Source organism: Phyllobates terribilis, unplaced genomic scaffold (assembly GCF_046119375.1).
Source record: "Phyllobates terribilis strain yellow unplaced genomic scaffold, ASM4611937v1 Scaffold_42__1_contigs__length_11168841, whole genome shotgun sequence".
Lineage (NCBI taxonomy): Eukaryota > Metazoa > Chordata > Amphibia > Anura > Dendrobatidae > Phyllobates > Phyllobates terribilis.
This window is the reverse complement of record NW_027362802.1, coordinates 2307993-2380081: the sequence shown is the minus strand read 5'-3', so window position 1 is coordinate 2380081 and position 72089 is coordinate 2307993.

Below are 72089 nucleotides of genomic sequence, written 5' to 3'. Positions count from 1 at the left end.
GGCTGGGAATGGCAGTAGGATGCCTTGCGGTGGACAGCCGAGCTCGATCCTTATAAAAGCTTTTTAACTGCAGCAGCTTTAGTGGACGCTACTGGAGCTGGAATTACTCGGCTGCTAGCATGAGACTTGCCCTCCAATAGATCCTTGTAAATGGATTTAAAGTGGATTTAAATTAGAGAGACAATTTAAATTAAAAAGCTTAGAGCTGCCTCCACCACAGGGGGGCTCGCTCGACCCACCAGCGGACAGGCACCAGTATTGGGAGAGGGGGGCTGGCCGTCAGGGTTCACCGCGGCTCTGGCACAAACCCGGCGACACGGAGGTGGCACGGGCAGGAGCGGACTGAACGTGTCGGCTTCTCACTTTTTGGATTTTAGAAGGGCATGACATGCCTATATCTGTGTCTCCCCCTCCTTTTACTCCTCCACCTCTTTTCTTTTCGCATGACTATATGTACTTGTCACTTTTCCATGTGTTAGTTGTGTCTTCTGAGCAGTTTGTCAGCTTTTGGACACCTTTGAAGGTGTTTTCTATGTGTTTCTATGTGTTTTTGTTTGCCTGCCATTGGTTTTAACGGTGTTCGAAGGTGTTCGACGAACCGAACCGAACTCGAACACTACGGGGGTGGCTAGTCACAGTAGAACAAAAAGAGAATATCAATGTCCCTTTGGAAAATTGGTACAGGTCGCAGTAGCTTAACAAGACGGTTTTAATGCCCCTTGGAAGAGACGAGGAGGTCGCAGTGGAACAAAAAGACAATATCAATGCCCCTTGGAAAAGTGGTGCAGGTCGCAGTAGCTTAACAAGACAGTTTTAATGCCCCTTGGAAGAGACGTGAAGGTCGCAGCAGCTTATCAAAATGGTTTTAATTCCCCTTGGAAAAGTGGTGGAGGTCGCAGTAGCTTGAAAAGACGGTTTTAATACCCCTTGGAAGAGTTGTGGAGGTCACAGTAGCTTAACAAGACTGTTTTAATGCCCCTTAGAAAAAACGTGGAGGTCGCAGTAGCTTAACAAGACGGTTTTAATGCCCCTTGAAAGAATGGTGGAGGTCGCAGTGGAATAAAAAGATAATATCAATGCCCCTTGGAAGAGTGATGGAGGTCGCAGTGGATTAATAAGACGTTTTATTGCCATTTGGAAGAGATGTGGAGGTCGCAGTAGCGTAACAAGACGGTTTTAATGCAACTTGGAAGAGACATGGAGGTCGCAGTACCTTATCAAGACAGTTTTAATGCCCCTCGGAAGTATGGTGGAGGTCGCAGTGGAACAAAAAGACAATAACAACGTCCCTTGGAAACGTGGTGAAGGTCGCAGTAGCTTAACAAGATCGTTTTAATGCTCCTTGGAAGAGACATGGAGGTCGCAGTAGGTTAACAAGACGGTTTTAATGCCCATTTAAAGAGAGATGGAGGTTGAAATAGCTTAACAAGACGGTTTTAATGCCCCTTGAAAGAATGGTTGAGGTCGCAATGGAACAAAAAGACAATATCAATGCCCCTTGGAAAAGTGGTGGAGGTCGCAGTAGCTTAACAATATGGTTTAAATGCGCCTTGGAAGAGACGTGGAGGTCGCAGTAGCTTAACAAAAGTGTTTTAATTCCCCTTGGAAGAATGGTGAAGGTCGCAGTGAAATGAAAAGACAATATCAATGACCCTTGGAAAAGTAATGGCGATCGCAGTAGCTTAACAAGATGGTTTTTTTGCCCATTGGAAGAGACTTGGAGGTCGCAGTAGCTTAACAAGATGGTTTTAATGCCCCTTGGAAGAATGGTGGAGGTCGCAGTGGAACAAAAAGACAATATCAATGCTCCTTGGAAAAGTGGTGGAAGTTGCAGTAGCTTAACAAGATGATTTTTATGGCCATTGGAAGACATGTGGAGGTCGCAGTGGCTTAACAAGACGGTTTTAATGCCCCTTGGAAGAATGGTGGAGGTCTCAATGAAACCAAAAGACAATAACATTGCCCTTGGAAAAGTGGTGGAGGTCGCAGTAGCTCAACAAGACGTTTTTTTATGCCCCTTAGAAGAGACGTGGATGTCGCCGTAGCTTATTAAGATGTCTTTTATGCCCCTTGGAAGAATGGTGGAGGACGCAATGGAACCAAAAGGCAATATCAGTGCCCCTTGGAAAAGTGGTGGAGGTCGTAGTAGCTTAACAAGACGCTTTTAATTCCCCTTGGAAGAGATGTGGAGGTCGCAGTAGCTTAACAAGACTGTTTTAATTCACCTTGGTAGAATGGTGAAGGTCGCAGTGAAATGAAAAGAAAATATCAATGACCCTTGGAAAAGTGGTGGCGGTAGCAGTAGCTTAAAAAGATGGTTTTAATGCCCCTTGGAAGAGACGTGGAGGTCGCAGTAGCTTAACAAGACGGTTTAAATGCCACTTGAAAGAAACGTGGAGGTCCCAGTAGCTTAACAAGATGGTTTTAATGCCCTTTGGAAGAGACGTGGAGGTCACAGTAGCTAATCAAGATGGTTTTAATGCCCCTGGGAAGATGCGTGGAAGTCGCAGTAGCTTAACAAGACGGTTTTCATGCCCCTTGGAAGAATGGTGGAGGTCGCAGTGGAACAAAAATACAATATCAATGTCCCTTTGAAAAGTGGTGCAGGGTGCAGTAGCTTAACAAGACTGTTTTAATGCCCCTTGGAATAGACGAGGAGGTCGCAGTGGAATAAAAACAATCACTGAATATGAATGGCGGTACCAGAGCGCCAATAACAGTGCAAAAATATTAAAAGGACTGATTTATTAATACACACAACGCGTTTCGGTGGACACAGCCACCTTCATCAGGTGTGACAAGCAGTAAACAATTGATCATTATATACATTTGGCTAGGTATACAATTACTTAAAAGGGGCGGGGCCAGATACAGAGTAATACCTCTATATTAACCCCTTGAGTTCATATATGCTCAATAGAGTAAAAAGGATTGTTATAAATTAATGCCTAATGATGCATATAGGGTTCTTATAAAAGGATTCGCTGTATAAAAACTTGAGAATCCTATAATCATAATACTTCATAGGATATATTGTATTCTACCACCCTATATTTTATATTATAAAAAAAAAATAATAATTTTTACATGCAACATAAAACAATGTATAAATATAAAGTTATAAAATTACAATCAGTTTCTATCATTATAATTAGGGAAAAGTAGACGAAGAAAGGAAAGAAAAAAAATAAATAAATAAATAAATAATTTAAAAAAAAATAAGAAATCTCAAAAAAAAAATTCCCCCCCCCAAAAAAATCCCATAAAAAATCCCCCCCCCCCCAATTTTTTTTTTTTTTTTTTAATTCTTTCTCTTTTTTCTCTCTCCTCCCTCCTCCCCTCCCTCTCTCCTTTCCCCTCTTCCCTCCTTCTCTCTCTCCTCCCCCCTCCTCCTCCATATAAAAGATATATATAATAGATTTGCTAAAATATTAAAACAATTATTTAAAAAGTTGTCTTCTCTATATTAAGGTTCAAAACCTTCAGGAGACAAGGTTCCCATTTTGAAAATCCAATAATTTTCACGTGTAATGAGACGATTTAGTCTATCAGGGTGTATGAACTATATGATCAATGATAGTTAGTTTTAGGTTATTAGGATTTTTTTGATGTTCTTTTAAGAAATGATTAGAAACACTATGTAGGGGAAAGCCATTTCTAATATTTTGCCAATGTTTATTTAATCTGGAGTGCATTTCCTGGATAGTGCGGCCAATATATTGCAGGCCGCAGGTGCACTGGAGCAGATATATCACATATGAGGACTGACATGTAAGTCTAAAGCGAATGAGATATATCTCTCCAGTGACCGCAGAGACGAATGTTTTAGCTCCGTTATCAATGGATTGACAGCATAAGCATTTAGGGACGTTGCATTTATAACATCCATTATTGCTAATAGGAGCTGAATTTAAATGGTTCGGTCTTCTACCAATTGTTGTATTGCTAGGGGCTATATAGTTTCTTAGATTTTTACTCCTCCGATATATGACATGAGGAAATTCCAGTAAATGACCAGTTAATATTGGATCATTACTTAAAATGAACCAGTATTTTTTTAATAAACTGGATAACACTTGCGTAGGTTCACCATAAGTAGTAATCAGATTTAAACTGAAATCGTTGTATGGCTCTTGGCTGGTATTCTTGGATTTGCTGATACACAAGTTCTGTGATAGGGATCTAGTTTTGGAGAAAGCATCCTTTAATAATTTCTGGGGGTATCCCTTAGCTCTAAAACGTTTTTGGAAAACCTTATATTCTAGAAAAAAATCCAAATCATGTGTACAATTTTTTCTGACACGCCAATATTGACCGTATGGAATATTTCTAATCCAGCTGGGTAGATGGCCACTGTCAAATTCAAGATAGCTATTTACATCCACTTCCTTAAAGTGGGTAGATGTGGATATTTTACCCGAATTGTCTATATTTATCTGAAGGTCAAGATATTGAATATTACTCTCAGATATGGTAGAGGTAAAGGAAAGACCCCAGTCATTAGAGTTTAATTCATCAATAAATTTGGCAGCCTCCACAGTATTTCCCCTCCATATGATAAACAGATCATCTATAAAGCGGCGGTACATAACGATGGATTTATCAGCGCCGAGGGATTGCGCGATGTGGATAGACTCGAATGCCCCCATATATAGATTTGCATAACTGGGGGCAAACCTCATCCCCATCGCGCAGCCCCTCAGCTGCCAATACATTACCCCCTCAAAAGAAAATACATTGTTCTCAAGAATGAAAGTTGTACCCCTCAATAAAAAGTTTTTTTGAGGATCTTGTAAGTTAGGGTCCTCATCTAGGAATTTTTTAATTGCCTGTAAACCCAATACATGTGTGATATTGGAATAAAGAGAGCTTATATCGAGTGTAATAAGAAGACTGCCTGGAAGAGGGAGTAATTCTCTCAATAGTCTAATTAAATGTGTGGAATCCTTTAAATGAGAATCTAGGGATAAAACGTACTTCTGTAAAAAAAGATCAATATAGTGGGATAAGTTGGATGTGATAGAATTAATACCAGAAATAATAGGACGTCCAGGGGGATTAAATTTATCTTTATGAATTTGGGGTAAAAAATAAAAATAAGGGACTTTGAATTTTTTAATGTCTAAAAAGTATTTTTCTTTTTTATTGAGGAAGCCAGCTGTAGAGGCCCCTGCTACAAGTCCTTTGTACTCCAAAAAAATGGTTACAGATGGGTCTGCTTCTAATTTCATGTAATAGTTTGAGTCGTCTAAGATTCTGAGGCCCTCCTTGATGTACCAGCCTCTGTTCATTATCACAGTCCCCCCTCCCTTATCTGCTCTCTTTATAATTATTTCTTTATTATCCTGAAGGGTTTTTAATGCACATTTCTCCTGGTAGCTCAAGTTATTAACTTTTTTAGAAATTGGGGGGAATGTCCTAAGGTCCCTCAAAATTAATTGTTGGAAAGTTTCAAGGTGTGAACCTTTGTGATGTAATGGATAAAAATTATTTTTCCCCTTCACATTTACATGAGTGAAAGGGTCCATTAATGGGGGGCCTGGTATATTAGATTCTTGAATGGAGGGGGATACTGTTGATCATGAACTAATAGGATGTGATTTTCTCTTATCTTCCAATAGAAAATGTCCTTTTAGTTTCAATTTCCTTATAAATTCATTTAAATCACAGAACAAAGTGAAATTATTAAATGGGACAGCTGGACAGAAAGATAATCCTCGACCTAACAAGGATCGTTCAGCTTCAGATAGCACATAGCTAGAAATATTAAAAATACCCCCACAACCGATAGGGGTTTCTATCTGCATGGAATTTGTATTCTGGTTCATTGGCAAGATTTCATTTTCTTTATATTTGGATTGTGTCTCAATTTCGGCATTTGGACTATTTTTGTTGTTGAGGCCTCGGGTTTTTCCACTCCCTCTACATCCCCTAAATTTCTTTTTCGTTTTGGACAACGTCCGGGGACCACGTGAAAAAAATGTGTAATTTTCGTTTTATTAGTTTGGGATGCAACTGCATTCTGTGTTTGAGGATATATCAAGATACTATTTTCATTCAAAATCGGAGATAATTCCAAGGATGTCATTCTGTTTATAGGGGGTTTTATGTGATTTATACCACTTGTTTTATCAGAAGGTCTCCCTTGATTTAAAATATTCAGTGTATCCGCTATCGGGATCTGTCCAGATGACTCCCCAGCAATAGGAATCTGTATTGCACTAGAAAGCTCTGAGATATTAGATCCACTATGGGATATCTCCTGTGTATTAATATGTAATGTGAAGTTCAGTTCATCAATATCTGCTACTTGTGTGGAAATAGTAGGCGGATTAGCAATAAATTCTACATCTGCTGCCTGTGTGGATAAAATAGGTGGATCAGTAATCAATATGGAGGGAGGAGTAATTTCCATACACATTCCCTCTGTTATAAGGTCATTATTTTTTTCAAAATTAGAATTAAATGCAGTATTTTTCTTGTAATTATTGTTAATGGATTACTTCTTTTTATGAGTCTCATATATTGCTTGTTGTTTTTTATTCATAAAAAAATGTTTTTGAAAACTATTCACTTGTTTTGTATGGTTATCAGTATCATTGCTTAGAATAGGGGATGATGGATTGTTCCTAGTTGTTCTCTGCATAGAGATGATGGGAACAGGTGAAATTTGAAGTGGTGATTGGATTTTTTCTTTTTTAGAGTCTTTTATATCTCTTTCATATTTTTTTGCTTTTTTATTTATTAAATCATTTTCAAACTTAGCCAGTCTTAGTTTTACCTCATTATCTGTGGCAAAATATTCCGCAGATGAAGAAAAGAACTCCAAATCCCCTTTAATTTTAGCTATTGTTTCTAAAGCATTCATAGCCAAAGTATTCCTTTTATCAATCAACAATCTGATAAGTGTTGTTGAGCAATCAGAAATACACCTGTCCCATCTTTCAGTAAAAACAAAGTCCTGAGGAAAGGATGAATTGAGATTCATTCTCAATCCCTTGGGTATTATGTTATCCTTAATGTAATGTTCTAAAAACATTGTGTCTACGTGATTAGTTATTTCTATTTTGCTATTATTTTCTAAGTTCAAAAACAGTCCAAGTTACCTTTTTTGATCTATATCATTCAGCATAGTTGGATTATTATATATGCATCTGTCACCATCTTTATAGTCTTTACTAAGGGCTGTATTGATCAGAGATAATCTAAATTTCTCTCTATTGGTCACATAAAAGTCCATAATGATCCAGCAATTTAGATTTTAAAGTTTTAAACACAGTTCTTATCTGTTGACGATTCTGCAAGGTTTTTCGGTCTCTCGATGTGTAGAATAATCTGGGTCGCCCAATTTGCAGCTCCTTGTCTGAGGCTAATCCTCCAGCAATAGCAGACTCAATATGTAAAGAGAGGAGAGAACAAGGCGCAATGGGTGACTCAGTATTGCAATTGTTAGAAGGGTGTGGGGATGGCTACTAACCTTGTGAAGTTGTGCACCTCTGCACAACCCCAGTGTAAAGCTCCACAAGCTCCGCTCTGTTGGTGACTGTCATCTATTTCCAGCAGCGTTCACAGATCCTGATCTCTCGGTGGTGGATCACGTGGTCAAGTTAGTAGCATGTAACGCCGAGATAGACGCCCAGCTTCACCAACACCCCCGGCAGCGTTCCGGAGGGGTTAGGGCAGCGCAGCTTGGAAAACCAGGGTAGTAATTCTAATTAAATTGCTCCCACAGGTGAAAGAACAATAGATTAAAGGCAGCTCTACCGCACCCCAACAGGGGGAAAAAGACAATCAGTGAATATGAATACCAGAGGTACCAGAGTGCCAATAACAGGATCAATTGTTTGCTGCTTGTCACACCTGATGAAGGTGGCTGTGTCCACCGAAACGCGTTGTGTGTATTAATAAATCAGTCCTTTTAATATTTTTGCCCTGTTATTTGCGCTCTGTTACCGCTATTTATATTCACTGATTGTCATTTTCCCCCTGTTGGGGTGCAGTAGAGCTGCCTTTAATTTATTGTTCTTTCAACTGTGGGAGCAATTTAATTAGAATTACTACCCTGGTTTTCCAAGCTGCGCTGCCCTAACCCCTCCGGAACGCTGCTGGGGGTGTTGGTGAAGCTGGGCGTCTATCTCGGCGTTACATGCTACTAACCTGACTACGTGATCCACCACCGAGAGATCAGGATCTGTGAACGCCACTGGAAATAGATGACAGCCACCAACAGAGCGGAGCTTGTGGAGCTTTACACTGGGGTTGTGCAGAGATGCACAACTTCACAAGGTTAGTAGCAATCCCCACACCCCTCTAACAATTGCAATACTGAGTCACCCATTACGCCTTGTTCTCTCCTCTTTTTACGCAGTGGAATAAAAAGACACTATCAATGCCCCTTGGAAAAGTGGTGGAGGTCGCAGTAGCTTAACAAGACGGTTTTGATACCCCTTGGAAGAGACGTGGACGTCGCAGCAGCTTAAAAAGACGATTTTAATTCCCCTTGAAAAAGTAGTGGAGGTCGCAGTAGCTTGAAAAGATGGTTTTAATACACCTTGGAAGAGTGGTGGAGGTCACAGTAGCTTAACAAGACAGTTTTAATGTCCCTTGGAAAATACGTGTAGGTCGCAGTAGCTTAACAAGATGGTTTTAATGCCCCTTAGAAGAATGGTGGAGGTCGCAGTGGAATAAAAAGATAATATAAATGCCCCTTGGTAGAGTGATGGAGGTCGCAGTAGATTAATAAGACGTTTTATTGAAATTTGGAAGAGATGTGGAGGTCGAAGTAGCTTAACAAGACGGATTTAATGCAAATTGGAAGAGACATGGAGGTCGCAGTAGCTTAACAAGACAGTTTTAATGCCCCTCGGAAGTATGGTGGAGGTCGCAGTGGAACAAAAAGACAATATCAACGTCCCTTGGAAACTTGGTGGAGGTCGCAGTAGCTTAACAAGATGGTTTTAATGCTCCTTGAAAGAGACGTGGAGGTCGCAGAAGCTTAACAAGACGGTTTTAATGCCCATTTAAAGAGAGGTGGAGGTTGCAGTAGCTTAACAAGGCGGTTTTAATGCCCCTTGAAAGAATGGTGAAGGTCGCAATGCAACAAAAAGACAATTTCAATGTCTCTTGGAAAAGAGGTAGAGGTAGCAGTAGCTTAACAAGACTGTTTAAATGTGCATTGGAAGAGACGTGGAGGTCGCAGTAGCTTAGCAAGAGTGTTTTAATGCCCCTTGGAAGATGGTGAAGGTCGCAGTGAAATGAAAAGACAATATCAATGACCCTTGGAAAAGTGGTGGCGATCGAGGTAGCTTAACAAGATGGTTTTAATGAACATTGGAAGAGACTTGGAGGTCGCAGTAGCTTAACAAGACAGTTTTAATGCCCCTTGGAAGAATGGTGGAGGTCGCAGTGGAACAAAAAGACAATATGAAAGCTCCTTGGAAAAGTGGTGGAAGTCGCAGTAGCTTAACAAGATGGTTTCAATGTCCACTGGAAGAGATGTGGAGGTTGCAGTGGCTTAACAAGATGGTTTTAATGCCCCTTGGAAGAATGGTGGAGGTCTCAATGGAACCAAAAGACAATAACAATGCCACTTGGAAAAGTGGTGAAGTTCGCAGTAGCTCAACAAGACGTTTTTTTATGCCCCTTAGAAGAGACGTGGATGTCACAGTAGCTTAACAAGACAGTTTTAATACCCCTAGGAAGAGAGGTGGAGGTCGCAGTGGAATAAAAACAACAATATCAATGCTCCTTGGAAAAGTGGTGGAGGTCGCAGTAGCTTAACAAGACGGTTTAATGCCAATTGGAAGAGACATGGAGTTCGCAGTAGCTTAATAAGATGGTTTTAGTGCCCTTTGAATGAATGGTGGAGGTCGCAGTGGAACAAAAGTCAATATCAATGCCCCATAGAAAAGTGGTGGAGGTCGCAGTAGCTTAACAAGACGGTTTTAATGACCCTTGGAAGAGACGTGGAGGTCGCAGTAGCTTGAAAAAAAGGTATTAATGCCCCTTGGAAATGTCGTGGAGGTCACAGTAGCTTAACAAGACGGTTTTAATGCCCTTTGGAAGAGACGAGGAGGTCGCAGTGGAATAAAAATTCAATATCAATGCCACTTGTAAAAGTGGTGGAGTTCGCATTAGCTTAACAAGACGGTTTTAATGCCCCTCGGAAGAGACGTGGAGGTCGCAGTAGCTTAAAAATACGGTTTTAATTCCCCTTGAAAAAGTGGTGGAGGTCGCAGTAGCTTGAAAAAATGGTTTTAACACCACTTGGAAGAGTGGTGGAGGTCACAGTAGCTTAACAAGACAGTTTTAATGTCCCTTGGAAAAGATGTGGAGGTCGCAGTGAAATAAAAAGATAATATCAATGCCCCTTGGAAGAGTGATGGAGGTCGCAGTAGATTAACAAGACATTTTTATTGCCATTTGGATGAGATGTGGAGTTCGCAGTAGGTTAACAAGACGGTTTTAATGCAACTTGGAAGCGACGTGGAGATCGCAGTAGCTTAACAAGACAGCTTTAATGCCCATTGGAACAATGGTGGAGGTCGCAGTGGAATAAAAAGACAATATCAATGGCCCTTGGAAAAGTGCTGAAGGTCGCAGTAGCTTAACAAGACAGTTTTAATGCCCCTTGGAAAAGACAAGGAGTTCACAGTAGCTTAAAAAGATGATTTTAATGCCCCTTAGAAAAGACGTGGAGGTCGCAGTAGCTTAGCAAGATGGTTTTAATGCCCCTTGGAAGAATGGTGGAGGTCGCACTGGAACAAAAAGACAATATCATTGCCCCTAGGAAAAGTGGTGGAGGATGCAGTAGATTAACAAGACGGTTTTATTGCCCATTGGAAGACACATGAAGGTCACAGTAGCTTAACAGGACGGTTTTAATGCAACTTGGTACAGACGTGGAGGTCGCAGTAGCTTAACAAGATGGTTTTAATACCCCTTGGAAGAATGGTGGAGGTCGCAGTGGAATAAAAAGACAATATCAATGCACCTTGGAAAAGTGGTGGAGGTCGCAGTTGCTTAGCAAGACAGTTTTAATGCCCCTTGGAAGAGACGTGGAGGTCGCAGCAGCTTAAAATGACGGTTTTAATGCCCCTTGGAAAAGTGGTGGAGGTCGCAGTAGCTTAACAAGACAGTTTAATGCCACTTGAAAAAGAAGTGGAGGTCGCAGTAGCTTAACATGATGGTTTAATTGCCCCTTGGAAGAGACGTGGAGGTCGCAGTAGCTTAACAAGACGGTTTTAATGCCAATTGGAAGAGACGTGGAGGTCGCAGTAGCTTAATGAGACGGTCTTAATGCCCCTTGGATGAATGTTGGAGGTCGCAGAGGAACAAAAAGATAACATCAATGCCCCTTGCAAAAGTTGTGGAGGACGCAGTATCTTAACAAGACGGTTTTAATGCCCCTTGGAAAAGATGTGGAGGTTGCAGCATCTTAAAAAGACGGTTTTAATGCCCATTGGAAAAGTGGTGGAGGTCGCAGTAGCTTGATAAGAAGGTTTTAATGCCCCTTGGAAGAGTGGTGGAGGTCACAGTAGCTTAACAAGACTGTTTTTATGCCACTTGGAAAAGACTTGGAGGTCGCAGTAGTTTAAAAACACGGTTTTAATGCCCCTTGGAAGAATGGTGGAGGTCGCAGTGGAATAAAAAGGTAATATCAATGCCCCTTGGTAGAGTGATGGAGGTCGCAGTTGCTTAACAAGAGGTTTTTATTGCCACTTGGAAGAGACGTGGAGGTCGCAGTAGCTTAACAAGACAATTTTAATGACCACTGGAATAGAAGTGGAGGTCGCAGTGGAATAAAAAGACAATATCAATGCCCCTTGGAAAAGTGGTGGAGGTCGTAATAGCTAAACAAGATGGTTTTAATGCCACTTGGAAGAGATGTGGAGATCACAGTAGCTTAACAAGATGGTTTTAATGCCCCTTAGAAGAGACGTGGAGGTCGCAGTAGCTTAGCAAGATGGCTTTAATGCCCTTTGGAATAATGGTGGAGGTCACAGTGGAAGAAAAAGACAATATCAATGCCCCTTGGAAAAGTGATGGAGGTCGCAGTAGCTTAAAAAGATGGTTTTAATGCACCTTGGAAGAGACGTGGAGGTTGCATTAGCTTAACAAGACAGTTTTTATGCCCCTTGGAAGAATGGTGGAGGTCGCAGTGGAAAAAAAAGATAATATCAATGCCCCTTGGAAAAGTGATGAAGGTCGCAGTAGCTTAACAAGACGGTTTTAATGCCCCTTGGAAGAATGGTGGAGATCGCAGTGGAACAAAAAGATAATATTATTGCCCCTTGGAAAAGTGGTGGAGGTTGCAGCAGCTTAACAAGACGGTTTTATTGCCCCTTGGAAGAGACATGAAGATCACAGTAGCTTAACAAGATGGTTTTAATGCAACTTGTTACAGATGCAAAACCTACAAAAGACAAAAATATATTTCATACCCTACCATCTTTATATATAAATGTAAAGCAAAGTTGCATAATAAATATAGGGTACTTAGTGAACTATTTTTGATCAAAAAAAGTATACAAGCCATCCCACCAGCGGCAAGGTGACCCTAAATTGGGACGGTACCTATACTGCCTATATTAAAAACCTTACTGTAAATCAAAGTTGAAGTAATGCATATAAAAGGGTAGACAAATAGGACCGGGTCCCAACTCCAGACCACCTAGGCCCATGGTAAGCTACATATATACCAATCAGCTCAACAAAAGGGATGCCACACCCTTAAATTGCACAGAATGCAAACAAGACAAAAAACCAAGCAATGTGAACTGAGGTCTAAGATGGTAGACATGCAAGAAATAGGAGCATGTTCACACTAGCAAAAAGAAGCAAAACCTACAAAAGACAAAAATATATCTCATACCCTACCATCATTATATATAAATGTAAAGCAAAGTTGCATAATAAATATAGGGTACTTAGTGAACTATTTTTGATCAAAAAAAGTATACAAGCCGTCCCACCAGCGGCAAGGTGACCCTAAATTGGGACGGTACCTATACTGCCTATATTAAAAACCTTACTGTATATCAAAGTTGAAGTAATGCATATAAAAGGGTAGACAAATAGGACCGGGTCCCAACTCCAGACCACCTAGGCCCGTGGTAAACTTGTTACAGATGTGGCGGTCGCAGTAGCTTAACAAGATGGTTTTATTGCACCTTGGAAGAATGGTGGAGTTTGCAGTGGAATAAAAAGACAATAACAATGCCCCTTGGAAAAGTGGTGGAAGTCGCAGTAGCTTAACAAGATGTTTTTAATGCCCATTGGAAGAGACATGGAGGTCGCAGTAGCTCAACAAGATGGTTTTAATGCCCCTGGGAAGAATGGTGGAGGTCGCAATTGAACAAAAAGACAATATCAATGCCCCTTGGAAAAGTGGTGGAAGTTGCAGTAGCTTAACTAGATGGTTTGAATGCCCGTTGGAAGAGACGTGAAGGTCGCAGTAGCTTTAACAAGTCTGTTTTAATGCCACTTATAAGAATGTTGAAGGTCGCAGTGAAATGAAAAGACAATATCAATGAACCCTGGAAAAGTGGTGGCGGTTGCAGTAGCTTAACAAGATGGTATTAATGCCTATTGGAAGAGACGTGGAGGTCGCAGTAGCTTAACAAGATGGTTTTAGTGCCCCTTGGAAGAATGGTGGAGGTCGCAGAGGAACAAAGACAATATCATTGCCCCTTGGAAGAAACTTGGAGGTTGCAGTGACTTAACAAGATTGTTTTAATTCCCCTTGGAAGAGAAGTGGAGGTCACAGTAGCTTAACTAGCCGGTTTTAATGCCACTGGGAAGAGACGTGGAGGTCACAGTAGCTTAACAAGACAGTTTTAATGCACCTCGGAAGAATGGTGGAGGTCGCAGTGAAACAAAAAGACAATATCAACGTCCCTTGGAAAAGTGGTGCAGGTCGCAGTAGTTTAACAACACAGTTTTAATGCCCCTTGGAAAAGACATGGCGGTCGCAGTCGCTTAACAAGACTGTTTTATTGCCCCTTGGAAGAATGGTGGAGGTCGCAGTGGTATAAAAAGACAATATCAATGCCCTTGGAAAAGTGGTGGAGGTTGCAGTAGCTTCACAAGACTGTTTTAATGCCCATTGAAAGAGACGTGGAGGATGCAGTAGCTTAACAAAACGGTTTTAATGCCCCTTGGAAGAATGGTGGAGGTCGCAATGGAACAAAAAGACAATATCAATGCCCCTTGGAAAAGTGGTGGATGTCGCAGTAGCTTAACAAGATGGTTTTAATGCCACTTGGAAGAGACGTGAATGTCGCAGTAGCTTAACAAGTCTGTTTTAATGCCCCTTGGAAGAAAGGTGAAGGTCGCAGTGAAATGAAAAGACAATATCAATGACCCCTGGAAAAGTGGTGGCGGTTGTAGTAGCTTAACAATATGGTTTTCATGCCCATTGGAAGAGACGTGAAGGTCGCAGTAGCTTAACAAGACGGTTTTAATGCCCCTTGGAAGAATGGTGGAGGCCTCAGTGGAACAAAAAGACAATATCATTGCCCCTTGGAAAAGTGGTGGAGGTTGCAGTAGCTTAACAAGACGGTTTTATTGCCCCTTGGAAGAGACATGGAGGTTGCAGTAGCTTAACAAGACAGTTTTAATGCAACTTGGTACATACGTGGAGGTTGCAGTAGCTTATAAAGATGGTTTTAATGCCCCTTGGAAGAATGGTGGAGGTCGCAGTGGAATAAAAAGACAATATCAATGCCCCTTGGAAAAGTGGTGTAGGTTGCAGTAGCTTAACAAGACGGTTTTAATACCCCTTGGAAGAGACGTGGTGTGGCAGTAGCTTGACAAGATAGATTTAATGCCCCTTTGATAAGACATGGAGTTCGCAGTAGCTTAAAAAGACGGTTTTAATGCCTCTTGGTAGAATGGTGGAGGTCGCAGTGGAATAAAAAGATAATATCAATGCCCCGTGGAAGAGTGATGGAGGTCACAGTAGCTTAACAAGACGGTTTTTATGCCTCTTGGAAGAGACGTGGAGGTCGCAGTAGCTTAAGAAGATGGCTTTAATGCAACTTCGAAGAGACGTGGAGGTCGTCGTAGCTTTACAAGACAGTTTTAATGCCCATTGAAAGAATGGTGGAGGTCGCAGTGGAATAAAAAGACAATATCAATGCCACTTGGAAAAGTGGTGGAGGTCGCAGTATCTTAAAAAGACGGTTTTAATGCCCCTTGGAAGAATGGTGGAGATCGCAGTGGAACAAAAAGACAATATCATTGCCCCTTGGAAAAGTGGTGGAGGTCGCAGTAGCTTAACAAGACGGTTTTGATTCCCCTTGGAAGAGACGTGGAGGTCGCAGCAGCTTAAAAAGACGGTTTTAATTCCCCTTGAAAAAGTAGTGGAGGTCGCAGTAGCTTGAAAAGACAGTTTTAATACCCCTTGGAAGAGTGGTGGAGGTCACAGTAGCTTAACAAGACAGTTTTAATGTCCCTTGGAAAATACGTGTAGGTCGCAGTAGCTTAACAAGATGGTTTTAATGCCCCTTAGAAGAATGGTGGAGGTCGCAGTGGAATAAAAAGATAATATCAATGCCCCTTGGTAGAGTGATGGAGGTCGCAGTAGATTAATAAGACGTTTTTTTGCCATTTGGAAGAGATGTGGAGATCGCAGTAGCTTAACAAGACTGTTTTAATGCAAATTGGAAGAGACATGGAGGTCGCAGTAGCTTAACAAGACAGTTTTAATGCCCCTCGGAAGTATGGTGGAGGTCGCAGTGGAACAAAAAGACAATATCAACGTCCCTTGGAAACTTGGTGGAGGTCGCAGTAGCTTAACAAGATGGTTTTAATGCTCCTTGAAAGAGACGTGGAGGTCGCAAAAGCTTAACAAGACGGTTTTAATGCCCATTTAAAGAGAGGTGGAGGTTGCAGTAGCTTAACAAGGCGGTTTTAATGCCCCTTGAAAGAATGGTGGAGGTGGCAATGCAACAAAAGGACAATTTCAATGCCGCTTGGAAAAGAGGTAGAGGTCGCAGTAGCTTAACAAGACTGTTTAAATGTGCATTGGAAGAGATGTGGAGGTCGCAGTAGCTTAGCAAGAGTGTTTTAATGCCCCTTGGAAGAATGCTGAAGGTCGCAGTGAACTGAAAAGACAATATCAATGACCCTTGGAAAAGTGATGGCGATCGAGGTAGCTTAACAAGATGGTTTTAATGAACATTGGAAGAGACTTGGAGGTCGCAGTAGCTTAACAAGACGGTTTTAATGCCCCTTGGAAGAATGGTGGAGGTCGCAGTGGAACAAAAAGACAATATGAATGCTCCTTGGAAAAGTGGTGGAAGTCGCAGCAGCTTAACAAGATGGTTTTAATGCCCACTGGAAGAGATGTGGAGGTCGCAGTGGCTTAACAAGTTGGTTTTAATGCCCCTTGGAAGAATGGTGGAGGTCTCAATGGAACCAAAAGACAATAACAATGCCACTTGGAAAAGTGGTGAAGGTCGCAGTAGCTCAAGAAGACTTTTTTTATACCCCTTAGAAGAGACGTGGATGTCACAGTAGCTTATCAAGACGGTTTTAATACCCCTTGGAAGAGACTTGGAGGTCGCAGTGGAATAAAAAGAACAATATCAATGCTCCTTGGAAAAGTGGTGGAGGTCGCAGTAGCTTAACAAGATGGTTTAATGCCAATTGGAAGAGACATGGAGTTCGCAGTAGCTTAATAAGACGGTTTTAGTGCCCTTTGAATGAATGGTGGGGGTCGCAGTGGAACAAAAGTCAATATCAATGCCCCATAGAAAAGCGGTGGAGGTCGCAGTAGCTTAATAAGACGGTTTTAATGACCCTTGGAAGAGACGTGGAGGTCGCAGTAGCTTGAAAAAAAGGTATTAATGCCCCTTGGAAGAGTCGTGGAGGTCACAGTAGCTTAACAAGACGGTTTTAATGCCCTTTGGAAGAGACGAGGAGGTCGCAGTGGAATAAAAATTCAATATCAATGCCACTTGTAAAACTGGTGGAGTTCGCATTAGCTTAACAAGACGGTTTTAATGCCCCTCGGAAGAGACGTGGAGGTCGCAGTAGCTTAAAAATACGGTTTTAATTCCCCTTGAAAAAGTGGTGGAGGTCGCAGTAGCTTGAAAAAATGGTTTTAACAACACTTGGAAGAGTGGTGGAGGTCACAGTAGCTTAACAAGACAGTTTTAATGTCCCTTGGAAAAGATGTGGAGGTCGTAGTGGAATAAAAAGATGCTTTTCATGCCCCTTGGAAGAATGGTGGAGGTCGCAGTGGAATAAAAAGATAATATCAATGCCCCTTGGAAGAGTGATGGAGGTCGCAGTAGAGTAACAAGACATTTTTATTGCCATTTGGAAGAGATGTGGAGTTTGCAGTAGCTTAACAAGACGGTTTTAATGCAACTTGGAAGAGACGTGGAGATCGCAGTGGCTTAACAAGACAGTTTTAATGCCCATTGGAAGAATGGTGGAGGTCGCAGTAGCTTGATAAGAAGGTTTTAATGCCCCTTGGAAGAGTGGTGGATGTCACAGTAGCTTAACAAGACGGTTTTTATGCCACTTGGAAAAGATTTGGAGGTCGCAGTAGTTTAAAAACACGGTTTTAATGCCCCTTGGAAGAATCGTGGAGGTCGCAGTGGAATAAAAAGGTAATATCAATGCCCCTTGGTAGAGTGATGGAGGTCGCAGTTGCTTAACAAGAGGTTTTTATTGCCACTTGGAAGAGACGTGGAGGTCGCAGTAGCTTAACAAGACAATTTTAATGACCACTGGAAGAGAAGTGGAGGTCGCAGTGGAATAAAAAGACAATATCAATGCCCCTTGGAAAAGTGGTGGAGGTCGCAATAGCTAAACAAGATGGTTTTAATGCCACTTGGAAGAGATGTGGAGATCACAGTAGCTTAACAAGATGGTTTTAATGCCCCTTAGAAGAGACGTGGAGGTCGCAGTAGCTTAGCAAGATGGTTTTAATGCCCTTTGGAAGAATGGTGGAGGTCACAGTGGAAGAAAAAGACAATATCAATGCCCCTTGGAAAAGTGATGGAGGTCGCAGTAGCTTAAAAAGATGGTTTTAATGCACCTTGGAAGAGACGTGTAGGTTGCATTAGCTTAACAAGACAGTTTTTATGCCCCTTGGAAGAATGGTGGAGGTCGCAGTGGAAAAAAAAGATAATATCAATGCCCCTTGGAAAAGTGATGAAGGTCGCAGTAGCTTAACAAGACGATTTTAATGCCACTTGGAAGAGACGTGGAAGTAACAGTAGCTTAACAAGACGGTTTTAATGCCCCTTGGAAGAATGGTGGAGATCGCAGTGGAACAAAAAGACAATATTATTGCCCCTTGGAAAAGTGGTGGAGGTTGCAGCAGCTTAACAAGACGGTTTTATTGCCCCTTGGAAGAGACATGAAGATCACAGTAGCTTAACAAGATGGTTTTAATGCAACTTGTTACAGATGCAAAACCTACAAAAGACAAAAATATATCTCTTACCCTACCATCTTTATATATAAATGTAAAGCAAAGTTGCATAATAAAAATAGGGTACTTAGTGAACTATTTTTGATCAAAAAAAGTATACAAGCCGTCCCACCAGCGGCAAGGTGACCCTAAATTGGGACGGTACCTATACTGCCTATATTAAAAATCTTACTGTATATCAAAGTTGAAGTAATGTATATAAAAGGGTAGACAAATAGGACCGGGTCCCAACTCCAGACCACCTAGTCCCGTGGTAAGCTACATATATACCAATCAGCTCAACAAAAGGGATGCCACACCCTTAAATTGCACAGAATGCAAACAAGACAAAAAACCAAGCAATGTGAACTGAGGTCTAAGATGGTAGACATGCAAGAAATAGGAGCATGTTCACACTAGCAAAAAGAAGCAAAACCTACAAAAGACAAAAATATATCTTATACCCTACCATCATTATATATAAATGTAAAGCAAAGTTGCATAATAAATATAGGGTACTTAGTGAACTATTTTTGATCAAAAAAAGTATACAAGCCGTCCCACCAGCGGCAAGGTGACCCTAAATTGGGACGGTACCTATACTGCCTATATTAAAAACCTTACTGTATATCAAAGTTGAAGTAATGCATATAAAAGGGTAGACAAATAGGACCGGGTCCCAACTCCAGACCACCTAGGCCCGTGGTAAGCTACATATATACCAATCAGCTCAACAAAAGGGATTTCACACCCTTAAATTGCACAGATTGCAAACAAGACAAAAAAACAAGCAATGTGAACTGAGGTCTAAGATGGTAGACATGCAAGAAATAGGAGCATGTTCACACTAGCAAAAAGAAGCAAAACCTACAAAAGACAAAAATATATCTCATACCCTACCATCATTATATATAAATGTAAAGCAAAGTTGCATAATAAAAATAGGGTACTTAGTGAACTATTTTTGATCAAAAAAAGTATACAAGCCGTCCCACCAGCGGCAAGGTGACCCTAAATTGGGACGGTACCTATACTGCCTATATTAAAAACCTTACTGTATATCAAAGTTGAAGTAATGCATATAAAAGGGTAGACAAATAGGACCGGGTCCCAACTCCAGACCACCTAGGCCCGTGGTAAACTTGTTACAGATGTGGAGGTCGCAGTAGCTTAACAAGATGGTTTTATTGCACCTTGGAAGAATGGTGGAGTTTGCAGTGGAATAAAAAGACAATAACAATGCCCCTTGGAAAAGTGGTGGAAGTCGCAGTAGCTTAACAAGATGTTTTTAATGCCCATTGGAAGAGACATGGAGGTCGCAGTAGCTCAACAAGATGGTTTTAATGCCCCTGGGAAGAATGGTGGAGGTCGCAATTGAACAAAAAGACAATATCAATGCCCCTTGGAAAAGTGGTGGAAGTTGCAGTAGCTTAACTAGATGGTTTGAATGCCCGTTGGAAGAGACGTGAAGGTCGCAGTAGCTTTAACAAGTCTGTTTTAATGCCACTTGTAGGAATGTTGAAGGTCGCAGTGAAATGAAAAGACAATATCAATGAACCCTGGAAAAGTGGTGGCGGTTGCAGTAGCTTAACAAGATGGTATTAATGCCTATTGGAAGAGACGTGGAGGTCGCAGTAGCTTAACAAGATGGTTTTAGTGCCCCTTGGAAGAATGGTGGAGGTCGCAGAGGAACAAAGACAATATCAATGCCCCTTGGAAGAAACTTGGAGGTTGCAGTGACTTAACAAGATTGTTTTAATTCCCCTTGGAAGAGACGTGGAGGTCACAGTAGCTTAACTAGCCGGTTTTAATGCCACTGGGAAGAGACGTGGAGGTCGCAGTAGCTTAACAAGACAGTTTTAATGCACCTCGGAAGAATGGTGGAGGTCGCAGTGAAACAAAAAGACAATATCAACGTCCCTTGGAAAAGTGGTGCAGGTCGCAGTAGTTTAACAACACAGTTTTAATGCCCCTTGGAAAAGACATGGAGGTCGCAGTCGCTTAACAAGACTGTTTTATTGCCCCTTGGAAGAATGGTGGAGGTCGCAGTGGTATAAAAAGACAATATCAATGCCCTTGGAAAAGTGGTGGAGGTTGCAGTAGCTTCACAAGACTGTTTTAATGCCCATTGAAAGAGACGTGGAGGATGCAGTAGCTTAACAAAACGGTTTTAATGCCCCTTGGAAGAATGGTGGAGGTCGCAATGGAACAAAAAGACAATATCAATGCCCCTTGGAAAAGTGGTGGATGTCGCAGTAGCTTAACAAGATGGTTTTAATGCCACTTGGAAGAGACGTGAATGTCGCAGTAGCTTAACAAGTCTGTTTTAATGCCCCTTGGAAGAAAGGTGAAGGTCGCAGTGAAATGAAAAGACAATATCAATGACCCCTGGAAAAGTGGTGGCGGTTGTAGTAGCTTAACAAGATGGTTTTCATGCCCATTGGAAGAGACGTGAAGGTCGCAGTAGCTTAACAAGACGGTTTTAATGCCCCTTGGAAGAATGGTGGAGGTCTCAGTGGAACAAAAAGACAATATCATTGCCCCTTGGAAAAGTGGTGGAGGTTGCAGTAGCTTAACAAGACGGTTTTATTGCCCCTTGGAAGAGACATGGAGGTTGCAGAAGCTTAACAAGACAGTTTTAATGCAACTTGGTACATACGTGGAGGTTGCAGTAGCTTATAAAGATGGTTTTAATGCCCCTTGGAAGAATGGTGGAGGTCGCAGTGGAATAAAAAGACAATATCAATGCCCCTTGGAAAAGTGGTGCAGGTTGCAGTAGCTTAACAAGACGGTTTTAATACCCCTTGGAAGAGACGTGGAGGTGGCAGTAGCTTGACAAGATAGATTTAATGCCCCTTTGATAAGACATGGAGTTCGCAGTAGCTTAAAAAGACGGTTTTAATGCCTCTTGGTAGAATGGTGGAGGTCGCAGTGGAATAAAAAGATAATATCAATGCCCCGTGGAAGAGTGATGGAGGTCACAGTAGCTTAACAAGACGTTTTTTATGCCTCTTGGAAGAGACGTGGAGGTCGCAGTAGCTTAAGAAGATGGCTTTAATGCAACTTCGAAGAGACGTGGAGGTCGTCGTAGCTTTACAAGACAGTTTTAATGCCCATTGAAAGAATGGTGGAGGTCGCAGTGGAATAAAAAGACAATATCAATGCCCCTTGGAAAAGTGGTGGAGGTCGCAGTATCTTAAAAAGACGGTTTTAATGCCCCTTGGAAGAATGGTGGAGATCGCAGTGGAACAAAAAGACAATATCATTGCCCCTTGGAAAAGTGGTGGAGGTCGCAGTAGCTTAACAAGACGGTTTTGATTCCCCTTGGAAGAGACGTGGAGGTCGCAGCAGCTTAAAAAGACGGTTTTAATTCCCCTTGAAAAAGTAGTGGAGGTCGCAGTAGCTTGAAAAGACGGTTTTAATACCCCTTGGAAGAGTGGTGGAGGTCACAGTAGCTTAACAAGACAGTTTTAATGTCCCTTGGAAAATACGTGTAGGTCGCAGTAGCTTAACAAGATGGTTTTAATGCCCCTTAGAAGAATGGTGGAGGTTGCAGTGGAATAAAAAGATAATATCAATGCCCCTTGGTAGAGTGATGGAGGTCGCAGTAGATTAATAAGACGTTTTTTTGCCATTTGGAAGAGATGTGGAGATCGCAGTAGCTTAACAAGACGGTTTTAATGCAAATTGGAAGAGACATGGAGGTCGCAGTAGCTTAACAAGACAGTTTTAATGCCCCTCGGAAGTATGGTGGAGGTCGCAGTGGAACAAAAAGACAATATCAACGTCCCTTGGAAACTTGGTGGAGGTCGCAGTAGCTTAACAAGATGGTTTTAATGCTCCTTGAAAGAGACGTGGAGGTCGCAAAAGCTTAACAAGACGGTTTTAATGCCCATTTAAAGAGAGGTGGAGGTTGCAGTAGCTTAACAAGGCGGTTTTAATGCCCCTTGAAAGAATGGTGGAGGTCGCAATGCAACAAAAGGACAATTTCAATGCCGCTTGGAAAAGAGGTAGAGGTCGCAGTAGCTTAACAAGACTGTTTAAATGTGCATTGGAAGAGACGTGGAGGTCGCAGTAGCTTAGCAAGAGTGTTTTAATGCCCCTTGGAAGAATGGTGAAGGTCGCAGTGAACTGAAAAGACAATATCAATGACCCTTGGAAAAGTGATGGCGATTGAGGTAGCTTAACAAGATGGTTTTAATGAACATTGGAAGAGACTTGGAGGTCGCAGTAGCTTAACAAGACGGTTTTAATGCCCCTTGGAAGAATGGTGGAGGTCACAGTGGAACAAAAAGACAATATGAATGCTCCTTGGAAAAGTGGTGGAAGTCGCAGCAGCTTAACAAGATGGTTTTAATGCCCACTGGAAGAGATGTGGAGGTCGCAGTGGCTTAACAAGTTGGTTTTAATGCCCCTTGGAAGAATGGTGGAGGTCTCAATGGAACCAAAAGACAATAACAATGCCACTTGGAAAAGTGGTGAAGGTCGCAGTAGCTCAAGAAGACGTTTTTTTATGCCCCTTAGAAGAGACGTGGATGTCACAGTAGCTTATCAAGACGGTTTTAATACCCCTTGGAAGAGACTTGGAGGTCGCAGTGGAATAAAAAGAACAATATCAATGCTCCTTGGAAAAGTGGTGGAGGTCGCAGTAGCTTAACAAGATGGTTTAATGCCAATTGGAAGAGACATGGAGTTCGCAGTAGCTTAATAAGATGGTTTTAGTGCCCTTTGAATGAATGGTGGAGGTCGCAGTGGAACAAAAGTCAATATCAATGCCCCATAGAAAAGCGGTGGAGGTCGCAGAAGCTTAAAAAGACTGTTTTAATGACCCTTGGAAGAGACGTGGAGGTCGCAGTAGCTTGAAAAAAAGGTATTAATGCCCCTTGGAAGAGTCGTGGAGGTCACAATAGCTTAACAAGACGGTTTTAATGCCCTTTGGAAGAGACGAGGAGGTCGCAGTGGAATAAAAATTCAATATCAATGCCACTTGTAAAACTGGTGGAGTTCGCATTAGCTTAACAAGACGGTTTTAATGCCCCTCGGAAGAGACGTGGAGGTCGCAGTAGCTTAAAAATACGGTTTTAATTCCCCTTGAAAAAGTGGTGGAGGTCGAGGTAGCTTGAAAAAATGGTTTTAACACCACTTGGAAGAGTGGTGGAGGTCACAGTAGCTTAACAAGACAGTTTTAATGTCCCTTGGAAAAGATGTGGAGGTCGCAGTGGAATAAAAAGATGCTTTTCATGCCCCTTGGAAGAATGGTGGAGGTCGCAGTGGAATAAAAAGATAATATCAATGCCCCTTGGAAGAGTGATGGAGGTCGCAGTAGAGTAACAAGACATTTTTATTGCCATTTGGAAGAGATGTGGAGTTTGCAGTAGCTTAACAAGACGGTTTTAATGCAACTTGGAAGAGACGTGGAGATCGCAGTGGCTTAACAAGACAGTTTTAATGCCCATTGGAAGAATGGTGGAGGTCGCAGTGGAATAAAAAGACAATATCAATGGCCCTTGGAAAAGTGCTGGAGGTCGCAGTAGCTTAACAAGACAGTTTTAATGCCCCTTGGAAAAGACAAGGAGTTCACAGTAGCTTAACAAGATGGTTTTAATGCCCCTTAGAAAAGACGTGGAGGTCGCAGTAGCTTAGCAAGATGGTTTTAATGCCACTTGGAAGAATGGTGGAGGTCGCAGTGGAACAAAAAGACAATATCATTGCCCCTTGGAAAAGTGGTGGAGGATGCAGTAGCTTAACAAGACGGTTTTATTGCCCCTTGAAAGACACATGAAGGTCGCAGTAGCTTAACAGGATGGTTTTAATGCAACTTGGTACAGACGTGAAGGTCGCAGTAGCTTAACAAGATGGTTTTAATACCCCTTGGAAGAATGGTGGAGGTCGCAGTGGAATAAAAAGACAATATCAATGCACCTTGGAAAAGTGGTGGAGGTCGCAGTAGCTTTACAAGACAGTTTTAATGCCCCTTGGAAGAGACGTGGAAGTCGCAGCAGCTTAGCATGACGGTTTTAATGCCCCTTGGAAAAGTGATGGAGGTCGCAGTAGCTTAACAAGACAGTTTAATGCCACTTGAAAAAGAAGTGGAGGTTGCAGTAGCTTAACATGACGGTTTTATTGCCCCTTGGAAGAGACGTGGAGGTCGCAGTAGCTTAACAAGACGGTTTTAATGCCAATTGGAAGAGACGTGGAGGTCGCAGTAGCTTAATAAGACGGTCTTAATGCCCCTTGGATGAATGTTGGAGGTCGCAGTGGAACAAAAAGATAATATCAATGACCGTTGCAAAAGTTGTGGAGGATGCAGTATCTTAACAAGACGGTTTTAATGCCCCTTGGAAGAGATGTGGAGGTCGCAGCAGCTTAAAAAGACGGTTTTAATGCCCATTGGAAAAGTGGTGGAGGTCGCAGTAGCTTGATAAGAAGGTTTTAATGCCCCTTGGAAGAGTGGTGGAGGTCACAGTAGCTTAACAAGACGGTTTTTATGCCACTTGGAAAAGACTTGGAGGTCGCAGTAGTTTAAAAACACGGTTTCAATGCCCCTTGGAAGAATGGTGGAGGTCGCAGTGGAATAAAAAGGTAATATCAATGCCCCTTGGTAGAGTGATGGAGGTCGCAGTTGCTTAACAAGCGGTTTTTATTGCCACTTGGAAGAGACGTGGAGGTCGCAGTAGCTTAACAAGACAATTTTAATGACCACTGGAAGAGAAGTGGAGGTCGCAGTGGAATAAAAAGACAATATCAATGCCCCTTGGAAAAGTGGTGGAGGTCGCAGTAGATAAACAAGATGGTTTTAATGACACTTGGAAGAGATGTGGAGATCACAGTAGCTTAACAAGATGGTTTTAATGCCCCTTAGAAGAGACGTGGAGGTCGCAGTAGCTTATCAAGATGGTTTTAATGCCCCTTCGAAGAATGGTGGAGGTCGCAGTGGAAGAAAAAGACAATATCAATGCCACTTGGAAAAGTGATGGATGTCGCAGTAGCTTAAAAAGATGGTTTTAATGCACCTTGGAAGAGACGTGGAGGTCGCAGTAGCTTATCAAGATGGTTTTAATGCCCCTTCGAAGAATGGTGGAGGTCGCAGTGGAAGAAAAAGACAATATCAATGCCACTTGGAAAAGTGATGGATGTCGCAGTAGCTTAAAAAGATGGTTTTAATGCACCTTGGAAGAGACGTGGAGGTTGCATTAGCTTAACAAGACAGTTTTTATGCCCCTTGGAACAATGGTGGAGGTCGCAGTGGAACAAAAAGATAATATCAATGCCCCTTGGAAAAGTGATGAAGGTCGCAGTAGCTTAACAAGATGGTTTTAATGCCACTTGAAAGAGACGTGGAAGTAACAGTAGCTTAACAAGACGGTTTTAATGCACCTTGGAAGAATGGTGGAGATCGCAGTGGAACAAAAAGACAATATCATTGCCCCTTGGAAAAGTTGTGGAGGTTGCAGTAGCTTAACAAGACGGTTGAATTGCCCCTTGGAAGAGACATGAAGGTCACAGTAGCTCAACAAGATTGTTTTAATGCCCCTTGGAAGAATGGTGGAGGTCGCAATTGAACAAAAAGACAATATCGATGCCCCTTGGAAAAGTGGTGGAAGTTGCAGTAGCTTAACTAGCTGGTTTGAATGTCCATTGGAAGAGACGTGAAGGTCGCAAAAGCTTTAACAAGTTTGTTTTAATGCCACTTGTAAGAATGTTGAAGGTCGCAGTGAAATGAAAAGACAATATCAATGAACCCTGGAAAAGTGGTGGCGGTTGCAGTAGCTTAACAAGATGGTATTAATGCCCATTGGAAGAGACGTGGAGGTCGCAGTAGCTTAACAAGATGGTTTTAATGCCCCTTGGAAGAATGGTGGAGGTCGCAGAGGAACAAAGACAATATCAATGCCCCTTGGAAGAAACTTGGAGGTTGCAGTGACTTAACAAGATGGTTTTAATTCCCCTTGGAAGAGACGTGGAGGTCACAGTAGCTTAACTAGCCAGTTTTAATGCCACTGGGAAGAGACGTGGAGGTCGCAGTAGCTTAACAAGACAGTTTTAATGCACCTTGGAAAAGACATGGAGGTCGCAGTTGCTTAACAAGACGGTTTTATTGCCCCTTGGAAGAATGGTGGAGTTCGCAGTGGTATAAAAAGACAATATCAATGCCCTTGTAAAAGTGGTGGAGGTTGCAGTAGCTTCACAAGACTGTTTTAATGCCCATTGGAAGAGACGTGGAGGATGCAGTAGCTTAACAAAATGGTTTCAATGCCCCTTGGAAGAATGGTGGAGGTCGCAGTGAACTGAAAAGACAATATCAATGACCCTTGGAAAAGTGATGGCGATCGAGGTAGCTTAACAAGATGGTTTTAATGAACATTGGAAGAGACTTGGAGGTCGCAGTAGCTTAACAAGACGGTTTTAATGCCCCTTGGAAGAATGGTGGAGGTCGCAGTGGAACAAAAAGACAATATGAATGCTCCTTGGAAAAGTGGTGGAAGTCGCAGCTGCTTAACAAGATGGTTTTAATGCCCACTGGAAGAGATGTGGAGGTCGCAGTGGCTTAGCAAGTTGGTTTTAATGCCCCTTGGAAGAATGGTGGAGGTATCAATGGAACCAAAAGACAATAACAATGCCACTTGGAAAAGTGGTGAAGGTCGCAGTAGCTCAAGAAGACGTTTTTTTATACCCCTTAGAAGAGACGTGGATGTCACAGTAGCTTATCAAGACGGTTTTAATACCCCTTGGAAGAGACTTGGAGGTCGCAGTGGAATAAAAAGAACAATATCAATGCTCCTTGGAAAAGTGGTGGAGGTCGCAGTAGCTTAACAAGATGGTTTAATGCCAATTGGAAGAGACATGGAGTTCGCAGTAGCTTAATAAGATGGTTTTAGTGCCCTTTGAATGAATGGTGGGGGTCGCAGTGGAACAAAAGTCAATATCAATGCCCCATAGAAAAGCGGTGGAGGTCGCAGTAGCTTAATAAGACGGTTTTAATGACCCTTGGAAGAGACGTGGAGGTCGCAGTAGCTTGAAAAAAAGGTATTAATGCCCCTTGGAAGAGTCGTGGAGGTCACAGTAGCTTAACAAGACGGTTTTAATGCCCTTTGGAAGAGACGAGGAGGTCGCAGTGGAATAAAAATTCAATATCAATGCCACTTGTAAAACTGGTGGAGTTCGCATTAGCTTAACAAGACAGTTTTAATGCCCCTCGGAAGAGACGTGGAGGTCGCAGTAGCTTAAAAATACGGTTTTAATTCCCCTTGAAAAAGTGGTGGAGGTCGCAGTAGCTTGAAAAAATGGTTTTAACACCACTTGGAAGAGTGGTGGAGGTCACAGTAGCTTAACAAGACAGTTTTAATGTCCCTTGGAAAAGATGTGGAGGTCGTAGTGGAATAAAAAGATGCTTTTCATGCCCCTTGGAAGAATGGTGGAGGTCGCAGTGGAATAAAAAGATAATATCAATGCCCCTTGGAAGAGTGATGGAGGTCGCAGTAGAGTAACAAGACATTTTTATTGCCATTTGGAAGAGATGTGGAGTTTGCAGTAGCTTAACAAGACGGTTTTAATGCAACTTGGAAGAGACGTGGAGATCGCAGTGGCTTAACAAGACAGTTTTAATGCCCATTGGAAGAATGGTGGAGGTCGCAGTAGCTTGATAAGAAGGTTTTAATGCCCCTTGGAAGAGTGGTGGAGGTCACAGTAGCTTAACAAGACGGTTTTTATGCCACTTGGAAAAGATTTGGAGGTCGCAGTAGTTTAAAAACACGGTTTTAATGCCCCTTGGAAGAATCGTGGAGGTCGCAGTGGAATAAAAAGGTAATATCAATGCCCCTTGGTAGAGTGATGGAGGTCGCAGTTGCTTAACAAGAGGTTTTTATTGCCACTTGGAAGAGACGTGGAGGTCGCAGTAGCTTAACAAGACAATTTTAATGACCACTGGAAGAGAAGTGGAGGTCGCAGTGGAATAAAAAGACAATATCAATGCCCCTTGGAAAAGTGGTGGAGGTCGCAATAGCTAAACAAGATGGTTTTAATGCCACTTGGAAGAGATGTGGAGATCACAGTAGCTTAACAAGATGGTTTTAATGCCCCTTAGAAGAGACGTGGAGGTCGCAGTAGCTTAGCAAGATGGTTTTAATGCCCTTTGGAAGAATGGTGGAGGTCACAGTGGAAGAAAAAGACAATATCAATGCCCCTTGGAAAAGTGATGGAGGTCGCAGTAGCTTAAAAAGATGGTTTTAATGCACCTTGGAAGAGACGTGTAGGTTGCATTAGCTTAACAAGACAGTTTTTATGCCCCTTGGAAGAATGGTGGAGGTCGCAGTGGAAAAAAAAGATAATATCAATGCTCCTTGGAAAAGTGATGAAGGTCGCAGTAGCTTAACAAGACGATTTTAATGCCACTTGGAAGAGACGTGGAAGTAACAGTAGCTTAACAAGACGGTTTTAATGCCCCTTGGAAGAATGGTGGAGATCGCAGTGGAACAAAAAGACAATATTATTGCCCCTTGGAAAAGTGGTGGAGGTTGCAGCAGCTTAACAAGACGGTTTTATTGCCCCTTGGAAGAGACATGAAGATCACAGTAGCTTAACAAGATGGTTTTAATGCAACTTGTTACAGATGCAAAACCTACAAAAGACAAAAATATATCTCATACCCTACCATCTTTATATATAAATGTAAAGCAAAGTTGCATAATAAATATAGGGTACTTAGTGAACTATTTTTGATCAAAAAAAGTATACAAGCCGTCCCACCAGCGGCAAGGTGACCCTAAATTGGGACGGTACCTATACTGCCTATATTAAAAATCTTACTGTATATCAAAGTTGAAGTAATGTATATAAAAGGGTAGACAAATAGGACCGGGTCCCAACTCCAGACCACCTAGTCCCGTGGTAAGCTACATATATACCAATCAGCTCAACAAAAGGGATGCCACACCCTTAAATTGCACAGAATGCAAACAAGACAAAAAACCAAGCAATGTGAACTGAGGTCTAAGATGGTAGACATGCAAGAAATAGGAGCATGTTCACACTAGCAAAAAGAAACAAAACCTACAAAAGACAAAAATATATCTTATACCCTACCATCATTATATATAAATATAAAGCAAAGTTGCATAATAAATATAGGGTACTTAGTGAACTATTTTTGATCAAAAAAAGTATACAAGCCGTCCCACCAGCGGCAAGGTGACCCTAAATTGGGATGGTACCTATACTGCCTATATTCAAAACCTTACTGTATATCAAAGTTGAAGTAATGCATATAAAAGGGTAGACAAATAGGACCGGGTCCCAACTCCAGACCACCTAGGCCCGTGGTAAGCTACATATATACCAATCAGCTCAACAAAAGGGATGCCACACCCTTAAATTGCACAGAATGCAAACAAGACAAAAAAACAAGCAATGTGAACTGAGGTCTAAGATGGTAGACATGCAAGAAATAGGAGCATGTTCACACTAGCAAAAAGAAGCAAAACCTACAAAAGACAAAAATATATCTCATACCCTACCATCATTATATATAAATGTAAAGCAAAGTTGCATAATAAATATAGGGTACTTAGTGAACTATTTTTGATCAAAAAAAGTATACAAGCCGTCCCACCAGCGGCAAGGTGACCCTAAATTGGGACGGTACCTATACTGCCTATATTAAAAACCTTACTGTATATCAAAGTTGAAGTAATGCATATAAAAGGGTAGACAAATAGGACCGGGTCCCAACTCCAGACCACCTAGGCCCGTGGTAAGCTACATATATACCAATCAGCTCAACAAAAGGGATGCCACACGCTTAAATTGCACAGAATGCAAACAAGACAAAAAACCAAGCAATGTGAACTGAGGTCTAAGATGGTAGACATGCAAGAAATAGGAGCATGTTCACACTAGCAAAAAGAAGCAAAACCTACAAAAGACAAAAATATATCTCATACCCTACCATCATTATATATAAATGTAAAGCAAAGTTGCATAATAAATATAGGGTACTTAGTGAACTATTTTTGATCAAAAAAAGTATACAAGCCGTCCGACCAGCGGCAAGGTGACCCTAAATTGGGACGGTACCTATACTGCCTATATTAAAAACCTTACTGTATATCAAAGATGAAGTAATGCATATAAAAGGGTAGACAAATAGGACCGGGTCCCAACTCCAGACCACCTAGGCCCGTGGTAAGCTACATATATACCAATCAGCTCAACAAAAGGGATGCCACACCCTTAAATTGCACAGAATGCAAACAAGACAAAAAACCAAGCAATGTGAACTGAGGTCTAATATGGTAGACATGCAAGAAATAGGAGCATGTTCACACTAGCAAAAAGAAGCAAAACCTACAAAAGACAAAAATATATCTCATACCCTACCATCATTATATATAAATGTAAAGCAAAGTTGCATAATAAAAATAGGGTACTTAGTGAACTATTTTTGATCAAAAAAAGTATACAAGCCGTCCCACCAGCGGCAAGGTGACCCTAAATTGGGACGGTACCTATACTGCCTATATTAAAAACCTTACTGTATATCAAAGTTGAAGTAATGCATATAAAAGGGTAGACAAATAGGACCGGGTCCCAACTCCAGACCACCTAGGCCCGTGGTAAACTTGTTACAGATGTGGAGGTCGCAGTAGCTTAACAAGATGGTTTTATTGCACCTTGGAAGAATGGTGGAGTTTGCAGTGGAATAAAAAGACAATAACAATGCCCCTTGGAAAAGTGGTGGAAGTCGCAGTAGCTTAACAAGATGTTTTTAATGCCCATTGGAAGAGACATGGAGGTCGCAGTAGCTCAACAAGATGGTTTTAATGCCCCTGGGAAGAATGGTGGAGGTCGCAATTGAACAAAAAGACAATATCAATGCCCCTTGGAAAAGTGGTGGAAGTTGCAGTAGCTTAACTAGATGGTTTGAATGCCCGTTGGAAGAGACGTGAAGGTCGCAGTAGCTTTAACAAGTCTGTTTTAATGCCACTTGTAAGAATGTTGAAGGTCGCAGTGAAATGAAAAGACAATATCAATGAACCCTGGAAAAGTGGTGGCGGTTGCAGTAGCTTAACAAGATGGTATTAATGCCTATTGGAAGAGACGTGGAGGTCGCAGTAGCTTAACAAGATGGTTTTAGTGCCCCTTGGAAGAATGGTGGAGGTCGCAGAGGAACAAAGACAATATCAATGCCCCTTGGAAGAAACTTGGAGGTTGCAGTGACTTAACAAGATTGTTTTAATTCCCCTTGGAAGAGACGTGGAGGTCACAGTAGCTTAACTAGCCGGTTTTAATGCCACTGGGAAGAGACGTGGAGGTCGCAGTAGCTTAACAAGACAGTTTTAATGCACCTCGGAAGAATGGTGGAGGTCGCAGTGAAACAAAAAGACAATATCAACGTCCCTTGGAAAAGTGGTGCAGGTCGCAGTAGTTTAACAACACAGTTTTAATGCCCCTTGGAAAAGACATGGAGGTCGCAGTCGCTTAACAAGACTGTTTTATTGCCCCTTGGAAGAATGGTGGAGGTCGCAGTGGTATAAAAAGACAATATCAATGCCCTTGGAAAAGTGGTGGAGGTTGCAGTAGCTTCACAAGACTGTTTTAATGCCCATTGAAAGAGACGTGGAGGACGCAGTAGCTTAACAAAACGGTTTTAATGCCCCTTGGAAGAATGGTGGAGGTCGCAATGGAACAAAAAGACAATATCAATGCCCCTTGGAAAAGTGGTGGATGTCGCAGTAGCTTAACAAGATGGTTTTAATGCCACTTGGAAGAGACGTGAATGTCGCAGTAGCTTAACAAGTCTGTTTTAATGCCCCTTGGAAGAAAGGTGAAGGTCGCAGTGAAATGAAAAGACAATATCAATGACCCCTGGAAAAGTGGTGGCGGTTGTAGTAGCTTAACAAGATGGTTTTCATGCCCATTGAAAGAGACGTGAAGGTCGCAGTAGCTTAACAAGACGGTTTTAATGCCCCTTGGAAGAATGGTGGAGGTCTCAGTGGAACAAAAAGACAATATCATTGCCCCTTGGAAAAGTGGTGGAGGTTGCAGTAGCTTAACAAGACGGTTTTATTGCCCCTTGGAAGAGACATGGAGGTTGCAGAAGCTTAACAAGACAGTTTTAATGCAACTTGGTACATACGTGGAGGTTGCAGTAGCTTATAAAGATGGTTTTAATGCCCCTTGGAAGAATGGTGGAGGTTGCAGTGGAATAAAAAGACAATATCAATGCCCCTTGGAAAAGTGGTGCAGGTTGCAGTAGCTTAACAAGACGGTTTTAATACCCCTTGGAAGAGACGTGGAGGTGGCAGTAGCTTGACAAGATAGATTTAATGCCCCTTTGATAAGACATGGAGTTCGCAGTAGCTTAAAAAGACGGTTTTAATGCCTCTTGGTAGAATGGTGGAGGTCGCAGTGGAATAAAAAGATAATATCAATGCCCCGTGGAAGAGTGATGGAGGTCACAGTAGCTTAACAAGACGTTTTTTATGCCTCTTGGAAGAGACGTGGAGGTCGCAGTAGCTTAAGAAGATGGCTTTAATGCAACTTCGAAGAGACGTGGAGGTCGTCGTAGCTTTACAAGACAGTTTTAATGCCCATTGAAAGAATGGTGGAGGTCGCAGTGGAATAAAAAGACAATATCAATGCCCCTTGGAAAAGTGGTGGAGGTCGCAGTATCTTAAAAAGACGGTTTTAATGCCCCTTGGAAGAATGGTGGAGATCGCAGTGGAACAAAAAGACAATATCATTGCCCCTTGGAAAAGTGGTGGAGGTCGCAGTAGCTTAACAAGACGGTTTTGATTCCCCTTGGAAGAGACGTGGAGGTCGCAGCAGCTTAAAAAGACGGTTTTAATTCCCCTTGAAAAAGTAGTGGAGGTCGCAGTAGCTTGAAAAGACGGTTTTAATACCCCTTGGAAGAGTGGTGGAGGTCACAGTAGCTTAACAAGACAGTTTTAATGTCCCTTGGAAAATACGTGTAGGTCGCAGTAGCTTAACAAGATGGTTTTAATGCCCCTTAGAAGAATGGTGGAGGTCGCAGTGGAATAAAAAGATAATATCAATGCCCCTTGGTAGAGTGATGGAGGTCGCAGTAGATTAATAAGACGTTTTTTTGCCATTTGGAAGAGATGTGGAGATCGCAGTAGCTTAACAAGACGGTTTTAATGCAAATTGGAAGAGACATGGAGGTCGCAGTAGCTTAACAAGACAGTTTTAATGCCCCTCGGAAGTATGGTGGAGGTCGCAGAGGAACAAAAAGACAATATCAACGTCCCTTGGAAACTTGGTGGAGGTCGCAGTAGCTTAACAAGATGGTTTTAATGCTCCTTGAAAGAGACGTGGAGGTCGCAAAAGCTTAACAAGACGGTTTTAATGCCCATTTAAAGAGAGGTGGAGGTTGCAGTAGCTTAACAAGGCGGTTTTAATGCCCCTTGAAAGAATGGTGGAGGTCGCAATGCAACAAAAGGACAATTTCAATGCCGCTTGGAAAAGAGGTAGAGGTCGCAGTAGCTTAACAAGACTGTTTAAATGTGCATTGGAAGAGACGTGGAGGTCGCAGTAGCTTAGCAAGAGTGTTTTAATGCCCCTTGGAAGAATGGTGAAGGTCGCAGTGAACTGAAAAGACAATATCAATGACCCTTGGAAAAGTGATGGCGATTGAGGTAGCTTAACAAGATGGTTTTAATGAACATTGGAAGAGACTTGGAGGTCGCAGTAGCTTAACAAGACGGTTTTAATGCCCCTTGGAAGAATGGTGGAGGTCACAGTGGAACAAAAAGACAATATGAATGCTCCTTGGAAAAGTGGTGGAAGTCGCAGCAGCTTAACAAGATGGTTTTAATTCCCACTGGAAGAGATGTGGAGGTCGCAGTGGCTTAACAAGTTGGTTTTAATGCCCCTTGGAAGAATGGTGGAGGTCTCAATGGAACCAAAAGACAATAACAATGCCACTTGGAAAAGTGGTGAAGGTCGCAGTAGCTCAAGAAGACGTTTTTTTATGCCCCTTAGAAGAGACGTGGATGTCACAGTAGCTTATCAAGACGGTTTTAATACCCCTTGGAAGAGACTTGGAGGTCGCAGTGGAATAAAAAGAACAATATCAATGCTCCTTGGAAAAGTGGTGGAGGTCGCAGTAGCTTAACAAGATGGTTTAATGCCAATTGGAAGAGACATGGAGTTCGCAGTAGCTTAATAAGATGGTTTTAGTGCCCTTTGAATGAATGGTGGAGGTCGCAGTGGAACAAAAGTCAATATCAATGCCCCATAGAAAAGCGGTGGAGGTCGCAGAAGCTTAAAAAGACTGTTTTAATGACCCTTGGAAGAGACGTGGAGGTCGCAGTAGCTTGAAAAAAAGGTATTAATGCCCCTTGGAAGAGTCGTGGAGGTCACAGTAGCTTAACAAGACGGTTTTATTGCCCCTTGGAAGAATGGTGGAGTTCGCAGTGGTATAAAAAGACAATATCAATGCCCTTGTAAAAGTGGTGGAGGTTGCAGTAGCTTCACAAGACTGTTTTAATGCCCATTGGAAGAGACGTGGAGGATGCAGTAGCTTAACAAAATGGTTTCAATGCCCCTTGGAAGAATGGTGGAGGTCACAATGGAACAAAAAGAAAATATCAATGCCCCTTGGAAAAGTGGTGGATGTCGCAATAGCTTAGCAAGATGGTTTTAATGCCCCTTGGAAGAGACGTGAATATCGCAGTAGCTTAACAAGTCTGTTTTAATGCCTCTTGGAAGAAAGGTGAAGGTCGCAGTGAAATGAAAAGACAATATCAATGACCCCTGGAAAAGTGGTGGCGGTTGTAGTAGCTTAACAAGATGGTTTTCATGCCCATTGGAAGAGACGTGGAGGTCGCAGTAGCTTAACAAGACAGTTTTAATGCCCCTTGGAAGAGACATGGAGCTTGCAGTAGCTTAACAAGACAGTTTTAATGCAACTTGGAACAGACGTGGAGGTTGCAGTAGCTTATAAAGATGGTTTTAATGCCACTTGGAAGAATGGTGGAGGTCGCAGTGGAATAAAAAGACAATATCAATGCCCCTTGGAAAAGTGGTGTAGGTTGTAGTAGCTTAACAAGACGGTTTTAATACCCCTTGGAAGAGACGTGGAGGTGGCAGTAGCTTGACAAGATAGATTTAATGCCCCTTTGATAAGACATGGAGTTCGCAGTAGCTTAACAAGACGGTTTTAATGCCTCTTGGTAGAATGGTGGAGGTCACAGTGGAATAAAAAGATAATATCAATGCCCCGTGGAAGAGTGATGGAGGTCACAGTAGCTTAACAAGATGGTTTTAATGCCACTTGGAAGAGACGTGGAGGTCGCAGTAGCTTAAGAAGATGGCTTTAATGCAACTTCGAAGAGACGTGGAGGTCGTCGTAGCTTTACAAGACAGATTTAATGCCCATTGAAAGAATGGTGGAGGTCGCAGTGGAATAAAAAGACAATATCAATGCCCCTTGGAAAAGTGGTGGAGGTCGCAGTATCTTAAAAAGACACTTTTAATGCCCCTTGGAAGAATGGTGGAGATCGCAGTGGAACAAAAAGACAATATCATTGCCCCTTGGAAAAGTGGTGGAGGTCGCAGTAGCTTAGCAAGACGGTTTTGATTCCCCTTGGAAGAGACGTGGAGGTCGCAACAGCTTAAAAAGACGGTTTTAATTCCCCTTGAAAAAGTAGTGGAGGTCGCAGTAGCTTGAAAAAACGGTTTTAATACCCCTTGGAAGAGTGGTGGAGGTCACAGTAGCTTAACAAGACAGTTTTAATGTCCCTTGGAAAATACGTGTAGGTCGCAGTAGCTTAACAAGATGGTTTTTATGCCCCTTAGAAGAATGGTGGAGGTCGCAGTGGAATAAAAAGATAATATCAATGCCCCTTGGTAGAGTGATGGAGGTCGCAGTAGATTAATAAGACGGTTTTAATGCAAATTGGAAGAGACATGGAGGTCGCAGTAGCTTAACAAGACAGTTTTAATGCCCCTCGGAAGTATGGTGGAGGTCGCAGTGGAACAAAAAGACAATATCAACTTCCCTTGGAAACTTGGTGGAGGTCGCAGTAGCTTAACAAGATGGTTTTAATGCTCCTTGAAAGAGACGTGGAGGTCTCAGAAGCTTAACAAGACCGTTTTAATCCCCATTTAAAGAGAGGTGGAGGTTGCAGTAGCTTAAGAAGACGGTTTTAATGCCCTTGAAAGAATGGTGGAGGTCGCAATGCAACAAAAAGACAATTTCAATGCCGCTTGGAAAAGAGGTAGAGGTCGCAGTAGCTTAACAAGACTGTTTAAATGTGCATTGGAAGAGACGTGGAGGTCGCAGTAGCTTAACAAGAGTGTTTTAATGCCCCTTGGAAGAATGGTGAAGGTCGCAGTGAAATGAAAAGACAATATCAATGACCCTTGGAAAAGTGGTGGCGATCGAGGTAGCTTAACAAGATGGTTTTAATGAACATTGGAAGAGACTTGGAGGTCGCAGTAGCTGAACAAGACGGTTTTAATGCCCCTTGGAAGAATGGTGGAGGTCGCAGTGGAACAAAAAGACAATATGAATGCTCTTGGAAAAGTGGTGGAAGTCGCAGTAGCTTAACAAGATGGTTTTAATGCCCACTGGAAGAGATGTGGAGGTCGCAGTGGCCTAATAAGATGGTTTTAATGCCCCTTGGAAGAATGGTGGAGGTCTCAATGGAACCAAAAGACAATAACAATGCCACTTGGAAAAGTGGTGAAGGTCGCAGTAGCTCAAGAAGACGTTTTTTTATGCCCCTTAGAAGAGACGTGGATGTCACAGTAGCTTAACAAGACGGTTTTAATACCCCTAGGAAGAGACGTGGAGGTCGCAGTGGAATAAAAACAACAATATCAATGCTCCTTGGAAAAGTGGTGGAGGTCACAGTAGCTTAACAAGACGGTTTAATGCCAATTGGAAGAGACATGGAGTTCGCAGTAGCTTAATAAGATGGTTTTAGTGCCCTTTGAATGAATGGTGGAGGTCGCAGTGGAACAAAAGTCAATATCAATGCCCCATAGAAAAGTGGTGGAGGTCGCAGTAGCTTAACAAGACGGTTTTAATGACCCTTGGAAGAAATGTGGAGGTCGCAGTAGCTTGAAAAAAAGGTATTAATGCCCCTTGGAAGAGTCGTGGAGGTCACAGTAGCTTAACAAGATGGTTTTAATGCCCTTTGGAAGAGACGAGGAGGTCGAGTTGAATAAAAATTCAATATCAATGCCACTTGTAAAAGTGGTGGAGTTCGCATTAGCTTAACAAGACGGTTTTAATGCCCCTCGAAAGAGACGTGGAGGTCGCAGTAGCTTAAAAATACAGTTTTAATTCCCCTTGAAAAAGTGGTGGAGGTCGCAGTAGCTTGAAAAGATGGTTTTAACACCACTTGGAAGAGTGGTGGAGGTCACAGTAGCTTAACAAGACAGTTTTAATGTACCTTGGAATAGATGTGGAGGTCACAGTAGATTAAAAATATGCTTTTCATGCCCCTTGGAAGAATGGTGGAGGTTGCAGTGCATTGAAAAGATAATATCAATGCCCCTTAGAAGAGTGATGGAGATCGCAGTAGATTAACAAGACATTTTTATTGCCATTTGGAAGAGATGTGGAGTTCGCAGTAGCTTAACAAGACGGTTTTAATGCAACTTGGAAGAGACGTGGAGATCGCAGTAGCTTAACAAGACAGTTTTAATGCCCATTGGAAGAATGGTGGAGGTCGCAGTGGAATTAAAAGACAATATTAATGGCCCTTGGAAAAGTGCTGGAGGTCGCAGTAGCTTAACAAGACAGTTTTAATGCCCCTTGGAAAAGACAAGGAGATCACAATAGCTTAACAAGATGCTTTTAATGCCCCTTAGAAAAGATGTGGAGGTCGCAGTAGCTTAGCAAGATGGTTTTAATGCCCCTTGGAAGAATGGTGGAGGTCGCAGTGGAACAAAAAGACAATATCATTGCCCCTTGGAAAAGTGGTGGAGGATGCAGTAGCTTAACAAGACGGTTTTATTGCCCCTTGGAAGACACATGAAGGTCGCAGTAGCTTAACAGGACGGTTTTTATGCAACTTGGTACAGACGTGGAGGTCGCAGTAGCTTAACAAGACAGTTTTAATGCCCCTTGGAAGAATGGTGGAGGTCGCAGTGGAATAAAAAGACAATATCAATGCACATTGGAAAAGTGGTGGAGGTCGCAGTAGCTTAACAAGACAGTTTTAATGCCCCTTGGAAGAGACGTGGAGGTCGCAGCAGCTTAACATGATGGTTTTAATGCCCCTTGGAAAAGTGGTGGAGGTCGCAGTAGCTTAACAAGACAGTTTACTGCCACTTGAAAAAGAAGTGGAGGTCGCAGTAGCTTAACAAGACGGTTTTAATGCCAATTGGAAGAGACGTCGAGGTCGCAGTAGCTTAATAAGACGGTCTTAATGCCCCTTGGATGAATGTTGGAGGTCGCAGTTGAACAAAAAGATAATATCCATGCCCCTTGCAAAAGTTGTGGAGGGCGCAGTATCTTAACAAGACGGTTTTAATGCCCCTTGGAAGAGATGTGGAGGTCGCACTAGCTTAGCAAGATGGTTTTAATGCCCCTTGGAAGAATGGTGGAGGTCGCAGTGGAAGAAAAAGACAATATCAATGCCCCTTGGAAAAGTGATGGAGGTCGCAGTAGCTTAAAAAGATTGTTTTAATGCACCTTGGAAGAGACGTGGAGGTTGCATTAGCTTAACAAGACAGATTTTATGCCCCTTGGAAGAATGGTGGAGGTCTCAGTGGAACAAAAAGAGAATATCAATGCCCCTTGGAAAAGTGATGAAGGTCGCAGTAGCTTAACAAGATGGTTTTAATGCCAGTTGGAAGAGACGTGGAAGTAACAGTAGCTTAACAAGACGGTTTTAATGCCCCTTGGAAGAATGGTGGAGATCGCAGTGGAACAAAAAGACAATATCATTGCCCTTGGAAAAGTGGTGGAGGTTGCAGTAGCTTAACAGGACGGTTTTATTGCCCCTTGGAAGAGACATGAAGGTCACAGTAGCTTAACAAGATGGTTTTCATGCAACTTGTTACAGATGTGGAGGTCGCAGTAGCTTAACAAGATGGTTTTATTGCACCTTGGAAGAATGGTGGAGTTTGCAGTGGAATAAAAAGACAATAACAATGCCCCTTGGAAAAGTGGTGGAAGTAGCAGTAGCTTAACAAGATGGTTTTAATGCCCATTGGAAGAGACAAGGAGGTCGCAGTAGCTCAACAAGATGGTTTTAATGCCCCTAGGAAGAATGGTGGAGGTCGCAATTGAACAAAAAGACAATATCAATGCCCCTTGGAAAAGTGGTGGAAGTTGCAGTAGCTTAACTAGATGGTTTGAATGCCCGTTGTAAGAGACGTGAAGGTCGCAGTAGCTTTAACAAGTCTGTTTTAATGCCACTTGTAAGAATGTTGAAGGTCGCAGTGAAATGAAAAGACAATATCAATGAACCCTGGAAAAGTGGTGGCGGTTGCAGTAGCTTAACAAGATGGTATTAATGCCCATTGGAAGAGACGTGGAGGTCGCAGTAGCTTAACAAGATGGTTTTAATGCCCCTTGGAAGAATGGTGGAGGTCGCAGAGGAACAAAGACAATATCAATGCCCCTTGGAAAAAACATGGAGGTTGCAGTGACTTAACAAGATGGTTTTAATTCCCATTGGAAGAGACGTGGAGGTCACAGTAGCTTAACTAGCCGGTTTTAATGCCACTTGGAAGAGACGTGGAGGTCGCAGTAGCTTAACAAGACAGTTTTAATGCACCTCGGAAGAATGGTGGAGGTCGCAGTGGAACAAAAAGACAATATCAACGTCCCTTGGAAAAGTGGTGCAGGTCGCAGTAGTTTAACAACACAGTTTTAATGCCCCTTGGAAAAGATATGGAGGTCGCCGTCGCTTAACAAGACGGTTTTATTGCCCCTTGGAAGAATGGTGGAGGTCGCAGTGGTATAAAAAACAATATCAATGCCCTTGGAAAAGTGGTGGAGGTTGCAGTAGCTTTACAAGACTGTTTTAATGCCCATTGGAAGAGACATTGAGGATGCAGTAGCTTAACAAAACGGTTTTAATGCCCCTTGGAAGAATGGTGGAGGTCGCAATGGAACAAAAAGACAATATCAATGCCCCTTGGAAAAGTGGTGGATGTCGCAGTAGCTTAACAAGATGGTTTTAATGCCCCATGGAAGAGACGTGAATGTCGCAGTAGCTTAACAAGTCTGTTTTAATGCCCCTTGGAAGAAAGGTGAAGGTCGCAGTGAAATGGAAAGACAATATCAATGACCCCTGGAAAAGTGGTGGCGGTTGTAGTAGCTTAACAAGATGGTTTTCATGCCCATTGGAAGAGACGTGGAGGTCGCAGTAGCTTAACAAGACGGTTTTAATGCCCCTTGGTAGAATGGTGGAGGTCTCAGTGGAACAAAAAGACAATATCATTGCCCCTTGCAAAAGTGGTGGAGGTTGCAGCGGCTTAACAAGACGGTTTTATTGCCCCTTGGAAGAGACAAGGAGGTTGCAGTAGCTTAACAAATCAGTTTTAATGCAAATTGCTACAGACGTGGAGGTTGCAGTAGCTTAACAAGATGGTTTTAATGCCCCTTGGAAGAATGGTGGAGGTCGCAGTGGAATAAAAAGACAATATCAATGCCCCTTGGAAAAGTGGTGTAGGTTGCAGTAGCTTAACAAGACAGTTTTAATACCCCTTGGAAGAGACGTGGAGGTGGCAGTAGCTTGAAAAGATAGATTTAATGCCCCTTTGATAAGACATGGAGTTCGCAGTAGCTTAACAAGACGGTTTTAATGCCTCTTGGTAGAATGGTGGAGGTAGCAGTGGAATAAAAAGATAATATCAATGCCCCTTGGAAGAGTGATGGAGGTCACAGTAGCTTAACCAGGCGGTTTTAATGCCACTTGGAAGAGACGTGGAGGTCGCAGTTGCTTAAGAAGATGGCTTTAATGCAACTTCGAAGAGACGTGGAGGTCGTCGTAGCTTTACAAGACAGTTTTAATGTCCATTGAAAGAATGGTGGAGGTCGCAGAGGAATAAAAAGACAATATCAATGCAGCTTGGAAAAGTTGTGGAGGGCGCAGTATCTTAACAAGACGGTTTTAATGCCCCTTGGAAGAGATGTGGAGGTCGCGGCAGCTTAAAAAGACTGTTTTAATGCCCATTGGAAAAGTGGTGGAGGCCGCAGTAGCTTGATAAGAAGGTTTTAATGCCCCTTGGAAGAGTGGTGGAGGTCACAATAGCTTAACAAGACGGTTTTTATGCCACTTGGAAAAGACTTGGAGGTCGCAGTAGTTTAAAAACACGGTTTTAATGCCCCTTGAAAGAATGGTGGAGGTCGCAGTGGAATAAAAAGGTAATATCAATGCCCCTTGGTAGAGTGATGGAGGTCGCAGTTGCTTAACAAGAGGTTTTTATTGCCACTTGGAAGAGACGTGGAGGTCGCAGTAGCTTAACAAGACAATTTTAATGACCACTGGAAGAGAAGTGGAGGTCACAGTGGAATAAAAAGACAATATCAATGCCCCTTGGAAAAGTGGTGGAGGTCGCAGTAGCTAAACAATATGGTTTTAATGCCACTTGGAAGAGATGTGGAGATCACAGTAGCTTAACAAGATGGTTTTAATGCCCCTTAGAAGAGACGTGTAGGTCGCACTAGCTTAGCAAGATGGTTTTAATGCCCCTTGGAAGAATGGTGGAGGTCGCAGTGGAAGAAAAAGACAATATCAATGCCCCTTGGAAAAGTGATGGAGGTCGCAGTAGCTTAAAAAGATTGTTTTAATGCACTTTGGAAGAGACGTGGAGGTTGCATTAGCTTAACAAGACAGATTTTATGCCCCTTGGAAGAATGGTGGAGGTCGCAGTGGAACAAAAAGAGAATATCAATGCCCCTTGGAAAAGTGATGAAGGTCGCAGTAGCTTAACAAGATGGTTTTAATGCCACTTGGAAGAAACCTGGAAGTAACAGTAGCTTAACAAGACGGTTTTAATGCCCCTTGGAAGAATGGTGGAGATCGCAGTGGAACAAAAAGACAATATCATTGCCCCTTGGAAAAGTGGTGGAGGTTGCAGTAGCTTAACAAGACGGTTTTATTGCCCCTTGGAAGAGACATGAAGGTCACAGTAGCTTAACAAGATGGTTTTCATGCAACTTGTTACAGATGTGGAGGTCGCAGTAGCTTAACAAGATGGTTTTATTGCACCTTGGAAGAATGGTGGAGTTTGCAGTGGAATAAAAAGACAATAACAATGCCCCTTGGAAAAGTGGTGGAAGTAGCAGTAGCTTAACAAGATGTTTTTAATGCCCATTGGAAGAGACATGGAGGTCGCAGTAGCTCAACAAGATGGTTTTAATGCCCCTAGGAAGAATGGTGGAGGTCGCAATTGAACAAAAAGACAATATCAATGCCCCTTGGAAAAGTGGTGGAAGTTGCAGTAGCTTAACTAGATGGTTTGAATGCCCGTTGTAAGAGACGTGAAGGTCGCAGTAGCTTTAACAAGTCTGTTTTAATGCCACTTGTAAGAATGTTGAAGGTCGCAGTGAAATGAAAAGACAATATCAATGAACCCTGGAAAAGTGGTGGCGGTTGCAGTAGCTTAACAAGATGGTATTAATGCCCATTGGAAGAGACGTGGAGGTCGCAGTAGCTTAACAAGATGGTTTTAATGCCCCTTGGAAGAATGGTGGAGGTCGCAGAGGAACAAAGACAATATCAATGCCCCTTGGAAAAAACATGGAGGTTGCAGTGACTTAACAAGATGGTTTTAATTCCCCTTGGAAGAGACGTGGAGGTCACAGTAGCTTAACTAGCCGGTTTTAATGCCACTGGGAAGAGACGTGGAGGTCGCAGTAGCTTAACAAGACAGTTTTAATGCACCTCGGAAGAATGGTGGAGGTCGCAGTGGAACAAAAAGACAATATCAACGTCCCTTGGAAAAGTGGTGCAGGTCGCAGTAGTTTAACAACACAGTTTTAATGCCCCTTGGAAAAGATATGGAGGTCGCCGTCGCTTAACAAGACGGTTTTATTGCCCCTTGGAAGAATGGTGGAGGTCGCAGTGGTATAAAAAACAATATCAATGCCCTTGGAAAAGTGGTGGAGGTTGCAGTAGCTTTACAAGACTGTTTTAATGCCCATTGGAAGAGACATTGAGGATGCAGTAGCTTAACAAAACGGTTTTAATGCCCCTTGGAAGAATGGTGGAGGTCGCAATGGAACAAAAAGACAATATCAATGCCCCTTGGAAAAGTGGTGGATGTCGCAGTAGCTTAACAAGATGGTTTTAATGCCCCATGGAAGAGACGTGAATGTCGCAGTAGCTTAACAAGTCTGTTTTAATGCCCCTTGGAAGAAAGGTGAAGGTCGCAGTGAAATGGAAAGACAATATCAATGACCCCTGGAAAAGTGGTGGCGGTTGTAGTAGCTTAACAAGATGGTTTTCATGCCCATTGGAAGAGACGTGGAGGTCGCAGTAGCTTAACAAGACGGTTTTAATGCCCCTTGGTAGAATGGTGGAGGTCTCAGTGGAACAAAAAGACAATATCATTGCCCCTTGCAAAAGTGGTGGATATTGCAGTGGCTTAACAAGACGGTTTTATTGCCCCTTGGAAGAGACTAGGAGGTTGCAGTAGCTTAACAAATCAGTTTTAATGCAAATTGCTACAGACGTGGAGGTTGCAGTAGCTTAACAAGATGGTTTTAATGCCCCTTGGAAGAATGGTGGAGGTCGCAGTGGAATAAAAAGACAATATCAATGCCCCTTGGAAAAGTGGTGTAGGTTGCAGTAGCTTAACAAGACAGTTTTAATACCCCTTGGAAGAGACGTGGAGGTGGCAGTAGCTTGAAAAGATAGATTTAATGCCCCTTTGATAAGACATGGAGTTCGCAGTAGCTTAACAAGACGGTTTTAATGCCTCTTGGTAGAATGGTGGAGGTAGCAGTGGAATAAAAAGATAATATCAATGCCCCTTGGAAAAGTGGTGGAAGTTGCAGTAGCTTAACTAGATGGTATGAATGCCCGTTGGAAGAGACGTGAAGGTCACAGTAGCTTTAACAAGTTTGTTTTAATGCCACTTGTAAGAATGTTGAAGGTCGCAGTGAAATGAAAAGACAATATCAATGAAACCTGGAAAAGTGGTGGCGGTTGCAGTAGCTTAACAAGATGGTATGAATGCCCGTTGGAAGAGACGTGAAGGTCGCAGTAGCTTAACAGGATGGTTTTAATGCCACTTGTAAGAATGTTGAAGGTCGCAGTGAAATGAAAAGACAATATCAATGAAACCTGGAAAAGTGGTGGCGGTTGCAGTAGCTTAACAAGATGGTATTAATGCCCATTGGAAGAGACGTGGAGGTCGCAGTAGCTTAACAGGATGGTTTTAATGCCCCTTGGAAGAATGGTGGAGGTCGCAGAGGAACAAAGACAATATCGATCCGCCTTGGAAAAAACTTGGAGGTTGCAGTGACTTAACAAGATGGTTTTAATTCCCCTTGGAAGAGACAAGGAGGTCACAGTAGCTTAACTAACCGGTTTTAATGCCACTGGGAAGAGACGTGGAGGTCGCAGTAGCTTAACAAGACAGTTTTAATGCACTTCGGAAGAATGGTGGAGATCGCAGTGGAACAAAAAGACAATATCAATGCCCCTTGGAAAAATGGTGGTGGTCGCAGTAGATTCACTAGACTGTTTTAATGCCTAATGGAAGAGACGTGGAGGACGCAGTAGCTTAACAAAACGGTTTTAATGCCACTTGTAAGAATGTTGAAGGTCGCAGTGAAATGAAAAGACAATATCAATGACCCCTGGAAAAGTGGTGGCAGTCGCAGTAGCTTAACTAGATGGTTTTAATGCCCATTGGAAGAGACGTGGAGGTCACAGTAGATTAACAAGACGGTTTTAATGCCCCTTGGAAGAATGGTGGAGGTCGCAGAGGAACAAAGACAATATCAATGCCCCTTGGAAGAAACTTGGAGGTCGCTGTAGCTTAACAAGATGGTTTTAATTCCCCTTGGAAGAGACGTGTAAGTCACAGTAGCTTAACAAGCCTGTTTTAATGCCCCTGGGACGAGACGTGGAGGTCGCAGTAGCTTAACAAGACGGTTTTAATGCCCCTCGGAAGAATGGTGGAGGTCGCAGTGGAACAAAAAGACAGTATCAACGTCCCTTGGAAAAGTGGTACAGGTCGCAGTAGCTTAACAAGATGATTTTAATGTCCCTTTGAAGAGACGTGGAGGTCGAGGTGGAATAAAAACAACTGTATCAATGCTCCTTGGAAAAGAGGTGGAGGTCACAATAGCTTAACAAGACATTTTTAATGCCCCTTGGAAGAGAAGTGGAGGTTGCAGTAGCTTAACAAAACAGTTTTAATGCCCCTGGGAAGAATGGTGGAGGTCGCAATGGAACAAAAAGACAATATCAAGGTCCGTTATAAATGTGGTGGAGGTCACAGTAGCTTAACAAGATGGTTTAAATGCCCCTTGGAGGTAACGTGGAGGTCGCAGTATCCGAACAAGACAGTTTTAATGCCCCTTGGAAAAGACGTGGAGGTCGCAGTAGCTTAACAAGATGGTTTTATTGCCCCTTGGAAGAATGGTGGAGGTCTCAGTGGTATAAAAAGACAATATCAGTGCCCCTTGGAAAAGTGGTGGAGGTTGCTGTAGCTTCACAAGACTGTTTTAATGCCCATTGGAAGAGACGTGGAGGATGCTGTAGCTTAACAAAACGGTTTTAATGCCACTTCAAGAATGGTTCAGGTCGCAATGGACCAAAAAGACAATATCAATGCCCCTTGGAAAAGTGGTGGAGGTCGCAGTAGCTTAACAAGATTGTTTTAATGCCCCTTGGAAGAGACGTGAATGTCGCAGTAGCTAAACAAGTCTGTTTTAATGCCCCTTGTAAGAATGGTGGAGGTCGCAGAGGAATAAAAAGACACTATCAATGCCACTTGGAAAAGTGGTGGAGGTTGCAGTAGCTTAACAAGACGGTTTTAATGCCCCTTGGAAGAGACGTGGAGGTCGCAGTAGCTTAACAAGATGGGTTTAATGCCCCTGGGAAGAGACGTGCTGGTCGAAATAGATTAACAAGACAGTTTTAATGCCCCTCGGTAGAATGGTCGAGGTCGCAGTGGAACAAAAAGACATTATCAACGTCCCTTGGAAAAGTTGTGCAGGTCAATGTAGCTTAACAAGACGGTTTTAATGCCCCTTGGAAGAGACGTGGAGGTCGCATTGGAATAAAAAGACAATATCAATGCTCCTTGGAAAAGTGGTGGAGGTCGCAGTAGCTTAACAGCACGATTTCAATGACAATCGGAAGAGACGTGGAGGTCGCAGTAGCTTAATAAGACTGTTTTAAAGCCCCTTGGATGAATGGTGGAGGTGACAGTGGAACAAAAAGACAATATCAATGCCCCTTGGAAAAGTGGTGGAGTTCACAGCAGCTTAACACCACGGTTATAATGCCAATTGGAAGAGACGTGCAGGTTGCAGCAGCTTAAAAAGACGGTTTTAATGCCCCTTGGAAAAGTGGTGGAGGTCGCAGAAGCTTGAAAAAAGATTTTAATTCCGCTTGGAACAGCGATGGAGGTCGCAGTAGATTAACAAGACGTTTTTATTGCCACTTGGAAGAGATGTGGAGGTCGCAGTAGCTTAACAAGACAGTTTTAATGCAACTTGGAAGAGACGTGGAGGTCGCAGTAGCTTAACAAGACCATTTTAATGCCCATTGGAAGAATGGTGGAGGTCGCAATGGAATAAAAAGACAATATCAATACCTCTTGGAAAAGTGGTGGAGGTCGCAGTAGCTTCACTCGACGATTTTAATGCCCCTTGGAAGAGACGTGGAGTTCCAGTAGCTTAACAAGACGGTTTTAATGCCCCTTAGAAGAGTCGTGGAGGTCGCAGTAGCTTAGCAAGATGGTTTTAATGCCCCTTGGAAGAATTTTGGAGGTCGTAGTGGAACAAAAAGACAATAACAATGCCCCTTGGAAAAGTGATGGAGGTCGCAGTAGCTTAACAAGACGGTTTTAATGCCCCTTGGAAGAGACGTGGAGGTTGCAGTAGCTTAACAAGACTGTTTTTATTCCCCTTGGAACAATGGGGGAGGTCGCAGTGGAACAAAAAGATAATATCAATGCCCCTTGGAAAAGTGATGGAGGTAGCAGAAGCTTAACAAGACGGTTTTAATGCCACTTGGAAGAGACGTGGAAGTCGCAGTAGCTTAACAAGACGTTTTTAATGCCCTTGAAATAATGGTGGAGGTCGCAGTGGAACAAAAAGACAATATCATTGCCCCTTGGAAAAGTGGTGGAGGTCGCAGTAGCTTAACAAGATTGTTTTAATGCCCCTTGGAAGAGACGTGAATGTCGCAGTAGCTAAACAAGTCTGTTTTAATGCCCCTTGTAAGAATGGTGGAGGTCGCAGAGGAATAAAAAGACACTATCAATGCCACTTGGAAAAGTGGTGGAGGTTGCAGTAGCTTAACAAGACGGTTTTAATGCCCCTTGGAAGAGACGTGGAGGTCGCAGTAGCTTAACAAGATGGGTTTAATGCCCCTGGGAAGAGACGTGCTGGTCGAAATAGATTAACAAGACAGTTTTAATGCCCCTCGGTAGAATGGTCGAGGTCGCAGTGGAACAAAAAGACATTATCAACGTCCCTTGGAAAAGTTGTGCAGGTCAATGTAGCTTAACAAGACGGTTTTAATGCCCCTTGGAAGAGACGTGGAGGTCGCATTGGAATAAAAAGACAATATCAATGCTCCTTGGAAAAGTGGTGGAGGTCGCAGTAGCTTAACAGCACGATTTCAATGACAATCGGAAGAGACGTGGAGGTCGCAGTAGCTTAATAAGACTGTTTTAAAGCCCCTTGGATGAATGGTGGAGGTGACAGTGGAACAAAAAGACAATATCAATGCCCCTTGGAAAAGTGGTGGAGTTCACAGCAGCTTAACACCACGGTTATAATGCCAATTGGAAGAGACGTGCAGGTTGCAGCAGCTTAAAAAGACGGTTTTAATGCCCCTTGGAAAAGTGGTGGAGGTCGCAGAAGCTTGAAAAAAGATTTTAATTCCGCTTGGAACAGCGATGGAGGTCGCAGTAGATTAACAAGACGTTTTTATTGCCACTTGGAAGAGATGTGGAGGTCGCAGTAGCTTAACAAGACAGTTTTAATGCAACTTGGAAGAGACGTGGAGGTCGCAGTAGCTTAACAAGACCATTTTAATGCCCATTGGAAGAATGGTGGAGGTCGCAATGGAATAAAAAGACAATATCAATACCTCTTGGAAAAGTGGTGGAGGTCGCAGTAGCTTCACTCGACGATTTTAATGCCCCTTGGAAGAGACGTGGAGTTCCAGTAGCTTAACAAGACGGTTTTAATGCCCCTTAGAAGAGTCGTGGAGGTCGCAGTAGCTTAGCAAGATGGTTTTAATGCCCCTTGGAAGAATTTTGGAGGTCGTAGTGGAACAAAAAGACAATAACAATGCCCCTTGGAAAAGTGATGGAGGTCGCAGTAGCTTAACAAGACGGTTTTAATGCCCCTTGGAAGAGACGTGGAGGTTGCAGTAGCTTAACAAGACTGTTTTTATTCCCCTTGGAACAATGGGGGAGGTCGCAGTGGAACAAAAAGATAATATCAATGCCCCTTGGAAAAGTGATGGAGGTAGCAGAAGCTTAACAAGACGGTTTTAATGCCACTTGGAAGAGACGTGGAAGTCGCAGTAGCTTAACAAGACGTTTTTAATGCCCTTGAAATAATGGTGGAGGTCGCAGTGGAACAAAAAGACAATATCATTGCCCCTTGGAAAAGTGGTGGAGGTTGCAGTAGCTTAACAAGATGGTTTTATTGCCCATTGGAAAAGACATGGAGTTCTCAGTAGCTTAACAAGACGGTTTTAATGCAACTTATTACAGATGTGGAGGTTGCAGTAGCTTAACAAGATGGTTTTAATGCCCCTTGGAAGAATGGTGGACGTTGCAGGGGAATAAAAAGACAATATCAATGCCCCTTGGAAAAGAGGTGGAGGTCGCAGTAGCTTAACAAGAAGGTTTTAATGCCCATTGGAAGAGACGTGAAGGTCACAGTAGCTTAACAAGACAGTATTAATGTCCCTTGGAAGAATGGTGGAGGTCGCAGTGAAACAAAGACAATATCAATGCCCCTTGGTAGAAAGTTGGAGGTCGCAGTAACTTTACAAGATGGTTTTAATGCCCCTTGGAAGAATGGTGGACGTTGCAGGGGAATAAAAAGACAATATCAATGCCCCTTGGAAAAGAGGTGGAGGTCGCAGTAGCTTAACAAGAAGGTTTTAATGCCCATTGGAAGAGACGTGGAGGTCGCAGTAGCTTAACAAGACAGTATTAATGCCCCTTGGAAGAATGGTGGAGGTCGTAGTGGAACAAAAAGACAATATCAATGCCCCTTGGAAAAGTGGTGTAGGTCGCAGTAGCTTAACAAGACGGTTTTAATGCCTCTTGGAAAAGACGTGGTGGTCGAAGTAGCTTAACAAGATTGTTTTAATGCCCCTTGGAAGAATGGTGGAGGTAGTAGTGGAACAAAAAGACAATATCATTGCCTCTTGGAAAAGTGGTGGAGGTTGCAGTAGCTTAACGAGATGCTTTTATTGCCCCTTGGAAGAGACATGGAGGTCGCAGTAGCTTAATAAGACGGTTTTAATGCCCCTTGTGAGAGACGTGGAGTTCACAGTAGCTTATAAAGATGGCTTAATGCCGCTTGGAAAAGATGTGGAGGTCGCAATAGCTTAACAAGGTGGTTTTAATGCCCATTGAAAGAGATGTGGAGGTCGCAATAGTTTGACAAGACTTTTTTAATGCCCCTTGGAAGAATGGTGAAGGTCGCAGTGAAATGAAAAGACAATATCAATGACCCTTGGAAAAGTGGTGGCGGTCGCAGTAGCTTAACAAGATAGTTTTAATGCCCATTGGAAGAGATGTGGAGGTCGCAGTAGTTTAACAAGACGGTTTTAATGCCCCTTGGAAGGATGATGGAGGTCGCAGTGGAACAAAGACAATATCAATGACCCTTGGAAGAAATGTGGAGGTCACAGTACCTTAGCAAGATGGTTTTAATGCCCCTTGGAAGAGACGTGGATGTCACAGTAGCTTAACAAGCCGGTATTCCTGCCCCTGGGAAGAGACATGGAGGTCGCAGTAGCTTAACAAGACGGTTTTAATGCCCCTGGGAAGAATGGTGGAGGTCGCAGTGGAACAAAAAGACAATATCAATGCCTCTTGGAAAAGTGGTGGAGGCCGCAGTAGCTTAACAAGACATTTTTAACGCCCCTTGGAAGAGACGTGGGGGGGCTCGCAGTAGCTTAACAAGGCGGTTTTAATGCCCCTTGGAAGAATGGTGTAGGTCGCAGTGGAACAAAAAGACAATATCATAGCCCCTAGGAAAAGTGGTGGAGGTTGCAGTATCTTAACAAAACGGTTTTATTGCCCCTTGGAAGAGACATGGAGTTTGCGGTAGCTTAACAAGACGGTTTTAATGCAACTAGGTACTGACGTGGAGTTCGCAGTAGCTTATCAAGATGGTTTTAATGACCCTTGGAAGAATGGTGGAGGTCGCAGTGGAATAAAAAGACAATATCAATGCCACTTGGAAAAGTGGTGGAGGTTTCAGTAGCTTAACAAGACGGTTTTAATGCAACTTGGTACAGACGTGGAGGTCGCAGTAGCTTAACAAGATGGTTTTAATGCCCCTTGGAAAAGATGTGGAGGTCGCAATGGCTTAACAAGGCAGTTTTAATGCCCTTTGAAAGAGACTTGGAGGTCGCAATAGTTTAACAAGACTGTTTTAATGCCCCTTGGAAGAATGGTGAAGGTCGCAATGAAATGAAAAGACAATATCAATGAGCCTTGGAAAAGTGGTGGCGGTCGTAGAAGCTTAACAAGATGGTTTTAATGCCCATTGGAAAAGACGTGGAGGTCGCAGTACATATTTACATAGTTAGTAAAGCCGAATAAAGACTTGCGTCCATCAAGTTCGACCTGTTAGTTCTGTAATTGCTAAAGTTGATCCAGAGGAGGGCAAAAACCCCAAATGATTTAGCCAATCTTCACCTGAGGAAAAATTCCCTCCCGACTCTGAAACCAGCAGTCAGAATAAATCCCTGTATCAACCTACTATTTTATTCTGTTTTTAAGTATATGCAGAAATCTGCCTGGTATCTAGAAAAGCATCCAGTCCCCGCTTGAACTGGTTTAGTGAATCCGACATTACCGTCTCCTCACTCAGTGAATTCCATATTCTCACTGCTCTTACCGTAAAGAACCCCTTCCTATGCTGGTGCTGAAACCTTTTCTCTTCCAGTCTTAGTGAATGCCCTCTTGTTACCGTAATATCCCTCCTTTTGAACAAATCCCGGGCAAGGTCTCTATACTGTCCCCTAACATATTTGTACACATTTATTATGTTCCCCCTCAACCTTCTCTTTTCCAGGCTGAATAGTCCTAGTTTTGCCAACCTCTCTGGGTATTGCAGTCCCTCCATTCCCCTTATTAATTTTGTTGCCCTCCTTTGTACCTTTTCAAGCTCATTTATATCCTTTCTATATATTGGGGCCCATAACTGAGCACAGTATTCCAAGTGTGGTCTGACCAGTGCTTTGTACAGTGGAAGAACAATGTTCTCATCCTTTGCAGCTATACCTCTTCTGATACATCCCATTACCCTGTTTGCCCTTACAGCAGCGGCCTGACTTTGGGCACTCCAATTTAGTTTGCTATCAATCAAGATGCCCAAGTCCTTCTCCATCTCTGAATTCCCCAATGATTTCCCATTCAGTGAGTACTGGTGACTTCCATTTTTCCTTCCCATATGTATGACCTTACATTTCTCCTCGTTAAACCTCATTTGCCATTTAATGCTCCACCTACCCAGCTTATCCAAATCCCTCTGTAGGTCTTCACTATCCTCTTTTGTATTAATTGTTTTACATAACTTTGTGTCATCTGCAAATATTGATATTTTACTATTTATCCCGTTGACTATGTCGTTAATAAAGATATTAAATAACATTGGGCCTAGTACAGACCCCTGTGGTACCCCACTAGTGACGCTTACCCAATCTGAGTATATTCCATTTATAACCACCCTCTGCCTTCTATCCTTTAGCCAGTTAGCTACCCACTTGCAGACATTTTCCCCCAGCCCCATCATTCTCATTTTGTATACCAACCTATTATGTGGCACGCTATCGAACGCTTTTGAGAAGTCGAGATACACGACATCCACTGGTTCCCCCTGATCTACTCGAGAGCTAACCTCCTCGTAGAAGTCAATCAGGTTTGTTTGGCAGGAACGATTCCTCATGAATCCATGTTGGCTCGGGGTTAATAGATTATTAGCATCAAGATGCTCCATGATTGCCTCATTAATAAAGCTTTCAAAAATTTTGCCCACAACGGACGTCAGACTCACCGGCCGATAGTTTCCGGTGTTACTTTTTGCTCCCTTTTTGAATATTGGCACTACATTCGCCTGTCGCCAATCAAGTGGTACAGACCCAGTCTCAACAGAGTCCTTAAATATAAGATATAACGGTCTGTCTATCACATTACTTAGTTCCCTTAGTACCCGTGGGTGTATGCCATCAGGTCCTGGTGATTTGTTTATTTTAATGTTACTGAGGCGTTTCTGTACCCCAGCTTGGGTTAGAGTTGTCATACTTAGTGGAGGATTAAGCTTGTCACTTCTCATTTCTCCTGTTAGTTCTTTTTCCTTTGTGAAAGTTGACGAAAAAAATTTATTTAATAGATTAGCTTTATCCTCATCTTTCTCTATGATTTTGCCTTCATCACTTTTTATCGGTCCAATATTATTCGATTTAATCCTTTTACTATTTATATACGTAAAGAACAGTTTGGGATTTGATCTACTTTCCCTAGCAATACGTCTCTCTGTTTCCTCCTTCGCTATTTTTATTTGTTTTTTGCAGGTTCTCGTTTTTCCTTGTAACACATTAGTGCCTCCTTGCTGTTTTCCTGTTTTAATCTCTTGAATGCCTCTTTTTTGCTATTTAACGCCCCTTTTACGTTCTTATTCAACCATATTGGTTTCCTCTTATTGCTGGCCCTTTTATTCCCATACGGTATATACCTCTCGCACTGAGTATTCAGAATTCTTTTGAAGGTTTCCCATTTACTATTCGTATTTCCTTGATTAAGAACTTTGTCCCAGTCAATAAGTTGAAGGTTTTCTTTCAGCTGATCAAACTTCGCCCTCCTAAAGTTTAATGTTTTAGTTGTTCCCTTATTGATAACCCTACTGAAGGGCATTTTGAAATTGATAATATTATGATCGCTATTACCTAGGTGCCCCCCTATCTGTACCTCAGTTATTCTATCAGGCCTATTAGTCAATATTAAGTCCAACACGGCCTTCCCTCTCGTTGGTTCCTGCACTAGTTGGGAGAGGTAATTATCCTTGATATTTGTCAAGAACCTTTTTCCTTTCTGCGATCTACAGGTTTCTGTTTCCCAGTCAATATCCGGGTAGTTGAAGTCCCCCATTACAATCACCTCATTATGTTTTGCTACTTTGTCTATTTGTCCTAATAGCAGTTTCTCATTCTCCTCTGTTATATTGGGTGGCTTATAGCAGACCCCCAGTAATATTTTATTATTATTTTTTGCCCCCTCTATCTCTACCCACATGGACTCGACCCCCTCTTCTCCCTCTCCTATATCTTCCCTTAGTCTGGGCTTTAGACGTGACTTTACATATAAACAGACTCCTCCGCCCTTCCCCTGTTTCCGGTCCCTTCTAAATAAACTATAATCTGTTAAATTTACCGCCCAGTCGTAGCTATCGTCTAGCCAAGTCTCTGTTATACCTACGATGTCATACCTCTCCTCCGATATAAGCGCCCGCAGCTCATCCGCCTTATTGGTCAGGCTTCTTGCGTTGGTCAGCATGCAAGATAAAACTTTGGGGTTATTTAGCATCCTATTCTTCTCTAACGATCTAACTGTACTATCCCCACCCCCCTCTCCACCCTCATTATATTCACTTCTACACTTCCCCCTTGCTTGCCTCACATCCCACCTATTTCCTTGGTTTCCCCCCCGTCTCTAGTTTAAAAACTCCTCCAACCTATTAGCCATCTTCTTCCCCAGCACCGTTGCACCCTCCCCATTGAGGTGCAGCCCGTCCCTACGGTAGAGCCTGTAGCCGACAGCGAAGTCGGCCCAGTTCTCCATGAACCCAAACCCTTCTGCCTTGCACCAGTTTAACAAGACGGTTTTAATGCCTTTTGGAAGGATGGTGGAGGTCACAGTGGAACAAAGACAATATCAATGACCCTTGGAAGAAATGTGGAGGTCACAATACCTTAACAAGATGGTTTTAATGCCCCTTGGAAGAGACGTGGACGTCACAGTAGCTTAACAAGCTGGTATTCCTGCCCCTGGGAAGAGACGTGAAGGTCGCAGTAGATTAACAAGACGGTTTTAATGCCCCTGGGAAGAATGGTGGAGGTCGCAGTGGAAAAAAAAGACAGTATCAATGCCCCTTGGAAAAATGGTGGAGGTCGCAGTAGCTTAACAAGACAGTTTTAACGCCCCTTTGAAGAGACGTGGGGGGGCTCACAGTAGCTTAACAAGGCGGTTTTAAGGCCCCTTGGAAGAATGGTGTAGGTCGCAGTGGAACAAAAAAACAATATCATAGCCCCTAGGAAAAGTGGTGGAGGTTGCAGTATCTTAACAAGACGGTTTTATTGCCCCTTGGAAGAGACGTGGAGTTTGCAGTTGCTTAACAAGACTGTTTTAATGCAACTAGGTACTGACGTGGAGGTCGCAGTAGCTTATCAAGATGGTTTTAATGACCTTGGAATAATGGTGGAGGTCGCAGTGGAACAAAAAGACGATATCATTGCCCCTTGGAAAAGTGGTGGAGGTTGCAGTAGCTTAACAAGATGGTTTTATTGCCCATTGGAAGAGACATGGAGTTCTCAGTAGCTTAACAAGATGGTTTTAATGCAACTTGTTACAGATGTGGAGGTTGCAGTAGCTTAACAAGATGGTTTTAATGCCCCTTGGAAGAATGGTCGAGGTTGCAGTGGAATAAAAAGACAATATCAATGCCCCTTAGAAAAGAGGTGGAGGTCGCAGTAGCTTAACAAGAAGGTTTTAATGCCCACTGGAAGAGACGTGGAGGTCACAGTAGCTTAACAAGACTGTTTTAATGTCCCTGGGAATAATGGTGTAGGTCGCAGTGAAATGAAAAGACAATATCAATGACCATTGGAAAACTGGTGGCGGTTGTAGTAGCTTAAAAAGATAGTTTTAATGACCATTGGAAGAGACGTGGAGGTCGCATTAGCTTAACAAGACAGTATTAATGTCCCTTGGAAGAATGGTGGAGGTCGCAGTGAAACAAAGACAATATCAATGCCCCTTGGTAGAAAATTGGAGGTTGCAGTAACTTTACAAGATGGTTTTAATTTCCCTTGGAAGAGACGTGGAGGTCGCAGTAGCTTAACAAGACAGTATTAATGCCCCTTGGAAGAATGGTGGAGGTCGCAGTGGAACAAAAAGACAATATCATAGCCCCTAGGAAAAGTGGTGGAGGTTGCAGTATCTTAACAACACGGTTTTATTGCCCCTTGGAAGAGACATGGAGTTTGCGGTAGCTTAACAAGACGGTTTTAATGCAACTCGGTACTGACGTGGAGTTCGCAGTAGCTTATCAAGATGGTTTTAATGACCCTTGGAAGAATGGTGGAGTTCGCAGTGGAATAAAAAGACAATATCAATGCCACTTGGAAAAGTGGTGGAGGTTGCAGTAGCTTAACAAGACGGTTTTAATGCAACTTGGTACAGACGTGGAGGTCGCAGTAGCTTAACAAGATGGTTTTAATGCCCCTTGTGAGAGACGTGGAGTTCACAGTAGCTTATCAAGATGGTTTTAATGCCCCTTGGAAAAGATGTGGAGGTCGCAATGGCTTAACAAGGTGGTTTTAATGCCCTTTGAAAGAGACTTGGAGGTCGCAATAGTTTAACAAGACTGTTTTAATGCCCCTTGGAAGAATGGTGAAGGTCGCAGTGAATTGAAAAGACCATATCAATGATCCTTGGAAAAGTGGTGGCGTTCGCAGAAGCTTAACAAGATGGTTTTAATGCCCATTGGAAAAGACGTGGAGGTCGCAGTAGTTTAACAAGACAGTTTTAATGCCTCTTGGAAGGATGGTGGAGGTCGCAGTGGAACAAAGACAATATCAATGACCCTTGGAAGAAATGTGGAGGTCACGGTACCTTAACAAAATGGTTTTAATGCCCCTTGGAAGAGACGTGGACATCACAGTAGATTAACAAGCCTGTATTCCTTCCCCTGGGAAGAGACGTGGAGGTCGCAGTAGCTTAACAAGACGGTTTTCATGCCCCTGGGAAGAATGGTGGAGGTCGCAGTGGAACAAAAAGACAATATCAATGCCCCTTGGAAAAGAGGAGGAGGTCGCAGTAGCTTAACAAGACAGTTGTAACGCCCCTTGGAAGAGACGTGGGGGGGTCGCAGTAGCTTATCAAGGAGGTTTTAATGCCCCTTGGAAGAATGGTGTAGGTCGCAGTGGAACCATAAGACAATATCAAAGCCCCTAGGAAAAGTGGTGGAGGTTGCAGTATCTTAACAAGACGGTTTTATTGCCCCTTGGAAGAGACATGGAGTTTGCGGTAGCTTAACAAGACTGTTTTAATGCAACTAGGTACTGACGTGGAGGTCGCAGCAGCTTATCAAGATGGTTTTAATGCCCCTTGGAAGATTGGTGAAGGTCACAGTGGAATAAAAAGACAATATCAATGGCACTTGGAAAAGTGGTGGAGGTTGCAGTAGCTTAACAAGACGGTTTTAATGCCCCTTGGAAGAGACGTGGAGGTCGCAGTAGCTTAACAAGATGGTTTTAATGCCCCTTGGATAAGACATGGAGGTCGCAGTAGCTTAATAAGACAGTTTTAATGCCCCTCGGAAGAATGGTCGAGGTCGCAGTGGAACAAAAAGACAATATCAACGTCCCTTGGAAAAGTGGTGCAGGTCGCAGTAGGTTAACAAAAAGGTTTTAATGCCCCTTGGAAGAGACGTGGAGGTAGCAGTGGAATAAAATCTACAATATCAATGCTCCTTGGAAAAGTGGTGGAGGTCGCAGTAGCTTAACAAGACAGTTTTATTGCCACTTGGAAGAGACGTGCAGGTCACAGTAGCTTAACAAGACTTTTTTAATGCAACTTGGAAGAAACGTGGAGGTCAAGGTAGCTTAACAAGATAGTTTTCATGCCCATTGGAAGAATGGTGGAGGTCGCTGTGGAACAAAAGACAATATCAATGCCCCTTTAAAAAGTGGTGGAGGTCACAGTAGCTTAACTAGATGGTTTTAATACCCCTTGAAAGAGACGTGGAGGTCGCAGCAGCTTAAAAAGACGGTTTTAATGCCCCTTGTAAAAGTGGTGGAGGTCGCAGTAGCTTAAAAAGAAGGTTTTTATGCCCCTTGGAATAGTGGTGGAGGTCACAGTAGCTTAACAAGATGGTTTTAGTGCCCCTTGGAAGAATGGTGGAGGTTGCAGTGGAATAAAAAGACAATATCAATGCCCCTTGGAAAAGTGGTGGAGGTCGCAGTAGCTTAACAAGAATGTTTTAATGCCCATTGGTAGAGACATGGAGGTCACAGTAGCTTAACAAGACTGTTTTAATGCCCCTTGGAAAACTGGTGGCGGTTGTAGTAGCTTAAAAAGATAGTTTTACTGACCATTGGAAGAGACATGGAGGTCGCATTAGCTTAACAAGATGGTTTTAATGCCCCTTGGAAGGATGGTGGAGGTCCCAGTGGAACAAAGACAATATCAATGACCCTTGGAAGAAATGTGGAGGTCACAGTACCTTCACAAGATGGTTTTAATGCCCCTTAGAAGAGACGTGGACGTCACAGTAGCTTAACAAGACCGTATTCCAGCCCCTTGGAAGAGACGTGGAGGTCGCAGTAGCTTAACAAGACGGTTTTAATGCCCCTGGGAAGAATGGTGGAGGTCGCAGTGGAACAAAAAGACAATATCAATGACCCTTGGAAAACTGGTGGCGGTTGTAGTAGCTTAAAAAGATAGTTTTAATGACCATTGGAAGAGACGTGGAGGTCGCATTAGCTTAACAAGACAGTATTAATGCCTCTTGGAAGAATGGTGGAGGTCGTAGTGAAACAAAGACAATATCAATGCCCCTTGGTAGAAAGTTGGAGGTCGCAGTAACTTAACAAGATGGTTTTAATTCCCCTTGGAAGAGACGTGGAGGTCGCAGTAGCTTAACAAGACAGAATTAATGCCCCTTGGAAGAATGGTGGAGGTCGCGGTGGAACAAAAAGACAATATCAATGCCCCTTGGAAAAGTGGTGCAGGTCGCAGTAGCTTAACAAGACGGATTTAATGCCTCTTGGAAAAGACGTGGTGGTCGAAGTAGCTTAACAAGTTGGTTTTAATGCCCCTTGGAAGAATGGTGGAGGTAGCAGTGGAACAAAAAGACAATATCATTGCCCCTTGGAAAAGTATTTGGAGGTTGCAGTATCTTAAAAAGATGCTGTAATTGCCCCTTGGAAGAGACAAGGAGGTCGCAATAGCTTAACAAGATGGTTTTAATGCAACGTGGTACAGACGTGGAGGTCGCAGTAGCTTAACAAGATGGTTTTAATGCCCCTTGGAAAAGATGTGTAGGTCGCAACAGCTTAACAAGGTGGTTTTAATGCCCATTGAAAGAGACGTGGAGGTCGCAATAGTTTAACAAGACTGTTTTAATTCCCCTTGGAAGAATGGTGAAGGTCGCAGTGAAATGAAAAGACAATATCAATGACCCTTGGAAAAGTGGTGGCGGTCGCAGTAGCTTAACAAGATGGTTTTAATGCCCATTGGAAAAGACGTGGAGCTCGCAGTAGTTTAACAAGAGGGTTTTAATGCCCCTTGGAAGGATGGTGGAGGTCGCAGTGGAACAAAGACAATATCAATGACCCTTGGAAGAAATGTGGAGGTCACAGTACCTTAACAAGATGGTTTTAATGCCCCTTGGAAGAGACATGGATGTCACAGTAGCTTAACAAGCCGGTATTCCTGCCCCTGGGAAGAGACGTGGAGGTCGCAGTAGCTTAACCAGACGGTTTTAATGCCCCTGTAAAGAGACGTGTGGGGTTCTTGCAGTAGCTTAACAAGGTGGTTTTAATGCCCCTTGGAAGAATGGTGTAGGTAGCAGTGGAAGAAAAAGACAATATCATAGCCCCTAGGAAAAGTGGTGGTGTTATGATCTGCTACAGAGACTAAGGAAAGACAGGAGATCTGTCCCTACAATAGAACTAAACTAGATCCCTACGATGTAATGGGGAACCTGATCCTGCGATCAGACCCGCTAAAGTCCTCGGCTAGTCTTTATGAAGACCTATAGATGTGAGGGAGGGATCCCTACAAGAACTAGGGACTGGGATAAGTTGGACACCTCCTAGCAGAAATCGTAGCAGTCAAAGACAAACACACAACAAAAAGCATAGAGGTCAGACGATATAGCAAAACTAACAGAGAACGGCAACAGAGCACCAAGCTAGTTCAACAGTAGGAAATACAATGAAGTCCAGCAATGCCAGGAGGGCGGAGCCGGATTAAATAGGCAAAAATGGTCATGTGACCAGCAAACTAAAAAAAAACTAACAGGAGAGTTGTAACAGTACCCCCTCTTCTAAGAGGATCCTCCGGATCCCCTAGGCCCAGGCTTACCAGGAAACCTCCTGTGAAACGCTCGGACAAGTCTGGAAGCAGAAACATCATCCGCCCTCACCCATGAGTTATCCTCAGGTCCGAAACCCTTCCAAGCGACAAGATACTGCAAACTCCCTCTATACCGTCTAGAATTTAGGATGCGGGAAATTTCATATTCCCCGTCCTCCACCACCGGAGGAACAGTGGCAGAGGCGTCACCATCCGACACATCAGCTTTTTTCAACAGAGAAACATGAAACACCGGATTAATCCTCCAGGACGTAGGAACCTCCAGCCTAACAGCAGATTGGTTAACTATCTGAAGCACCTTAAAGGGCCCTACGAACTTGGGACCCAATTTTTTAGAAGGAATCCTCAATCGCCGATTCTTAGAGGACAACCAAACCATGTCACCAACAGCAAACAAAACCTCTTGCCGTTTCCTATCAAAGTACCTCTTAGATTTTTTGTTAGCCTTCTGAAGATTACCACGCACATCCGTCCAAACCCTCTCCAAATCACAGGAAAAACTCTCCTCCTCAGGCACAGCCGAAACCAATTTGGAGAATGACCCAAAAGACGGATGTCTCCCAGAACAACAAAAAAAAGGCGAACACCCAGCAGAAGAGGATGTATGGTTGTTAAGAGCAAATTCAGCAAGTGGCAGAAACTCAGACCACCCCTCTTGATTGTCTGCCACAAAACAACGCAAGAACTGCTCAACATCCTGGTTCTTCCTTTCTGTCTGGCCATTAGACTCAGGATGATATCCGGATGAAAACGACAAATGAACTCCCAACCTGTCACAAAAGGCACGCCAAAAACGAGCCATGAACTGAGGTCCCCTATCAGAAACAATGTCAGTAGGAACACCATGTAGTCTGACAATTTCCTTGACAAAGGCCTTAGCGAGTGTCTTAGCGCAAGGCAGTTTGATGAAGGGAACCAAGTGACACATCTTGCTAAAACGGTCCACGACCACCCAGATGACCGTGAAACCTTCAGAGGGAGGAAGGTCAGTAATAAAGTCCATAGCCAGATGTGTCCAAGGTGCACTAGGAACCTCCAGAGGGCAAAGAAACCCCGCAGCAGGAGCATGCAAAGACTTGGATCTTGCACACACAGTACATTGGCGCACCCACTTAATGATTTCCTTCTGCCATCCAGGCCACCAAAAACTGCAACCCACAAGTCTCTTGGTCTCAGAAATTCCTGGATGACCTGCCAACCGAGACTCATGACACTCAACAAACAAATCTCTCCTAAAGGTCCTAGGCACAAACAACCTCCCATGGGGAGTGTTAGATGGAGCATTCTCCTGTGCTTTAAGAATCTCATCCTCCAAAACGGAGTCCAAAGCAGCAATCACAACATCTTCTTGTAAAATGGTCTCCTCTTCCTCCTCAACACCGACCATGGGAGAAAAGCTGTGAGACAAAGCATCCGCTTTAACATTCTTGGTACCTGGGATGTAAGTAACGGAAAAATTAAACCGCGAGAAAAAAAGTGCCCACCTAGCCTGACGGGCATTCAAGCGCTTGGCAGCATCAAGATAGATCAGATTTTTATGATCAGTGAAAAGCTGAATGGGAAATTCAGCACCTTCCAAGAGGTGACGCCAGTGTTCAAATGCGAGTTTAATCGCCAGCAATTCCCGATTACCAATATCGTAATTAAGTTCAGTCTCGGAAAAATTTTTTGAAAAAAAGGCACAGGGATGTACTCCATCCTTGTTTTCCTGAGACAACACCGCACCAACCCCCACCGAAGAAGCATCAACCTCAACCAAAAACGGCTTAGTCACATCAGGCTGCATAAGGATGGGAGCAGAGGTGAACCTCTCCTTTAGAAACACAAAAGCTTCAATGGCCTCAGAAGTCCACTGAACCGCATTAGCACCTTTCCTGGTGAGATCAGTCAGCGGTTTGACTATAATAGAAATTTTTTTTATGAATTTTCTGTAATAATTGGCGAAACCCAAAAACCTCTGTATCGATTTCAAACCAATAGGCCTAGGCCATTCCTGCACAGCTTGAACTTTAACCGGGTCCATCTCAAAACCTTCACTGGAGATAATGTAGCCCAAAAAACTAATTCTCTGTACAGCGAACTCACATTTCTCCAGCTTAGCAAAAAGCGAATTGTCCATTAATAACTGTAATACCTCACGTACGCTCCGCCAATGAGACTCCAGATCCGGCGAATAAATCAAAATGTCATCCAAATACACAGCCACATTTTTGCCGATTAAAGGTCTAAGGATATCATTAATAAGATTCTGAAAAAATGCTGGAGCATTGGTGAGACCAAAAGGCATAACCAGATTCTCAAAATGACCCACAGGAGTGTTAAAAGCAGTATTCCATTCATCACCCTCCTTCATGCGCAACAAATTGTATGCCCCCCGGAGATCAATTTTAGAGAACCACTTGGCCCCCACTAACTGGTTAAATAAATCAGGAATCAATGGCAGTGGGTAAGGATTGCGTACAGTAATTTTATTAATCTCACGAAAGTCCAGACAAGGACGTAAACCGTCATCTTTTTTTTTTACAAAAAAAAATCCAACAGCCACAGGAGACTTGGAAGGCCTAATGTGACCGGCGGCCAACTTGTCTGTATGTATTCCTCCAAAGCCTTTCTCTCAGGAATAGTAAGATTAAATAAACGACTCTTAGGAAGAGTCGCTCCAGGGACAAATTCAATGGTACAATCATAGCCTCTATGGGGAGACAAAACCTGCGACTCCTCCACAGAAAAAACTCTCCAAAAATCCTGAATAGGTACAGGCAATTCCCCTCTATCCACACCAGCAATGCGCCCGTTACAACACTTGTCATAACACTTAGGGCTCCAGGACTAGTGTTGAGCCACCCCCGTAGTGTTCGAGTTCGGTTCGGTTCGTCGAACACCCGTGTGTTCGCCGAACTGTTCGTCGAACTGTTCGTCGAACACCTTCGAACACCGTTAAAACCAATGGCAGGCAAACAAAAGCACATAGAAACACATAGAAAACACCTTCAAAGGTGTCCAAAAGCTGACAAACTGCTCAGAAGACACAACTAACACTTGGAAAAGTGACAAGTACATATAGTCATGCGAAAAGAAAAGAGGTGGAGGAGTAAAAGGAGGGGGAGACACAGATATAGGCATGTCATGCCCTTCTAAAATCCAAAAAGTGAGAAAACCGACACGTTCAGTCCGCTCCTGCCCGTGCCACCTCCATGTCGCCGGGTTTGTGCCAGAGCCGCGGTGAACCCTGACGGCCAGCCCCCCTCTCCCAATACTGGTGCCTGTCCGCTGGTGGGTCGAGCGAGCCCCCCTGTGGTGGAGGCAGCTCTAAGCTTTTTAATTTAAATTGTCTCTCTAATTTGAATGAATACACTTTAAATCCATTTACAAGGATCTATTGGTGGGCAAGTCTCATGCCAGCAGCCGCGTAATTCCAGCTCCAGTAGCGTCCACTAAAGCTGCTGCAGTTAAAAGCTTTTATAAGGATCGAGCTCGGCTGTCCACCGCAAGGCATCCTACTGCCAGTCCCAGCCCCTATGCCTTGGGGTGCCTCCTGATGCTCTTCACTGAGTATCCCGTGGTCCCGAAGCATTTCCTTTGAAAAAATTAAGTGTCCAAACTACAGGTGGTGTAGCTTGCTTAACAGCCGGGATAATCTGCTGACTAGCTTACACTGCTACTAGGCACAAAGTATTTCCTGGGCTAGATGCAGTTAAAAATTTGTAATTAGATACTCTCGTTGGATGCTGAGAAAGCATTCCATAGAGTCTCCTGGCACGCCATATATGATTCTCTTAAAAAGCTTTGGGTAGGGGTCTAGGGGACCCTTTTATAGCCAAAATCACGGCCCTGTATCACAATACGTCACCTAGGCTGAAGATAAATGGAACTGTAGCACCCTGAGGGCTCGGTTGCTACAGAGGTATTGCACCTCACCCAGAGGTGTGATATCTCACTCTCAGGTAAGGATGGAGTGTGGATCAGGACCCGACACCTGCATGCATTACACCACATTGCCGTGGGGCAGGGCGACCAATATGCCTCTGAGATGGGCACGACAGTCCATGTCCCTGGCTGGAGTGGGGGGAGGGAACACTGAGGAAGGGGAACCCTGTAGTGCAGGAGCAGGGAGGAAGCAGTTCCTGGGTGCATTGAGAAGGGAGTATAAAAGGTGGGCACCATCTTAGTTCAGTGCAGAGAAGTCTGAGCAGAAGTGGCAGGGAGCAGGGGCTCTGCATGAGCTCTGCTCCGGAGGCGGGCCTAGTAACAGAGGCCCAGGCCTGGAAGAGGGAGAAGGAAGGAAGAGGAGCGTAGAAGGCTCCAGGAACAAGGAATGAAGGGATCCCAGGGGTGCGGACGGGCGAGTCGCCACCGCACGCCCGAATCCACCTGCGTGGAGGGGTCAGGCCAAAGGGGAGGCCGGTCCCCGAAACTAGTGGAGGCAGGAAATGACCCTCAGCTAGAAACCGGAGGCTGTGACATTTTATGTGGCGCAGCCCCTCGCTATACCCGCTAGGAAGGCACCACATAGGGTCAGGGAAACTGGCGCCAAGTTTACCAAGAGGAGGCCCGAGGCAGCCGGACAGAAGGGTTCTTAGACCCCACGCAAACACGGCTACAGCGCCAACAAGGAGGAGGTGGAGTAATGTTTTGGGCTGGAATCATGGGGAGAGAGATTGTCGGCCCCTTTAGGATCCCTGAAGGCGCTAAAGATGAACTCCATAATGTATGTGGATTTTCTCAAACAGCACTTCCTGCCATGGTTCAAGAAGAAGAACCGTGTATTTCACAGCAAGATCATTTTTTTGCATGATAATGCACCATCTCATGCTGCACATAAAACATCTGCATCTCTGGCTGATATGGGCATAAAAGGGGACAAACTTATGGTGTGACCCCCATGCTCCCCTGACCTCTACCCCATTCAGAACCTCTGGAGCATCATCAAAAGGAGTGTCTATGATGGCGGGAGGCAGTTCACATCTAAGCAACAGCTCTGGGAGGGTATTCTGTCCTCATGCAAAACAATTGAAGCAGAAACCATCCAAAACCTGACAAATTCAATGGACGAGAGAGTTCAGAAGCTCCTTTCGAACAAGGGGTCCTATGTGAAAATGTAACATCACCTAGAATAAAGTTTTGAGTTGAAAACTGTTTGATTTCAGTTTCTAATAACCTGCTAATGCTTAGAATTTCAAAAATGACCATTTTTTTGGTCTTTATTAAAATGAAAAGGTTGATCGAAAAGTTTGGGGGATCTAAGAGTGTGGCAACCCAGTAGTCATGATTACTTCGAATTCTGACAATATAAGGGTCATGTTGCAGGTAGTGCAGCAAGAAGGCACTTATGTGTCTTGCGCATCTCGGAGCCCCAAAATTATTTTCTGTGCTAGATGCAGCTAAAAATTATTATTAATTTTAAATCTGGTGGAGCTTAGTATAGATGGCCTAATAGGATCAGTGCTGCACACTGCTACAAAGCCCAAATTATTTTCCAGCCAAGATACAGATAAACATGATTAGTAATTTGAAAGCTTAAAACGGTTGTTAGGGTGATTTTAACCAATCATCAAGCTTTTACTCTCCCCAGGATGACACAGGGGTAGAAAAGTCATTTTGGATCCATGATTTGTTCATCTTTATGAACGTGAGTCTGTCTACATTATCAGTGGAGAGCCGCGTGCGCTTATCTGTCAGCACACCACCAGCAGCGCTGAACACACGTTCAGACAAAACGCTGGCTGCGGGGCATGACAAGATCTCCAAGGCGTAAGTGGCTAGCTCCGACCATTTATCCAGATTGGAAGCCCAAAAAGAGCAAGGGTCCAGTGACACAGTCATGGCTTTAATGCTTACTTGGAGATACTCCTGTACCATCGTCTCTAGGCGTTGACTATGTGTCAGACTTCTTGTCTCCTGTGGCCTTGCAAAGGATGGCTAAAAAAGTGGTGAAATGATTCCGCAAAATTGATGTTACCAGCAGATACTGTGGTTCTGTTACGGTTTGAGTGCTGAACACTTGACGGTCCCATGGTTGGCAAGTTGGAACTGTGAGATTCACTACGTGCACCACTGGTGTTTTGTGGAAAAGCACATGTAAGATTCTGCAACAGTCTCTGCTGATACTCCTGCATGCGTGCATCCCTTTCTATGGCAGGAATAATTTCTGCAAATTTACTTTTGTACCGGGGATCTAACAGTGTGGCAACCCAGTAGTCAGGATTATTTCTAATTCTCACAATTCGAGGGTCATGTTGCAGGTAGTGCAGCAAGAAGGCACTCATGTGTGTTGCGCATCCAGGAGCACCAAGTCCCTGTTGTGTTGGTGGCGAGGTAACAATCATGCTTTCTTCCTCTGTCCTCTCCCCCCAACCTCGCACAACAGAAATGTGATCAAGGTCTCCCTCATCTGATGAGTCTTCCATCAGTTCGTCCTCCACTTCTTCCTGGGCTCCTGCACCTTCCTCACTAGTTTGGCTGCTACCATGCGCCCTGGTAAAACCATCTCCCCCACCCTCACATGCCTGCCGCCTTGGTGCTGCCGACCGTCTGGACTTTGCAGATGTTAGCCCTTCCGCATACAACTCCTCCTCCTCTACTTCCTCCACCTCCTCTTGTGCCACCACCTGACTCCGAATTCTGTTTAACATGTGCTCCAGCATGTAAATCACCGGAATAGTCATGCTGATAATGGCATCGTCAGCACTAAACATCTTCGTCGCCATTTCAAAACTGTGCAGAAGGGTGCATAGGTCCCTGATCTGAGACCACTCCTCCAGCGTGATTTGCCCCACCTCTGGATCTCGTTGGCCCAGGCTATACGTCAGAACGTATTGCACCAGGGCTTGTCGGTGCTGCTACAGTCGCTGCAACATGTGCAGAGTTGAATTCCACCGGGTAGGCACATCGCATTTTAGCCGGTGAAGTGGCAGGCCCAATGACTTCTGTAGAGATATAAGTCGCAGAGCTGCGGGATGCGAACGGCGGAAGTGAGCACACAGCGACTGTGCCCTCTGCAGAAGGCCATCTAGTCTGGGATAGTGGGCTAAAAATTGCTGGACAACCAGGTTCAACACGTGAGCCATACAAGGCACGTGTGTGACATTGCCCCGGCGAAGGGCCGCACCCAGGTTTGCAGCATTTTCGCACACGGCCTTCCCTGGTTTCAGGTCCAGTGGAGACAACCATTCATGAAATTGGTTCTCCAGAGCTGACCACAACTCCTCAGCTGTGTGACTCACATTACCCAGACATTTCAAAGTAAAAACTGCCTGATGACGTTGAGCCTTACTGCCAGCATAGTAAGGAGGTGTGCAGGATCCCTTCTGCGCACTTAGAAAGCTTGTGGCATGACCAGACAGGCTTTGGGTACAGGTGGAAGACCGAGAGGAGGTTGAGGAGGCAGAAGCAGTGGAGGAACTTTGACATAAAGAGGATTGACGCACAACTCGTGGGGACGGCAAGACTCGGACAGCAGCCCCTTGTCCTGCTGTCACCATAGTTACCCAGTGCCCAGTCAGCGACATGTAACGCCCCTGTCCATGCCTACTCGTCCAAGTGTCTGTGGTGAAATGCACCCTGTCACACACAGAGTTTCTCAAAGAAGCGGTGATGTTGTGTGCAACATGCTGGTGGAGCGCAGGGACACCTTTCTTTGAGAAGTAGTGCCGACTGGGCATCTGGTACTGGGGCACTGCGACGGACATAAGGTCTCGAAAATCCTCTGTGTCCACCAAGCGGAAAGGCAGCATTTCTGTAGCCAAGAGCTTGCAGATGGTGAAATTCAACCTCTTAGCTTTCTCATGGCTAGGAGGAAATGGTCTTTTACTTGTCCACATCTGAGGGACCGAGGGCTGGCTATTGTGCTTAGACGGGGTTGATAAGGGTGTCCCCGGCAAACTGCCGGTCTGTGAGGAAGATGCAGGCGGACATGTTAGGTTGCCTTGATCCAAAGGTGGTGCTATCGATGTCGGACAGCGCTCAACACCAGCTGGTGTTACCACCTCCAAAGAAAATGATGACCTGCCAATCACGCTGGCTGTTGCGGGTAAAGAGGTGGCAGGTCTGCGCCCCAAAACAGGTGTGACTGCTATCCCCCCAGTCACAGAGGATGAAGAGGCCACGGATGCACAAGATATGGCAGACGGTGGTTGGCCCGGCCGGCTAGGCCGCATTGTAGCACACTCAGCTTCCCACTGCAACTTATGCTTCATGTCCATGTGCCGGTTCATGCATGAAGTACTCAAACTATGTATTTTTTGGCCTCTACTTAGCTTTTGCTGACAAATGTTACAGATAACACGAGTTGGGTCATCTTTATCGATCTGAAAAAATGCCCAGGCTATGCAAGGCTTAGCACCCATGCGACCTGAAGAGCCACTACGACTTGTGGTGAGAGGCAGAGTTGTGTTTGAGGATGCAGTTGTTGACGTGCTTCCAGTACTACGTCTCTGTCCAGGAAGGCGCAACCTGACCTCGTCGTCACTAGCATCTTCCTCCACCTCCTCTGCTGACCTCATCTCTTGGCTGACTGTGGGTTGACAGTAAGTGGGATCTCCAACCTCATCATCATCAACCTGTGCGTTATCACACCCGTCGTCCTCAGAGCCAACCTGTTCCTGCCCTGACAAAAAACTAAAGTTGTCGCTCCAATCAGGTATTTGAGTCTCATCATCGTCTTCCTCATTGTCTCCACCAACAGGAGTTACAGTTTGGGAATGAGGGTCTACATTATGGTCAGAACCTTCTGCGTCTGGTCCTGGATCCGACTCATAAAGATTCTGGGCATCAGTGCAGATCATTTCCTCGTCTGGATTCACAGAAGCGCTGTAGTCGACCTCTGATTCCCAGGCTATAGTATGAGTAAACAGCTCTGCAGACTCAACCATCTGTTCTACCTCATACTCAGACGGGCAGCTGGAGATTTGGGAGCTGTGAGGAAGCAAGTGCGATTGGGGTGACACCTTTGAGGACTGGAGTATTTGTGATGTTGAAGTTGATGTGGAGGAGAGCCCACTTAAAGGAGGACTTGATATCCGTTGAAGCACCTGCTGTTTTTGTGCCTCATCTGGAATTTGTAGTGATTGGCGTGGCCGTAAGAAAGGGATCTTATCACATTGTCCGCTAAAAGAAGTAGACATTTTAGTTTGGCTGGAAGATGGTCTTTCTTCTGCAGATGTTACTGTTGCTTTAACACCTACCCCACGGACACAACCTTTTTTCCCCTTCCCAACACGCCTATTCCCCTTTCCACCAGCAGCAGGCCTTTTTCCACTCATTTTGGTGGTTAACTAATTCACAACTCTGGAGTTGTTTGCACAAAAAAACAATGGATGGGAACCGAGCAGAGCTGATTGGCCAAACTGTGGTATTAGGCCAAAACTATTGGCTGGGTTAGATGCAGAAAAAAATTATATTCAATTTGCAACCTGATGGAGGTCAGTATAGATGGACTAATAGAACAAGTCCCACACCCAGCTAGAAGCCCAAATATTTTTTCAGAAGTAGATGCAGAAAAAAATTGTATTCAGTTTGCAAACTGATGGAGGTCAGTATAGATGGACTAATAGAACAAGTCCTACACACAGCTAGAAGCCCAAATATTTTTTCAGAGGTAGTTGCAGAAAAAAATTATATTCAGTTTGCAACCTGATGGAGGTCAGTATAGATGGACTAATAGAACAAGTCCCACACACAGCTAGAAGCCCAAATATTTTTTCAGAGGTAGATGCAGATAAAAATTATTTTTAGTTTGCAACCTGATGGAGGTCAGCATAGATGGACTAATAGAGAAAGTCCCACACACTGCTAGAAGGCCAAATATTTTTTCAGAGCTAGATGCAGAAAAAAATTATATTCAGTTTGCAACCTGATGGAGGTCCGTATAGATGGACTAATAGAACAAGTCCCACACACAGCTAGAAGGCCAAATATTTTTTCAGAGGTAGATGCAGATAAAAATTATTTTTAATTTGCAGCCTGATGGAGGTCAGTATAGATGGACTAATAGAGAAAGTCCCACACACTGCTAGAAGGCCAAATATTTTTTCAGAGCTAGATGCAGACAAAAAATTATTTTGAATTTGAAACCTAATGGAGGTCAGTATAGATGGATTAATAGAGAAAGTCCCACACATTGCTAGAAGGCCAAATATTTTTTCAGAGCTAGATGCAGACAAAAAATTATTTTTAATTTGCAACCTGATGGAGGTCAGTATAGATGGACTAATAGAAAAGTCCCACACACTGCTAGAAGGCCAAATATTTTTTCAGAGCTAGATGCAGATAAAAATTATTTTTAATTTGCAACCTGATGGAGGTCAGTATAGATGGACTAATAGAGAAAGTCCCACACACGGCTAGAAGGCCAAATATTTTTTCAGAGCTAGATGCAGAAAAAAATTATATTCAGTTTGCAACCTGATGGAGGTCAGTATAGATGGACTAAAAGAACAAGTCCCACACACAGCTAGAAGGCCAAATATTTTTTCAGAGGTAGATGCAGATAAAAATTATTTTTAATTTGCAACCTGATGGAGGTCAGTATAGATGGACTAATAGAGAAAGTCCCACACACTGCTAAAAGGCCAAATATTTTTTCAGAGCTAGATGCAGACAAAAAATTATTTTGAATTTGCAGCGTGATGGAGGTCAGTATAGATGGACTAATAGAACATGTCCCACACACTGCTAGAAGGCCAAATATTTTTTCAGAGCTAGATGCAGAAAAAAATTATATTCAGTTTGCAACCTGATGGAGGTCAGTATAGATGGACTAATAGAACAAGTCCCACACACTGCTAGAAGCCCAAATATTTTTTCAGAGCTAGATGCAGAAAAAAATTATATTCAATTTGCAACCTGATGGAGGTCAGTATAGATGGACTAATAGAATGATGCTATGCCCAAAAGATTTTACTTCACTAGGTGCAGTAAAAAAATTGGTATTCTATACACAGGTGGTATATCTTGCAACACAGATAGGCTACTCCACTGACTAACACACTCTGCAATAGGCCAAAAAGGATTAGCTTTGCTAGATTCAGCCAAATGCTGTGAAAAAAACTTGCACATCACTGGCACAGACCTGCCTGGCAAAAACTGATAGGAACTGATGTAACCTAGTACTGAAAAGGACTGCAATTACAATTAGTCTTTACTCCCACAATCTATCTATTTAAGAGCACAGACCTGCCTGATAAAAGTCGTAGGAAATGCTGTAACCTAGTCCTTAAAAGGACTGCAGTCACAACTATTCCCTACTCCCAAGCTATCTGTAGATTTGTGCGAAAATTGGCTTGAAATTAACAAGGTATAGCGCACACAGCAACAGCGGTGCCGTATAACACGCAGCTGCAGCAGTGAGAAAATGGTGGCGACGGGGAAAATGGCTTGGTCTTATAGGGCAAGGACAGGTGACATACACTGCCAATGACACATGCCCTTGCTTGTGTGAAAAAAAGCACTTCGCTCCATGTGTGCACTGCTGATAGGCTGACAGATTGCACCTCCCCACTGTAAATGCGGGAAAGAGAAAAAAAAATGGAGATCTTCATTATTCCTGCAGAGATCCATCCCCTGCCCCTCCCCAAACCCTGCTGTACACTCAAACTGCGTATTAACATTAATTTTCATCATTACTGAGAAAAAATCCAGTTATGATTTTGGTGCACGAACAGTTATCGAACATAACCTCGAACAGCCGAATTTTTCTCAAATCGTTCGTGTTCGCCGAACGGCTCGAACTCCGCCCAAAGATGGTTTTAATGCCCCTTGGATACGACGTGGAGGTCGCAGTAGCTTAACAAGTTGGTTTTAATTCCCCTTGGATAAGACTTGGAGGTCGCAGTAGCTTAACAAGACAGATTTAATGCAACTAGGTACTGACGTGGAGATCGCAGTAGATTATCAAGATGGT